Source organism: Macrotis lagotis, chromosome X (genome assembly GCF_037893015.1).
Source record: "Macrotis lagotis isolate mMagLag1 chromosome X, bilby.v1.9.chrom.fasta, whole genome shotgun sequence".
Classification (NCBI taxonomy): Eukaryota; Metazoa; Chordata; class Mammalia; order Peramelemorphia; family Peramelidae; genus Macrotis; species Macrotis lagotis.
Window position 1 is genome coordinate 81190756 of NC_133666.1, and position 71324 is coordinate 81262079.

The following is a 71324-nucleotide window of genomic DNA, read 5'->3' on the forward strand; positions in this document are numbered from 1 at the left end:
CAGGGGACCTCCGAGGCTCAATCCTGGCCCCTCTTCTCTTCTCTCTATCTTCTCCACTCCAATCCTTCTTCCATTCAGTCACCAAAGTTATTTTCTGAAGGCACAGGACTGCCCCTGTTACTCTCCTATTCAATAAATTCCAGTGGCTCCCTGTTGCCCCCAGGATTAAATACAAAATGCTCTGTTCAACAATTAAAGCCCTTCATTGCCTAGCTCCCTCCTACCTTTCTAGTCTTCTTACCCTTACTCTGCTATACAAACTCTTGGGTCCAGGGATTCTGACCTCCTAGCTATTACTTACACACACACACACACACACACACACACACACACACACACACCTCTCAGATCTGGTATTCTTTCTGACTATCCCAGGTCTGGAATGTTCTCCCTCCTGGGCCCTGACTCCTTATCTCCTTGACTTTCTCCCTTTTGTAGGAAGTTTTTCCCAATACTGTTTAATTTTAGTGCCTTCTCTATATTAATTATTTCCTATTTATCCCATATAGAAATAGTTTGTATATATTTGTTTGCGGGTGGCCTTTAGGGCTGCAAGTGAGGGCTCCCAAATCAATAGGTAGAGAACATGTAGTGGGTTTTATTTTGCTCATTTAGAATATACACAAGGGTATATCTAGATATGACTCACAGAGAAGTACGAATAAATATCTCTAGATTCTCCTCCACTCACTTTTCTCCAAGGGAGACTGTGATTACTACCAAAAAGGGAAGAGGTCGGGGCCAGAGGCTGATGATTTTTCTCTCCTTAGAGATCGTATATCAGAAAAGAATTAGATCTCTATGTCCACCTTAAATATTGTTAGTTTTGGAGAAATATTGTCTAAGTTTCAAACTGTAGAGGGTGAAAGATGAACTGACTGAGAAAATAAAGGTTCAAGCCTCCAAGTATACCAATTTATTAAACAATGCATGCCAATTGCTCAACAACTCAGGACCAGTTACCTTCCTCAATTTTTGCACTGAACCGCAAATACAGGGGACAGATTTTATACATTAAAAAATTAATCAAATAAGGCCAATTAATTGAAAGAAAACTATAGACCAGAATACAACATTAGGTAATCTGATTGCTAATTGAAGGAAAGATTAGGGACTTTCCAAGTTACAAAGGGTAGAGTGAACAGGTAGAATTTCCTGAATTCAGAAAAAAAGAGGTGCTCCTATCCCCTCAAGTGTCTACAAACAACCATAGGAACATGGAAAGAATAACTTATTGGCCCCAATATGGGGCCAGTTTTCACATAAGACAGATGGGTTGCTTGAGATGTACAATTGTAAAAAAACTGTTTTCTGGTTATCATAATCTTAGCTAAGGATTTCTAAGCAGCAGGTAGAGATAGCCCAGCTTCCCAGCCCCACAAGACTAGATTCAGACAATGAAAGGAGGTTTCCTCTGAAGCAGTTAGGTGGTGCAGTGGATAGAGCATGGATCCTAGAGTCAGAGGGACCTGAGTTCAAATCTGTCCTCAGACACTTAAACTTGCTTAGCTGTATGAATGTGGGCAAGTCATTTAACCCTATTGCTTTTCCAAAAAGAAGAGAGAGAAGGTTTTCTCCCAGTTGATTCCTACTTTATTCTCAATTGAATAAAGTTTTCTCACAGGACAGAAATTAGTTGAATAGAAAAAGAACTGAGCTAGCTCCAGAATTGAATCACAAGATAGAATCAGTATGATTCATTCAATTCTCCCTACCACTTGCTGCAGCTCCAATCCCCTCAATTCCCTTAAAGCTGAGCTCCTGATAGCCACCATTTAATGGAGCAAGATTGATTTAAGCCATATATCCAAGACTTGACTCCTCTCTTACTAAATGCCAGTTTCATAAAAAATGCATATAGCAAATAGCAAATAAACTCTCTTTTCCAAGTGGATAGAACAAGGAGAAAGACAGAGAGACAGACAGACAGACAGACAGAGCTAGAGAGACAGAGAGAGAGAACTCCAGACCTCACCCAAAGGGAAATTTCCTGATGTCTCTAGTATGGTTAAGCTGGGTGTAGTGGGGTAGAGGTTCTGGGTCCTTTATATGTTAGCTTCTCTCCTTTCAGAGACTTGAAGGCAGTCTGGAACCATGTATCTTCTTTCTCAAAGCTGGAAGTCTGAAGACCAGGATCTCTCTTCTCCCAAGCTCTCACTAATTCCAAACTTTAAACAGGTGAAAAACACTGAGTAATCAGTCTCCACCAATGGAGAGAGTCTTTTGCAAATGAGCTTTGAATGGAAGATTACATAAAACATCAATGCCTAATCTCTTAAATTCCAGTCCCACATCAATAACTGCCTGCTGAACCCAAGATCAAACTATCTTAGCTCTATCAATTGAGGTAAACCTGAAGCCATCCAGTTTGATTTCTTAGTATGATGGATAAGGAAATAGGCCTAAACAGCCAGCCCAAGATCACACAAGTCATGTACTCCAAAGTCCACCCTGCCTCCAGACTGTCCTGTTAGCTTTCTCCCATTTATCATGGTCTACAATCTCAGAGTCATCCTTGACTCTCCCCTCTCCTCTCTTCTTTCTCCACATTGGGTCAGTTGCCAAATCTTGTTTTTACCTTCAAAGAATCCCCTTCTCTCTACTCCTGTGGATACCAACCTAGGCTCTAATCACTCAGTCCTTGATCACTACGATACCTTCCTAATAGATCTCTTCACTTCCAGGCTCCCTCTTATCCAATCCATCCTCCACACAACTGTGAGATGAGCACTCCTAAGATAGCCATTGTACTCACTTGCTCATTCCAATCCAGTCCAGCTGCCATCCTTTGGTATAGAAGGGGATTCTGCCAACCAACCAAGTGATTGATGGTATGATTTGCACAATTATGTTTATGATAGTGAGGGATGTGTTGTGCAAGACATACTTATCACTTGCCTTTACCAAAATCATTCCACCCCTGACCTGATTGATAGTAAATAGGACTATTGTTCATAGTCTGCTACAAGTGTCTCTTGATCAAGGACAGCTAGATGGCACAGTGAATAGAGTACCAATTGTGAAATCAGAAAGACCTGAGTTCAAATTTGACCTTTGATACTTAATACTAACTTAGCTGTGTGACCTTGGGCAAGTCACTTAACCCCATTGCCTTAAATAAACAAAAATTTTAACAAAGAAAGAAGCAAGAGCTATTACAAGGTAGAGGTAAGTGTGGAGGTCATTCCAAGCATGAAATGCATCCTGGGCAAAGGCAATAAGGTAAGAAATGGAATGCAATGTACAGAGAAGAGCGAAAAAGCTGTTTTGTCATGTGGAATTTTGTACAAGGGAATGATGTACAACAGGACTGTCCAATCTTACTTTTTAAAGTTTTTATTGAAATAATAGACAATATATTTTGATTTGTCATTTTAGTGAGAGCTGTGTGGTAGCTCAGTTATATTTACTAAAGCATTTGGTAAACCCACAGGTGGGCTACATAAAATTGCCCTGGGGGTCACATGTGGGCTGCACTTTGGATAGCCCTGATGTACAATAACGCTGGAAATCAAAGTTAGAGTCAAGTTTATAGGTCTTTAAATGTCAGAGAATGTGTATTTAATCCTAAAAGTAATGGGTAGCCACTAGAATTTACTGGAAAAGAAAGTGACATTGTAAGAACTCTGATGAGGAGATACCATGTTGACAGTTGTATAGAGGCTAAACTGGAGAGGGACAAATTTGGAGACATGGAGAGCAATTAGGAAATTGGCACAGAAGTCAAGATGAACTAGGAATTAAATGAAGCATCAGCCCAGGGATGGGGTCAGGGACAAAGGATCAACCTGCCAATGGGATCAAGGGTAAAAGATCAACCTACTGATGGGATCAAAAGTCTCTGTTTGATCGAGAGACAGCCAAACTGACTGCCCCATTCCATAATGCCTAAATTTTCCTAATGTTAGAGAAGTAGAAGCAAGGAGTATGCAGCCTAGCATTCAGAATCTCTAAGTGGGGTTCATGTCTTCCAAGAGAATGTCACTTTGCAATGCATGGCATACTAGACAGTGTCAAAGTTCAAGAGAGCATGATCTGGGTTCAGATACCCCTTATGCCCATGGGCAAGGCACTGTACCTCTCCACAATTTATTTTCACAATCCATAAAATGTACTTAACACTCAATATTTAATGACTCGGGACTTTTGTGAGGTTCATATGAGATAATGTAGAGGAATTACCAGGAGGATGCAGCCTTTCATGACCAGGGACTGCAATGCTTCATGGAATTATAACTCCTCAGGACAGTATCCTCCCAAGCAAAGCATGTATCCTTCTGCTGCCATGCAGGGACCCAGCAAGGCCACACAGGAGCTGACTTGCTCTTCTGCATGTCATTTTAAAGTCATTTTTCCCATTAGAAATGGAGACCTTGTTATGCTGGGCAACCTTCAGAGCCTTCACCTTTGAATGTTGCCTGGGGGTCCTCATCATAAGCACCCAGTGAGGGCTAAGCAGGGAAGGTAAGCCTCATCAACTGTGGCAGGATGGTTGGATAGAAACAAGGCAGAACAATACAGTGGGAGGAGGCTTTGACGTCATACCCACCTTGGCTGCTGACTATTTGTACAACCTTCCTCTTTGGGTATAGGATATATGGGTATATTTGGAACTATGGTCCAATTCTTTGATCTCTATGAGTCACCATTTTCTCATCAGAGAAAGTCTTTTCTAGATCTAAATCTTGGATCTTAGGCAAATCACTTCACTTCCTGAGCCTCAGTTTCCTGTTCTGCTCCAAATATCTTCTCTAATAAGTTATAGAGTCCAATATAAGCTTAATATGAGGAAAATCTCCCTACTAGTTAGTGTTATCCAATTTCAAATGGGCAACCTCTGGATACAGGGGGCTCTCCTTCACTAGAGATCTCTAAGGTTGTATGTTCATCTTTCAGGTATGTTGTAAAGGGTATTCTTGCTCATGGCTGAACTGAATTAGATAGAGCTCCTCCACTTGTGACCTCCTATGATTCTAAAAGGCCTTTGTGAGTTTTCATCTTTTTCTTCTCCTCTCCTGGTTGGCCTCTTGAGGAGCCTACCTCTCTAGCAGCCCGTCTCTTTGCTTCTAATTTGTTGTTTCCAATCTGCGTCAAGCAGGAAACCAAAGATAGAATTGTGTCTGAAGTAAGAGTAAATAAGTGGGGGTGGCTAGGTTTCACAGTGGATAGAGCACCGGCCATGGAGTCAGGTGTACCTGAGTTCAAATCCAACCTCACATATTTAATAATTACTTAGCCGTGTGGCCTTGGGCAAGCCACTTAACCCCATTGCCTTGCAAAAAAAAAGAGTAAATAAGTGTCAAATAAGGACCTTTTATAAAATGAGATGATGAATCGTGTGTACTTTGCCCATCTTTAGCAGACTATAAAGTTTTTAGTTACATAGGGTTTGTGGAAGCTTATTCATTTGTTCAGAGACCTTTTAGATTCTTTTTTTGAGTTCTTGGGCATATCCTGGATAGTCAAGTTTATTGAAAAAGTGATCTCTGGGTAAATATGATGGTACCATGCTGTTCTCTATTGTGCTTTGTCTGTCAGGAGTTGGGAGATATTTTTGAAGGAAGCCCAGTGGGTGTGCTCCAGAGACCCCAGAAAATGTATTCTCCCTCAGAGAGACAGGGAATAATATGAGAACAAACTAAAAAAAAATGTCTAGCCCTTTGAGTCAGGCAGATGGAAGTTGTGGTGAGAGAAACAGTCAAAGAAAGAGTGAAGAATGATTTTTCCTAGTGAATAGGTGGCCATAGGAGCCAGTCCTGGAAAGAAAGGAGCCTAAAATCAATCTCTAAGTGTGCTTGATCAATGAGAGGAGGTCCAGGCCAGGCAAAATCAGTCAATCGGTCAATGAGCATTTATTATGCATCCTCCTTGTGCCAAGGAAGCAGTTAGATGACTCAGTGAATAGAGCCCTGGGCCTGGAATCAGGAAGGCCTGAATTCAAATCCAGACTTAGACATTCACTAACTGTGTGACCCTGGGCAAGTCACTTCACCTCTGTTTACCTTAATCTACTGAAGAAGGAAATGACAAAACGCTCCAGTATTTTTAATAAGAAAACACCAGAAACAAAAAACTGGATGACTGAACAAAGAGCTGGGACTAAGCACTCTTCTAAGTACTGAAAATAGAAAGAAAGGTAAAATGTAAGTCTTTGCCTTCAAGAAGTTTTCAGTCTGGGGCAGCTAGGTGGCATGGTGGCTAGAGCACCAGCCCTGGAGTCAGGAGTATCTGAGTTCAAATCCAGCCTCAGACACTTAATAATGACCTAACTGTGTGGCCTTGGACAAGCCACTTTAACCCCATTGCCTTGCAAAAACCTAAAAAAAAATTTTAAATGTTTACAATCTAATTGAGGGACACAATATGCAAACAACAAAATACAAACATGCTGTATACAGGATACATAGGAAATATTCAACAGAGAGAAGATGTTAGAATGAAGATGGATTGAGAAAGGCTTTTGTTTTTAACAACACTGTGCATTTTATTAACCATTCAAGCACAATAGTCTCTTTTAAGACTGCAACAAAGGTCAGGGTGCTAAAGTGAACAGACAGATGGCTATTCAGAATCTAACAGATGGAAAGAAGCATACTACAGATCTCTTTAACAAACATGTTTTTACAGAGCCAATTAACTAGCCATTAGCCCAGTACTGAGCATACTGGAATAGAAATGATGCAACAAGAAAAAGAGTTACATTAGAAAGATTTGAGCACTTTAGAAAAAGAGCAAAACACTTGCTGTAGAAGGTGGAACTAGAAGGAAGTCTAGAGGCCGAGAGAAGGAGAGGGAATGTTCCAGGCCTGGGGAACAGCCAGTGTAAATGGATCCAGAGATACAGTTTCATGCTTAGAGGAACATGGAGAAGACCAATGTCACTGAATCACAGAGTACATGAAGGGGAATATAAAACCAGATTATGAAGGGCTTTGAACACTAGAAGATTTTATAGTTGATCCTTGAGATGCTAGGGAGTCATAGAGTTTATTGAGTCTAGAAGTGGGTGACATGATCAGATCTGTGCTTTTAGAAAATCCTTTTGACAGTCAAGTGGTTTGGAGCTTGGAGACTTGAGGCAGACCCACCAACTAGAAAGCTATAGCAATAGTCCAGGCATGAGGTAGTGGCTATGTGAATAGAGAGCATTCAAGGTTCAGCTCAAGTGCCAATATTATTGTTAATTATTATTAACTAATGATTATTAAAAATAGTCAGAACTAGCATTTCTATAGGTCTCTAAGGTTTGCAAAGTGCTTGACAACCATGATCTCATTTGATCCTTCCATTTACCTTGGAGGCAAATGCTATTGTTTCTATCCATTTTACAGATGGGAAAACCAAGGCAGACAGAGATGAAGTGATTTAACCAAGAGCTAGTAAGTATCTGAGACCAGATTTGAACTCAAGTCTCCCTGACTCCAGTCCTAGCACTCCATCCACTGAGCCACTAGCTGCCTAAACCAGGTATTTCTTAATCCCCAAACGTTATTAGAGTTTCCCCACAAGTTATTTGGGATTTATTTGGTTATATCCTCATATTGTACCCCAAAAAGAATTGGAAGTTCCTTGAGGACAGGTAGTTTATTTCTGTCTTTGTATCTCCTGTGGCTAGTATAATCAATGCTGGTTGGGTAATCTGATTCAGAGATGTTGGCATAGGGGGTCTTGGTCCCAGGATTCTGAGCATATTCAGTGCCCTTGGTAGGGAGTGACATTCTTTGGTACTGGTGCTGGCAGGCTTGGGTCTTGTCAAACAATACTGTTGAGCCCATTCCTAAATTAAATACCACATATACAGATCAGCGGTTCATTGAAATAAGTCAACCAAATTTGCTACCACTTCTCATCTATAGAGAAAAGCATCTTTGCCCTGATGGCTTCACTGAGAGCCATCCTAGGGAACTGGGTGCAACTTGAGGAATTAGTGACCTGAACCTACTCTGGGTGTGTAGCCATTTATAGAGGCAGAGACAGAGTAGGAAAGGGTGACAAAGATTACCCTCCTTTCCTGTAAGGATGGCAACAGGGTCCTCTTTCCTACAGGCCCCTCAGCAGACTGGTCTTTTGAAAGCCTTTGCCAAAGACATCCCCCTCAGGATCTCATTTCCTCCAAATGGCCTAGATCTCCAGTCCTGGCCCTGTATACAGAAGGATTCATAAAAACAAAAGCTGTCGTTTTGGGCTCTTGTTTTTTCCTCTAGGAAAATGCCAGAGGAGATCAGAGTGTCCTAAACAGGGCAGCCTCAAGGCCTCCCTGCTCCATTTCTCAGCCTCATGTCCTCTGGTCTTGGAGATGGCAAACAGGACAGCTGTCAACCAGCTGTCAAGAAGTTAGGACTGGGGTTGCAGGTGAGGACTGCTATTTTTCCACAGTAGCCCCAAGGGAGGATATGCGTGTATTCCCCTGCCATTTCTGTGGACCAGCTTTCACCCAACTAGCTCACTCCAACCCCTTATTGTTTCTCTCTTTTCTTCTCCAGTTTCCTCTTTCTCTCTCCCCTGTCCTCTGGCTTTCTTACCCTTCCCTCTCATTTCTCCTTTCTCCCTCTTGGAATAGGAAGGGACATTTAGTAAATTCCATCTAACAAAGGAATCTGCATGAGAGCATCCCTAATAGATGGTTGATCACCCAGTGTCTACTAGAACACCTCTCCTGATGGAGAACTCACTACCTCCATCTTTGGAATACACTGAAGGCAAGTATTGAAGAGTCAGCATACCCCTTCCCCATTTTCTTCAGGAGGAGGAATGGGTACATCCTTCTGCCATTTTCCTCAAAAGGAAGAGTCACCATAACGCTCTGCCAGTTCCTATCTCAACAAACTCTCCCCCCAGGGTTCACTCTATCCAGATCTCTCATTCTGCTCAGGTCCTGACAGTCCCCAGGTCATTCTGTCTCCTGTCTCAAGTAGCTCAGTTCTTGACTCACAGTCTTCCTCTCTATCCCTATCCTTTCCCTTATCCTTGAGGACTTTAACTGTTAAATTGATGTTTCCTCAAATACTCGGCCTCCCTGCTCAGATTCCTCAGTTCCCATGATCCTCCACTCCATCACACAAACACACACACACACACACACACACACACACACACACACACACACACAAAATCACACCCTTGAGCCTATCGTTACCCACAAATGTCTCCCATTCTTCTATCACATCAGAACCTTAAAGCCCAGTTCTTAAGTTCACACATAAAGTCAGCCCAAAGCAGGAAAGACAACTTTGCACAGATCCTATTAAGATCCATATTACAACCAGATCAATGTTATACTATCTTCAAATCTCAAATCCTTTACTCCTTTATCTAGAGGTATGCTGATAAATGTTTAACAGCTGATTCTCTCAAGGAATGTTAAGTGTTTAACAACTGGCTTTCCAGAAATGTGCTGATAAATGTTTAACAACTGGCTCTCCAAAAAATTATACGCATGGACCACCCACCCTTTTAAGTTGAATCTGCATTAATAACACTTTCTCCATCACTATCCTAAGTCTAAATAATCAAAAAAACAATCAATCGAGCCCTGATTTGTAGCCCCTACCTCCGGAGTCATAGTCATTAGTGGGTTCAGTCCTAGGGGAGCCTGATCACTAAAGATAAAGGTCAAACTCTTCTAGAACTCACTGACTCCTGATACCCTCATCCCAGAACTCCAGGGAAAATAATAATAATAGCTAACATTTATTAAGTGCCTACTATATGCCAAACCCTATTAGTGCCTACTATGAGTCAGGCCCTATGCTAAGTCCTTTACATCTATTATCACCACTGCCCTGGGAGGTAGGTATTAGTACTATCCTTATTTTACATTGTATTAACTGAGACAAACAGAAGTTAAGTGACTTGCCCTGAGTCATACACACAGCATGTATCTGAGGCTGGTTTTGAACTCAGACCTTCCTGACTCTAGACCCAGCCCTCTATCTGATGTGTCACCTCCTAACAATGTTCTACCCTGGGCTCCTCAAAGTCTACATCTTCTAGCAAGCCAAGCCAGGGACTGTGTTTATCCTTCTGTCCTTGGTCATTTTCTCCTCCAAGAAATGCTCTTATAGCTGTAGATAACTTAGAAAGCCAGAAACTCCTCCATTCCCCCAAAGTCCATCTCTCTTGATGGCTTTTCAATGACCTATTCTCAGGAAAAGAAATGCAAAGCAGCCAAAGTATCCAGGTTCAGGATGTGGTTGATTATTGTCCTTTGGACCAAAATGACATCATTGTATTGGGGTCAAAGTACAGTGTGTCCAATTTTGGCTGCTCAGACCAATATAAACTCGGAATGCCCTATCACAGCCAATGGGCCATGTGAACATTTGAGGAGGATCCTCTAAATGTGCTTATCTCCCCTATCTTTTGAGTTATTTCAAGTCTGCTTTGCTCATAGAGCATATATTTGAGGAATTAGGGACCTGAACCTACTCTGGGAGGGTAGCCAGTTATAGAGGCAGAGACCAATATAAACTCAGAATGCCCTAAGTTCATGGAGACATTCAAGAGTCCTTGGATCCCTTCTTCTGACCTCCATGTGAATTCTTGCCCAACTTCTCTGCAAAATAATCTTTTAGGCAAATTTATGTTTGACGTTCAAACAACATGGCCAGCTCATCAGAGTTGTACTCTATGCAATAGAGTTGGAATGCTTGGCAATTCAGCTTGAGAAAAGACCTCAGTGTCTCATCATTATTTTTGCCAGGTATTTTTTTCATAATCTTCCTAAGGCAATGCAAATGGAAATGATTCAGTTTTCTGGCATAGTAGCCAGGTACATGAGGTAGTCAGGTGTACAAAGTGAACAAGTCTTAGGCACAGGCTCATCCAAGCAGAAACCCCTGCTCTAATACCCGTGTGCAAACAGTTATCATTTTTCAAGGGCAAAAGGAGTCCCAGACAGAGTTATAGGTCACATCTTTTTGACAAGGAAAGAAAAGAGAGAGCAGATGTTATCTTTTCTTTTAAACAAACATCCGTCATATCATTTAGCAGGGGTGGTGGGTAGGGACCAAGGGATCACCCAATTTTGACTATGTCAACCCAAAGTATGAAGACCTTCACAGCTGGCCCACCAGAAGTCATTCAGGTCAAGTGGTATTCAGCTTCTTGCCTTCATTACACTAGAATGAGGTCTCTGACAGAGGGACCCAAGTCTCTGGAGCAGGAACAGGACTTCCAAGCATAGATTAAACCTAATTGATATGAGTCTGTTCTTTGTTCAAGCCCAGTTTGGCACCTGGGGCTAAGAATCTCCTGCTGAAGATAGCAGAAGCTTCAGAGTCAAAACTGAAGGACCAAGACAAAAGAACCCCAAGGAAAGATGACTTTTTTTCTTATCTAATCCCAGATAAGGATTTATGCCTTTTCTAAAAAAATTGAGGAAGCCCAGGAGCTTTGATCTGGCAGAGAAAAGAAGCAGCAGTTGCTCTTTCCTTGAGGAAGAGATAGGCAAGAGACTAAAAGCTGAAGGCAATGGAAAATAGAAGCCAGAGAAGCCCAGTGATGACATTACTAGAAGATATCAGCATCTCTGAATCATTGAGCTTTGAGTTGCTGCTGTTTGCCCTCTAGCCAAAGATGTTCCCTGGCATACAGAGTGCTGGACTGATCATAGACTTATCTTCTCCAAGCTAAATATTCACATTCAACAAAAGCAGTGGCCTCAAGGAAAGATGACCACCAAAAGACTTAATGTCCACTGATTAGAGTGCTTCTCCAAGTGGAAACAGTTAATTACTCACTTGGAAGGAAAGGTGAACACATGGTTGGCAACAGAAGAGCAGAACAGGAGTGGACAGCTTTCAGAGATTTGGTACAAAATTGCATTTACTCATCTGGGTCAGAACACTCACAAACATCAAGAATGGTTTGACAAAAAAAAAAAAACTCTTACTCATTGCAGATGATATGATGATATACCTAAACCCTAAAAAAGTCATCTAAAAAACTACTGGAAACAATTAGCAACTTTAGTAAAGTCACATTATATAAAATAAACCCACATAAATCCTCATCATTTCTATATATTACTAACAAGATACAGCAGCAAGAGTCAGAAAGAAAAATCCCATTTAAAATAACTTCAGACAACATAAAATACTTGGGAGTCTACCTGCCGAGGCAAACTCGGAAACTATATGAAAACAATGATAAACTTTTCATACAAAAAACATCAGATCTAAATAACTAGGCAAATATCAACTACTCATTATTATACTAAAAATGACAATTCTACCTAAACTACTATTTAGTACCATACAAATAAAATGTCCAAAAAATTACTTTAGGGAGCTAGAAAAAAATTGTAAGTCAATTCATATGGAGAAACAAAAAGTCAAGAATATCAATGGATTTAATGAAAAAAAAAAACAAAATAAGGTGGCTTAGCCTTACCAGATCTAAAATTATATTATAAAGCACCAATCATCAAAACTGTCTGGTATTAGCTAAGAAACAATGGTAGATAGTAGAATAGATTAGGTACAAAAGAGACAGCAGGAAATGATTATTATAGTAATCTGTGTTTGATAAATCCAGAGTCCAGCTTCTGGGATAAGATCTCATTCTTCACTAAAAACTTCTGAGAAAACTAGAAGATAGTATGGTAGAAACTAGGATTAGATCAACATCTCACACCCTATACCAAGATAAGATCAAAATAAATGCAGGATTTAGACATAAAAGACAATATTGTAAACAAATTAGGACAACAAGAAATAGTTTACCTGTCAGATCTGTGCAAAGGGGAGCAGTTTATGACCAAAGAAGAGATAGAGAACATCACCAAAAACAAACTGGATAATTTTGATCACATTAAATTAAAAAGCTTTTGCATAAACAAAACTACTCTAACCAAGATCAAAAGAAATGTAAATTGGAAAGCAATTTTTATAACTAGTATTTCTGACAAAGGACTCATTTCTAAAATATATAGAGAACTGAATCAAATTTATAAAAAAACCAAGTTATTCCCTAATTGACAAATGGTCAAAAAATATATAAAGGCAATTTTCAGACAAGGAAATCAAAGCTATCTATAGTCATATGAAAAATTGCTCTAAATCATTACTGATTAGAGAAATGCAAATTAAAGCATCTCTGAAGTACCATCTCACACCTCTCAGATCAGCCAATATGACCAGAAAAGATAATGATCAATATTGGAGGGGATGTGGGAAATCTGGGGCACTAATGCATTGTTGGTGGAGTCGTGAACTCATCCAACCTTTCTGGAGAACAATTTGGAATTACACCCAAAGGGCAATAAAAATGTGCCTACCCTTTGACCCAGCAATACCACTACTGGGTGTATACCCCGAAGAAATCATGAAAAAGGGTAAAAATATCACTTTGTACAAAAATATTCATAGCAGCCCTGTTTGTGGTGGCAAAGAATTGGAAATCAAGTAAATGCCCTTCAATTGGGGAATGGCTTAGTAAACTGTGGTATATGTATGTCATGGAACACTATTGTTCTATTAGAAACCAGGAGGGATGAGAATTCAGGGAAACTTGGAGGGATTTGCATGAACTGATGCTGAGTGAGATGAGCAAAAGCAGAAAACCATTGTACACACTAACAGCAACATGGGGGCAATGATCAACCTTGATGGACTTGCTCGTTCCATCAGTGCAACAATCAGGGACAATTTAGGGCTATCTGCAATGGAGAATTACCTTCTGTATCCAGATAAAGAGCTGTGGAGTTTGAACAAAGACCAAGGACTATTCCCTTTAATTTAGAAAAAAACTGATATCTTATTGTCTGATCTTGCTATCTCTTATACTTTATGTTTCTTCCTTAAGGATATAATTTCTCTTTCATCACACTCAATTTGGATCAATGTACAACATGTAAACAATGTAAAGAGAACATTATACACCTTAACAACAACATGGGGTGATGATTAACCTTGATGGACTTGCTCACTCCATCAGTGCAATGATCAGGGACAATTTTAGGGGATCTGTAATAAAGTATACCATCTGTATCCAGCAAAGACCAAAGATTATTACTTTCAATTTTTAAAAAGTTGTCTTATGTATTATATAATTTTGCTACCTCTAATATTTTCTTTCTTACTTATGGATATGTTTTTTCTCTAAACACATTCAATTTTGATCTATGCATATCATGGAAACAATGTAAAGACCATATCAGATTATCTTCTATTGGGGGAAGGGAAAAGGGAACTGAAGGAAGGGGGGAATTGTAAAATTACAAAGCTTGCAAAAAAATTATTGGTAGAAACTACTATTGTATATAATTGGAAAACAAATAAAATATTTATACAATAAAAAAATAAATTTTACATCAAAATAAGAAAGAAACATGACCCCACTATTTCAGGGGCAATCACAAGGATTTCTTTTTGTACAATATTGGTATTTTAAGTCTCTGAGACTTCAACTCCATTATAAGGGAGACTTTTTAGTCAAAATTTCTTTTTTTTAATTTATTTTTTATTCTCATTTTGTACAAATGTTTTTCTTTACATTAATAAAATATACTTGTTTACAAGTAAACAAAATACCCCTCCTCCCATGAATGTAGATAGACTTGCTTGGGCAAAAAAGTAAAGGGGGGAGAAAAAAGTAAAATTAAAAAAATAATAGTAATAATTGTAGGTATGGCCAGGTGGTGCAATGGACAAAGCACCAGCCCTGGAGCCACGAGCACCCGAGTCCATATCCAGCCTCGTAAACCCAATAATCACCCAGCCATGTGACATGCAAGCCACCCGATACCCACTGCCCTGCAAAAACCAAAAAGAAGAAAAGAAAAAAAAAAGAAAGACCCAAAATAAAATAAAATAGTAATAATAGTAGCGGTGGCTGGGTGGCAGACAGAGCATTGGCCCTTGAGCCAGGAGCACCTGGGTCCGAATCCAGCCCCAGACACCCAATGATCACCCTGCTATGTGGCCCCAGGCAGGCCACCCAGCCCCACTTGCCCTGCACCCTCCCCCAAATAACAATAACAAAAAATGTGTTTCAGTCTTTGTTCCAACACCATCAACTCTGTCGTGAGAGGATCACATTCTTTATGATAAGTCCATCACAAAAGTTACTTCCATATTTTTCCAATGTTGCCATTGCTGCTCACAACTCCCTCCTTTCTTATTTCTCCACTACCATGTACTGTATTTTCTCTCTCCTTTCACTCTGACTGTGCTGTAGGGTCGCTGAGTGGCGCAGCAGACAGATCCCTGGTCCTGGGGCCAAGAAGCCCTGAGCCCCCATACCACCCCTTAGGCCCAGAATCCACCTGGCCCTATGGTCCTGGGCAGGCCATCCAATCCCAGCCCCTTGCAAGAAGTAAAAAAGAAAATGTGTTATATCTGACCACTCTCCCCCCATGGTCCATCCTCTCCTCCTTTATTTACATCCCCACCCCTTCCCCCTGCTCCCCCCTCCTTCTTACTCCAGTTGTCTATACCCCATTCAGTATATTTGCTGTTTCCTCTCCTAACCATCTCTGATGAGAGCAAAGGTTCCCTCATTCCCCCTTGCCTCCCCCCTTCCATATCATTGCAATAGCTCATTGTAACAAAAAAAAATCTTATTATGTGAAATAGCTTGAACTATTTCCCCTCTCCTTTTTTCTTTCTCCCATTCCATTTCCCTTTTTTTCTTATTGACTCCATTTTTACACCATATTTTATCTTCGAATTCAGCTTTCTCCTGTGCTTCAACTATAAAAGCTCCCTCTACCTGCTCTATTAACTGAGATGGTTCATATGAATATTATCAGTATCATTTTTCTATACATGCAGTTCATCCTCATTAAGTCCCTCATATTTCCCCCCTCTCCTCCAATCTCCATGCGTCACCTGAGTCCTGTATCTGAAGATCAAACCTTCTGTTCAGCTCTGGCCATTCCAAAAGGAAACTTTGAAATTCCCCTGGTTCATTGAAAGTCCATCTTTTTCCCTGGAAGAGGACATTCAGCCTTGCTGGGTTGTTCATTCTTGGCTGCATTCTAAGCTCTTTTGCCTTCTGGTATATTGTATTCCAAGCCCTACGAGCTTCCAATGTAGCTGCTGCTAAGTCCTGTGTGATCCTGACTGCAGCTCCACGATATTTGAACTGTGTCCTTCTGGCTGCTTGTAATATTTTCTCTTTGACTTGGGAGTTCTGGAACTTGGCTATAATATTCCTAGGGGCTGGTTTTTTGGGATCGCTCTCTCGGGGGGATCGGTGGATTCTCTCCATTTCTATTTTGCACTCTGCTTCTAGAATATCAGGGCAATTTTCCTGTAGTAATTCTTTGAAAATGATGTCAAGGCTCTTTTCCTGATCATGACTTTCAGGTATTCCAATAATTTTCAAATTATCTTTCCTAAGTCTGTTTTCCATATCAGTTGGTTTTTCAATGAGATATTTCACATTTTCTTCTAATTTTTCATTTTTTTGGTTTTGAAGTATTGATTCCTGATTTCTGGTAAATTCATCAATCTCCCTGAATTCTATTCTTTGTCTGAAGGATTTATTCTCCTCAGAGAGTTTTCTTATCTGTTTTTCCATCTGGCCAATTTTGCTTTTTAAAGCATTCTTCTCCTCAATAACTTTTTGAACTGTTTTATCCATTTGACCTAAGCTGGTTTTTAGCATGCTATTTTCTTCAGAATTTTTTTGGATTTCCTTGACTAAGCTGTTGACTTCATTTTCATGTTTTTCCTGCATCTCTCTCCTTTCTTTTCCCAGTTTTTCTTCCAACTCCCTCATTTGATTTTCAAAGTCTTTTTTGAGCCCTATCATAGCCTGAGCCCAATTTCTGTTTTTCTTGGAGTCTTTAGATGCAGGAGCTTGTGCTTCCTCATCTTCAGACTGAGTATTTTGATCCTTCTTGGGCTCATTTGCAAAATATTTTTCAATGGCCTTCCTCTTGTTTCTTTGTTTGTTCATTTTCCCAGCCTAAGCCTGTTTTTGGGGGGTGCTTCCTGAGCTTTTGGGACACTCCCACAAGGGTCTCAGTGTGTGAGGTTCTGTCCTCCCTCCTGGTCTGTGAATGACCATAAGCACCCCCCTCTGCCACGGGGCTGAGGTGGGGGGAGCCCTGCTGTTCTATGGGGGGGGCCTAGACTGTGATCAGGATCTGAATGTGGTTAGAGCTCCAGAGTCCTGTTCCAGGGGCAGAGAACAGAGCTCCGCAGTCTCTCTCTCTCTTCACTCCCTTCCCTCAGCTCAATGGGCTCATGCCCTGGGGGCTCCTGCTTACCCGCTCCACCTGCTTCTGTTTCCAGGTCCAGGCTGCTTGCTGTGTGCCCTGAGGGCTGGGCTCCACGTGCTCGCTCTGGCAGAGGTCCCCTGCTGTTCCCCCACTTTGTGTCGGTGCTCCCCGGGGTGCAGCTCAGGAGACTCCCCTGCTGCTGTGAACTGAGGCTCCCAAAGCCCTGGGGCTGCCTCCGGGAGGCTGAAGTTCTTTGGCTTTGGCCGGCCACCCCTCCAGCGGGCTGCCCCTCCGGCCCCGGGGAGCAGAGCCTTTCTGCTCTTTTCCAGATTACCTTGAGTAGGAGAACTGCCTCACTGGGTCCCTTTGTGGGTTCTGTCTCTCGAAAGTGTAGTTAGAGTCCTTAGTTTATGAGTTTTTATCAGAGAGCTCCTCAGACTCGATCCGTTCATGTCGCCATCTTGGCTCTGCCCCTTAGTCAAAATTTCTAATTTGAATCTTTTTCTGAATAAATAAGGCTTTCTATTGTTAAAAAAAAAAAAGATTGGTTCTACAAAAATGATGGAGAAATTGAGAAGCTGCTAAATGAAAAATGAAAACTTTACAGGGTTTACCTGGAAGATCATCTGTATCTGAGACAGCAGCATTTAACTCCATCAAAAGCAAAGTGCAAGAGGTAGTTAGGTGGTGCAGGGGATAGAACACTGGCCCTGGGGTCAGGTGTACGTTCAAATCCAACCTCACATACTTAATAATTACCTAGCTGTTTGGCCTTGGGCAAGCCATTTAACCCCATTGCCTTGCAAAAAAAAAAAAAAAAAAAAAAAGCAAAATGCAGGAAAAACTTAGAAAGATGCAGGACTCTTGGCTCAGTAGGAATGCAGATAGAATTCAGTTTTAGGCTAATAATAAAAATCCAAAGCACTTTTATGATGCCTGAAAGGCTACTTGTGAGCCAAAGACCTATGGTGCATTTCAACTACCGGGTGCTGATGAAACTGCATTGATTAGTGATGAGGACATGATATTGAAGAGATGGGCTGAACACATGTTCCCCACAGACAAATGGCTAAAGCCATTGATCACATACCTAAGGTAGAAGTCAACCCCTCTCTAGCCAAATTTCCAACTGAAGAGGTTTTGAATGCCATTAGGCTCTTCTCTGTGGCAAAGTACCTGGTGTGGAGATTTACAAGGTGAGGGGTCCACTGCTCAAACAATTTTCCAGGTTATATGGGAAGAGGAGGTTATCCCCTAGGAGTTAAAGGATGCTTCCATTGTCCATCTCTATAAAGGTAAAGGGAATAGATTATCCTATGATAATCACAAGGGGGTCTTAAGTCATAGCTGGAGAGATTTTTGGCAGCATCCTTCTTAATAAGCTGATTATTCATCTTGAAGATAGTCATCTACCTGTGAGCTAGTATGGCTTCAGAAAGGGCTGAGGAATGGTCAATATGGCATTTACTACCTGACAACTCCAGGAGAAATTCAAGGAGCAGAACAGAGGTCTGTACACAATGTTCATCAATCTGACCAAGACCTAAGATACTGTTAATCAGGAAGGGTTGTGGGAAATTATGTCAAAATTTGATTACTCAGAGAAGTTCATCAGTTATTGTACATCAATTGCATAATGGCGTGCTTACCTGGGTTCTGGATAATGGACGATGTTCTCATACTTTCCCAGTCACCAATGGAGTGAAATAAGGTTGTATTCTTGCTCCCATGCTTTTTAGCATGTTTTTTCAACAATGTTGTCAGATGCCTTCAAAGAGGACAAAAATGGCATCAAGATCAGCTACTGCACTGACAGTAAATTATTTAATTTTAAAAGGCTACAAGCCTAAACTAAAGTGGAGGAAAAGCTGATGCACAACTTTTTGTTTGGAGATAATTGTGCATTTAATGCAACCTCTGAAGTGGAGATGCAACAAAGTATGGATCAATTATGTGCTGCTTTGGCTAATTTGGGCCTAATAATTAATATCAAGAAAACACCAGCTCTCCACTAGCAAGCACCATCGGTTACAGTGTAACGATGTGCTTTTGATAAGTTCCCTTACCTTGGCAGTGTACTTTCCAAGAAGGTACACACAGATAATGAGGTCAACACACGCTTTGCCAGAGATAACTCAGTTTAGTAGGCTCCAAAGGAAAGTGTCGGAGAGAAGAGGTATGAGGCTGCCTAAGAACCTGAAGGTCTACAGAACTCTTGTGCTAATCTTATTGTTGAATGCCTGTGAAACTTGGACAGTCTACCAGCACCATGCCAGGAAATTGAATCGCTTCCATTGAAATTGTCTTAGGAAGATTTTGAAAATCACCTGACAAGATAAGGTACGGGACACCGAGTCCTTAGAGTTGAAGTGCCAAGCATTCAAACTCTATTGCAGAGAGCACAGCTTCCATGGGTTGGCCACATTGTTTGAATGCAAATGTATGTTTGTCAAAAAGATTATTTTATGGAGAATTCACACTAGGCAAATACTCACAGGAAGATCAGAAAAAGTGATACAGGAACACTTTGAAAGTCTCTCTCAAGAACTTTGGGAAAGGGGCGGCTAAGTGGTGTAGTGGATAAAGCACTGGCCTTGGAGTCAGGAGTACCTGCGTTCAAATCCAGTCTCAGACACTTAATAATTACCTAGCTGTGTGGCCCTGGGCAAGCCACTTAACCCCATTAGCCTTGAAAAAACCTAAAAAAAAGAACTTTGGAAAGAAAGTACCGTGCTTTATAAATGAAGCAGAATTACAGTAGCTCAAAAGAAACATGAGACATCCCCACTCCCAGTGTTCATACCTATGGTAGAACATTCTGACCTCATATTGGTCTGATCGGTTGGTCGGACACACTGTACTTTGACTCCAACATAGTGATGTCATTTTGGTCCACTTCAAAAACCAAGGACAACAACTAATCAAAACCTCTTCAAGTACCTATTCTTCCAACACATGCTATATGTATTTATTGGAGAATGGTCCTGGCTTCCCTGGGATTCAACTCAGTTCTCATTTTCTAGAAGAAATCTTTTTTTTAAATTTTCTTTGTCTCTCCAGAACACAGTAAACAGTTAATAAATGCTTGTGGACTGACCCCAGATTTATAGGAGGAAATATTTTGTTGATACTTTTCTTACTCTGCCAGTTCATTAAATGCCTTTACTTTGAACTAATTATATCTTTTGCGTGACCATTAAAGAATTCACATCAGTGGGGACTCATGAACTATGAATTTAAGGATATAACACCACAGAGCATTTTAAACCTGGAATAGTATTCACTGAAGGACCCACACTGAGAATTGGGGAGTGGCCCCAGACACAGTACTTTCATCTTGTTTTTTTGTTTGTTGAGGCAATGAGATTAAAGTGGTATACCCAGGGTCACACAGTTAGTAACTGAGGCCAAATTTGATCTCAGATCCTCCTTATACCAAATCTAGTACTCTATCCACTATGCCACCTAGCTGCCCAGATAGAATACTTTCTGATCATACCTTGTCCCTCACTCTCCCTAGAGGTTACTCTAAACCTCCTCTTCTCTCCTCAATCCTATTACACCACCCTTTCTCCTACCCTCACAGAAGAGAGCTTTGGCCCGTACTTTACCAAGAAAATGGAAGGCATTTTTCATGAGTTTCTTCTATTTTTTCTCACAACTCTTTCTCATCATTCCCCAATTATCCTTTTTTGTTCTAGTGGGTGATAAAAGAACGTTTCGGTGACCAATTGGATAGAGGAGACAGGAGAAGGTGGATTCAAGGATACAAATGAAAGGGTTATCCCTCCTTCTCTAATCTTAAATCCTTTCTAGCTGGTAAGCTTCTTCTCTGCCACCTAGAAACATTCTCATCTCTTCATTCTTAAAAAAAAAAATCCCCACTTCATTTTGCCATCCTGTCAAGCTAACAACTTTTATTTTTTCTCCATTTCACAAGCTTCTAGAGAAAGTTCTTTACCATTGCTCCTACTTCCTCTATTCTCATTCACTTCTCAAACTCCAGTTTACTTCCAGATCTATGGGGAAAAATCCAATATAAAAATTTAAGCTTAATCCATATTATTAAAATTTCCCTCTTTCTTGAGCCGAAATAATCAACAAAACAATAAAATCAAGCCCTGATTTGTAGCATTCACTGATTTCTGAGGCATTAAATGTTCTTGTTGAACATTTAACAATCGACTTATAAACCAGTTTATGCTGACACCAGCATTCTCCTGGGTGTACACCCTAAGACACTTTCTTACTTGGTGACATCATCAGCTCCTATAGCTTCAATAAGCAACTTTATAAAGATGACACCCAGATTTGTATATCCAACTTCAGTCTGTCTCCTGATTGCCTGTGCCTAAACCTTGTTCACCTTGGCTACCTTGTATACCCGACTGCCTCGTGAACCTGGCTGCTTCATGGACCTGGTTACCATGCCTGATCACACCCTGAAGAGACAACCTGAACCTAGAGAAGCAGCCCTTGTAGCAATGGAATCTGACAACTGCCTAGCCACTGCTTTTGAAGACCCACAAAGAAGGACATTATCACTACCAAAGTCCTTGACATTGTCAAATAGTTCAGTATCCAAAATGGATATTTCTATCAACAGAAATGCCAATCAAATGCTTTACCGTCGGCTATTTCTGCTGCACTCCAAGAACCACTGAACCTTTCCATCATCTCTGCCACTAGAATTTCCTTTTTGTGTTGTTCTCTTTGAGAACAGGAACTAAGGTTAGCACAATGTTTTTCATTTATTCATCCATTTGTTTCTACTTGGATGTCCCAAAGACATCTCCAACTCATCATATCCTCATCAAAACTCGTTATCTTGTCCCCAAACATTCTCTTCCAAACTTCCCTGTGCCTGTCAATGACAGCACCACTCTTCCAGTCTCCCAGGTTTACAAGGTCAGAGCCATTCTCAGGTTTTCACTCTCCCATTCCCCACATGACCCATTTGTTACCAAATCTCACGGCCCAACATCTACATCTCTCCCATCATTCTCTAGTTCCATCATGACTACTTCCGTTCAGGCTCTCACCCCTCCACCTCACTTTTATATACATTTATCCATGCACATGGTTCTGCTCCTGATAAAATGCAAGCTCTGGAAATTCAGGGATAGTTTCCTTTTCATCTCAGTATTACTAGCACCTAGTACCACACATTGGAGATATTTTCCTAAATGCTTGCCAACCAACTGAACTGAGAGACCTCTGTCTGTTCAGCTCCTTCAATCCCCATTTGACACCCAAGATAATAATCCCTCTTCCCTTCCCTCTTCCACCTCCTCCTCCCTCCTTCCTCCCACTGAAGGGTAAGGAGGATGGGAAGCTGATCCTGGGCTCCTGGATTCTACCACAGCATAGTTGGTTCAGCAGAGTAGAGAGCAGTGACCAAGACAGGTCCATTCTGAGGAGGGGGAGGGAATGAATGGTCCAGAGCCTGGGCGCTGCCCTGGTTGGGCTGGGAGCTGCCCCCAAATTAGAGGGCCCAACTGAATGACTCAGCAGCTCTCTGGGCTGGCCCTGCAGTTATGGGCTATTGCAGTCTGCAAATCACAGGCTTCCAACTTGAAGTACCATATTTACCCACGTATTCTCTCCCCACCCCATCCCCCATTGCCTACCCCTTCCCTCCCCCAAAAAGCAAAGAAGAAATCTAAGATGTGTCTTGTCCCTGCCTAACTCCCTCCACTTCTCTAATCCCTCATCCTGGGAACCCCCAGAGAGAGTCTAGGGATTCCATTTGTAGACTTGAGAAGAATCTGATGGTTGGTGTGAGCTGGGTTACTGATGAGAAAGCTGATCACAGACAAAAAGTTTTTCTACTGCTCTAGCCAGGCATCAACTATAGGTAAAGGAAGCCAGGATTGAATATCATCCCATATTCCTTTGACTTCCCCTCACCCAGGATGATAAGATTCTAACTAGGGAACTGGAAGGCACTTTAGAGGTCAACTGATCCATCCCCCTCACTTGACCACAAACTAAGGTTCACAGAGGTGACTCCTAGGCAGTGTCAGAGCTGGGATTGAACCTTGGTATTCCTGACTCCAAGTCCAATACTCCAGATACCCAGAAAGACAAAGGTAAAGGAATGTGCAAAATAATAATTCAACTCAATTCAACCCAAGCATCTAGTGATTGTCTCCTATTGGCAAGTCCATGGACTCCATGCTAGGGAAAAAGGGCTAGCCATGTCCCAGATTCAAGGTGCTTATGGTCTAATTCAGGAGGACAAGCAGATATGGTCAAAGGGGAGCTAAGTTGGGCATCTCCCTAGTTTCTGTCCTGGGGCCTCTTCTCTTATTGCATTCTCTTCCTCAGTGATCTCACCCTTGGCTTCACCCACCACTTCTAGGCTGATGACTTCCAGATCTGTGCCCTCAAGTCAAGCATCTCAAGTTCCACTCTCAAACCCCCAATTGCGTATTGATCATCTCTCTCTAGCCCATCACCCCACCGACATGCTGAATTCAAAGGGTGCTACATTGTCTTGATGGCAGCTACAGGAACCCAGATCTGAACCCTTGGCTTCATCTTTGACTCTTCCCTCTCCCTTCTTTGTCCAGGACCAACTTTTTTGACTAGCTATTTATTTGTTATTTAGTTTTTTTAGTTAGTTAATTGCTTAACGTTTATCAAGCACTTATTCTGTAACAGGTATAGCTGATTGATTACCAAGACTTCTTCATTCTGCCTGAGTATCTCTTACATCTGTTTTCTTCTATTCATTCACAAAACCCCAGCTCAAATTAGACTTTTCATCATTTCTCCCCTGGACTATTGTATTAACCTCCTAAACAAGTTTCTGTTTTCAGGGTTTTCCCTATAATCTTCCTAAGGCAAGAACCATGTCTTTTCCTTTCTCAACAAACTTTAGTGTCTCCCTATTGCCTCAAAAATAAAATGTGAACTCTTCAGCTTGGCATTTACCCTCCATACTCTGGTTCCAATGTGCCTCTCCAGGTAATTTTCTATTTTCCCTTTTCACAAACTCTAGTTTCATCCAGACTCCATCAAAGGCAACTGTCTGACATACCTGGATTGTCTCCTCATCTCATCTTCCATTAAGGTTCCTCCATGAAGCCTGCCCTGATTCCATCTCCAGGAAATATTCAATCTCTTATCCAATCAGCACTTCATTTGTACCTCCCTTTTGCCCCCTCGTGTCCTCCTTTGGCTTATACTTATCTGTGTTCATGGTATAGCACCCTAAGCAGAATGGAAGCAACTGGAAGGCAGGGACTATCTAGTTTTTAGCTTTATCTCCCTAGCTCTGAATACAGAACCTGACCTAATAGTAGACTCAATTTCTACTTCTATAGTGCTTTAAAGGTTTTTAAGTATTTGCTACCAAGATAGCCTATCTGTTGAACAGGGGTCCCCATTTACAGATGAGAATACTGAAACTCAGAAATTAATAAACATGCTTGAGGTCACATGGCTCGTAACTGAATGTGGTAGCCAAGATTTAAATTTGGGTAATTTAGACTGTAAGTCTAGTGATTTTCCCATCATACCATGTCATCTCTAACATTGTGTTTAATAAATGTATGTTGAGTTTCATTGAGTTGATGTGCAAAGAAGTATGAGGTAGTGAGGTCCTGTTCACTGGAAAACTCAGGAAAGATATTTTGGAAGAGGTGACTCACCCCTGAATTTGGCCTTAAAGAAATCACCAGTTCCATTTCTTGAGTGTTCACTTTGTTTCTTGTCTTTCTCTAAATTATTTGTTTCTTACCATCATTTTCTTTGTGTTTTTTCTCTTTCTGCTTTCTTCATAAAAAAAAATCTAGCAAGTCTGGTCAAAGTAATGGTTAGGGAACACCTTGAAATGAAGAGAACCTGGGTTCAAATCCTGTCCCAGATATTTTCTAAATTGTGTGACCCTAAGCAAGTCACAAGTTATGTGACTGTGTTTTTTCATGGGCAAAAAAAGGAAGCAGTGAGCCCAAAGATCAGTCTGGCTTCATCAGGAATGGATCATGCCAGGCTAACCTCATTTCCTCTTTTGACAGGATGAGTAGACTGATTAGTAGATCAAAGAAGTTTCATAAGCATAGTTTACTTAGATTGTAGCAAAGTATTTTCCCAAGTTTCTCAAGCTATTTTTGTAGATAGCACAGAGTAGCTGACAGGAAAGTTAGCTGAATTAGGAGCCGGGGGAATGGTGGAACCCAGAGCAATAATTAAAGGTTCTCAAAAGGGAGTTTCTAAAGGAGTGTCCCAGGCACATGTGCTATTTAAAATCAATGCCTTTATCCAAGTCCCTAATGGTGCACTTCTCAAACTTTCCGAGGACACAGAACTGGGCTACAGAGCCAACACACTAGACGGCAGAGTTTGTTCCAACAATATCTCATCAGGCAAGAATACATGGCCAAATGGAATAAGGTGAAATCTAAAAGGAAAAAATGCATCTGGGTTCAAAAAATCATTTTTATAAATACAAACTAGGGGAAGTATGACCAGGTATTGGGAAGTTTTAATGGGTGACAAGTTCAAGAGAAGCATGGTATCCAGAACTAACTAGGGAGGTGGCCAGGCCCTCTGTCCTCTGTCTTGGGCAGGCTATATTTGGGTTAGTGTGATCAATTTGGGCAGCTGATCTTTAGGAAGGACACGAATACTTACTTGCAAAAGAGTCTCATGGGGACATAAGAGCTGCTTTGCAGGGAGGGCTATCCTGGAAAAGAAGGGTTAGATATTTTCAGTTTGGGCCCACAGAGCCAGGACCAAGAGCAGTGAGAGAAAGTCACAGAGAGGTGGACTGAGCTTGGGTGGCAGGAGATATTGCCTAACAAGGAGGATTGTGCAAAAGAGTAATGGACTGCCTGTGGAGGAGGTGCATGCCACTATCTCACTGGAGGGATCCAGGCAAAGACTGGATTACCTCTTTGGGGCTATGTTGGGGAGTTGATACTTGTTTGGACTGGATAGTCCTCTTCCAGTTTTGAGATGTTTTCATTGGTGAGGCAGTCTCTACCTCTCTCTCTCTCTCTCTCTCTCTCTCTCTCTCTCTCTCTCTCTCTTTCATTCACTATCTCTCTATGGGTCTGTTTCTTTGTTCATCTGTATGGTCCTGTATGGCTCTCTCTGTGTCTCTACAACTCCATCTCTCTTGTCTATCTCTATTCTCTGTATCTTTCCATCTTTCTTGGTCCATTTGTCTGGCTCTGTAAGGTTTTCTCTGTGTTGTCTCTGTCTCACTTCTCTTATGTATCTCTGTCTGTCCCAGGCTCTGGCTCACTGTCTGGCTCTTTGTGTGCTTCTGTTTCTATTTCTCTTATTTCTGTCTATCTGTCTGTCTCTTTCAATTTTTCTTTGTGTTTCTGTTTGTCTGTCTTTTGGTGTCCACCTGTCTGTCTCTGTAAGGTTCTCTCTGTGTCTTTCTGCGTCTCACTTTCCCTGTATGTTTCTGTTTCATCTGTCTGGCTTTCTGTGTGCCTCTGTTTCCATCTCTCTTATCTATATCTCTCTGTCTCTGTCGCAATTTTTCTATGCCTCTTCTCAATCACTGTTTTTCCAAGAGTCTTCAGAGTCTATAGCTTCCTGACCACCATTTGGTGCAATAATCAAATCCTGGGCAAGTTCCTCTGGCCATATGCCAGCTGCGGCCTCTTGTGCAATAGGTAGTACGGTGACAATGGGACAATGCAATGAATTCTTCCCCTTTTTAGGGCAAGGACAGAGTCATTCTCATCCTACCAGTTGGGAGAAAAGGCAGAAATAAGAAAGACTGAGGAAAGAAGCAGGGAAAGGAACTCTGATCCTTTTAAGGAACGTTTCCTGTCTCATTCCTTGTCCACAGTGGAGTTTAACTTAGCTAAGTCTTCAGTCCAAGGAACTGGAGGCACATTGGAACAAGTGAAATGCCCAGGTGTTGGAGCTTTGACACTAACTTCCTGTGGGATTTTAGAATGGTTGTTTCTCCTCTCTGAGATCCAGCAAAATGGTAACAAAATAGATGGAAGCTACTGCCTGGTAGGGATGGAGTGAATCTATGATGAATTCACAAAAGGGAAAGGGCTTTGGGAGGGATTAAGTCCTGGGCTGAGAAAAGGTGCCTTTGTGGTAATGCTTTGATTTTGTCACCTACTGAGCTGCATGATAGACACTTTACGTCTCATAATAAGCCTCAGTTTACTCATTTGTAAAATGTGTAATTCTATCTCTCTGGTTGTTGGGGTGCTCCTCAGGAATGATGGGGAACTAGGGCCCTTCTGTCACCTTGAAATCTCTGTGTGCTTTTGTTTCTATGTCTCTTATCTCGGTCTATCTCTCTGTTTCTGTCTCTGTTGATGAGGCAGAGCAATCAGTGAGTATTTTGTCTGGACCAAGGAACAAGGAGGAGGCAACTGGAGAGTTATTGGGGGAGAAAGTGGTCTAGAGAGTCTACCTCGCTTGGGCCTCCTTGGATGGAGGAAGTAGGCCCATACACGCCTAGAATTTTGCACACTAAAAAAAGGACTGGTCACTTGGATGCAAATGGAAAATGTAGAGATCTGGGTCAAAGCCTGTGACCATTGGGGAAAGAAGCTATGATTGTGGTCTCTAGTGGAACCTGATGATGACATGGTTATGGGGTGGGGGAAGAACCAGATATGGAAGGGAAGGGGACTGGGACCACTCCTGAAATTGAGAGAGCCTGGAAGGAAAGCCTTCAATAAAGGGTCAAGGCTTCCACTCATGGACAGGAGTGGAGCTCTGAGCTCCCAGCAGCCCCTTTGCTTTCTGAAATGCTCAGATGGTAGAGGTCTTTAGGGTGAATGTGAGTTGGGGCTGGGGTAGGGGTGCAATGTGTGTAGGGGCATGGCAGTTTACTATTGTGTAACTGTGCACATTTATCCTGGGCAGTGGGGCTTGTAGGTTTGTGGGGGGTGGGGTGGGGGGAGGACAACTAGGACTGCTATCTTGAAAGGAAATTCTTCCTTTACTTGGAATCTTCCAGGATAACTAACTGGGCAGTCTTCCCTCCATCCCTTTTCTCCCCTCTCTTGCCTCTCTCCACTCCACCCCCCCCACTTCCCCCTCCCTCCTCCCCTCCCCTTTCTCTCCCCTCCTCTCCTCCTTCTTCCCTGCCTCCTCCTCCCCCCCCCCACAGCTTCTAGGGGTTTAGCCTTCGTCCTGCCGGCTCTGCCTCCCTCTCTCAGCGACCTGCCCAGGAGTCAGTAGCAGCCGCAGCCGCAGCCGCAGCAGCAGCAGCCCCCGCCCTCCTGAGCCCGGGCAGCAGAAGAGGGTGGGAGACAGGGGCCCCGAGCCATCGAGAGAGCGAACCGAGCAGAAGGAGTCGAACCGAGCAGAAGCTCCCCAGGTAGGGTGTCTGCATGTGGGAGCCCCGGGGACCGGGGGCTGGGCTGAGCACGGCGGTCCGGGGGAAACTGGGGATGCTGCCTGGGGGCAGGAGGGACCCCTGCCTGGGAAGTTCCCTGGCCCGCCCGTTCGCCCGCCCCGTCTAACCCGACCATCCAGGCTGGCTGGACTCCTCCCGCGCTCCGGAGGCCGAACAGCTCCTGGGCTAACCCCAGCCCAGCCGGCGGGCTCACTCCCCGCCCTTGAAACCTGGTGCGCTCTCGGAAATGTGCGGGGGTGGAGGGTGGGGGGGAATGGAATTGGCAGCACTTCGCAGGCCGCTCTGGGCGCGGAGAAGTGACTTTAGACGGGAGAACCCCATGGAGACAGCCCTCCGCTGCTCTCTCTCTCTCTCTCTCTCTCTCTCTCTCTCTCTCTCTCTCTCTCTCTGTCCCTTTTTGTCTCTCTTGTCTGTCTCCGGACTTTGTTTCTCTCTGTCTCTCTCTCTCTCTGTGCCTCTGTTTATCTCTCTGTCTCCCTACTCATCTTCCTCCTTCTGCTTGTCTTCTTTTCTTCCCATCTTCCTTTGGCTACTTCTTCTCCCTTCATTATCCCCTAACTCGTCTTCACTTTTTTTCCCATCTTTGTCACATCCTCTTTTCCCCCTTTCCCTTTTTCTTGCCTTTCTTCTTTTTGACTCTGAAGTTCAAATGCCTCCTTTAATTCTTACACCCATGTGATCTTGCGAGAGTCACTTAATCTCCCTGAGCCTCAGTTTCCTTATCTGTAAAATGAGAATGTTGGTCATCTAGTCCTAAGATCCTTCTTTCCCTATTCTCTCCTTTTTGTTACTATTTTCTGCTCCCCCTCTTCTCTCTCTCTCTCTCTCTCTCTCTCTCTCTCTCTCTCTCTCTCTCTCTCTCTCTCCCCCCCTTCCCTTTCTCTTTCTGTCTCCCTCCCTCTCCCTCTGTCCTTTTTGTCTCTCTGCTTATTCTTCCTTACTCTGTCTCTCTTTGTCTCTGTTTCTCTCTAACTCACTCTATCCCTCTCTTTCACTCTCTGTGTCTCTTTCCTCCCTCTGTCCCTTTCTATCTTGCTCTCCCTCACTCTCTTTCTCTGTCTCTCTTCCTCCCTTCCTTTCTGTCTCTCCCTCCCTCTTTTCCTTTGTCACTCCCTCCCTTTCTTCATCTGTCTCTCCCTCCCTTCTTTCCTTTCTCTCTGTCGCACCCTCCCTGTCTCTCTTTCTGTATCTCTTCCTCCCTTCCTTTCTATGTCCCTCCCTCCCTCACTCTTTGTCTCTGACTCTCTCTCTCTATGTCTCTGTGCTTCTCTCTCTCTCTCTCCCTTTTTCTTCTTCCTCCTTTCTTCTCTTTCTTTGTCTTCTTTGATCCCCCCTTTCCTCCCAGCCTCCAAAACCCTAACAGTGCATAGTTCCTCTGATGTGCAGTTCATCTTGCTTAATGACACCCAGCTTTTCCCCCAGGGAGCTTCTAGGGTTCCTCAGTTGGGTAGAGAGATGAACTTCCCTTCAAGAGCCTCCTGGAAGGATGTCATTATAAAAGTAAAGCAAGGGGCCACTTTTGAAGGATGAAACAATTATAGAACCCCTCTCTCACTGAAAGTATCACCCTACCTGACATCCACCATTAGAGAGTCATTCCTTTGCATGAATACTCTCCTGTGAAGAAGTACATCATCCTTCTTAATTCCCAGTCACCACTCCACACACCTTTAGTGGAAGTAAATCTACCAACTCTTTCCTAAGAGATTATAGTGAGAGTGCAGGAGTTCTACGACACAGAGGGTTGTGACTGCAAGGTCTGGGCCATTTTGCCAGCTCTGCTCTTGGCCTTAAGAGTCCTCCCAGGGGTTGGGTAGGACCCGCCTGTTTCTGGACCTGAATGTCTCCATCCCACTTCAGCCAGGGAAAGGGGAGGGGGAGGGGGGACTTGGAAGATTTCTTCCAAGAGGCTGCCAGTCCTCCTGGCTGCCTCATGGGTCAGTCTGGCTGGGGTTTTTCTACATGAGAGAAATGAGCCAAAATTGAGCTGCGTGCAGGCCTCCAAGGTTCTCTAGGATGAGAAGGGGGAGAAGCTGAAAGAGCTCTGTTTTGGGCTCCTCCTAGGACACCTGAGAGCTCAGGGTTCTGCCTCTCCACCAGTAATGCCATCCAGTCCCCCTCAAAGGCAATCCATCAATCTAATATGCCTGGAAATAAGAACCTAACCCTCTGCCTGAAGTCCCTAGAGAAAGAAACTTGGACCTCTGGGAGCTCCCAGATGCTCTGAGGACACAGGCCTTGCCCCACAAGCAGCAAACAGGTAAGCATTAAAGGTCCAAAGACTCCCAGTCCCTTGGTGAGCTGTGAGCAAGATGAGATGAAGCTACTTGAGGAAAATGATAGGTACCCAGGAAAGGAGAGCCTTTCCCCAAAGTCCATGAAGGCAGAGCTGGCTGGCTCAGTGGTCACTGAGATATTGGGAGATATGAATGAGCAGGGCAGTGGGATCCCCATATCCTGCTTCTGGATCCTTCTACCCCAGACAGGTAAGACCTAAGTTACTCTCAGTTCACTGAGGTCAGGAAAGTGGAAATTAAGGCCAAGTCAGCCTCAGTCAACCTCCAGATTCTTCCTGACTGATCTTCCTGGATGCCCCCACACTTTATTTGATGGTTTATTGACTCCCCCACCCCTAGGACCCGTATCCTCTGTTATTCTGGCCCTACGTTGAATCTTTCTGGAAAGGCAAGACTGGAATGTATTTGCCTTGTAAATGAGGATTCATGGTACGGCATCATCTTAGAGTATTGGATGGGAAGGGGGTACCTTAGTCCAAAAGGAGAGTGAGAAGAAAAAAAAAATGCGTGCATCTGTAGCTGAGTTAGGCTGGCACAGTTGTAAAGGGTATGTCCCACCAATCATTAGAGAGTACTAGAGTCCTTGGTCAAGTCAGTCCCCTTAGGTGGGCCAGTGGTCTGAGAAGTTAGGTTCCATGATGCCAAGTTCCCCAGCAAGGGGCTGCCTGCCAAGCCCTGGCTTGGACCCAAGCAGCCTGAGGCTGGGGGAACCTGGCGGAGGCTCTGCTGAGGTGGCAAGCAAGAGAAGCTCATGTTGCCAGCTCTCCACCACTACCACCCCCAAAGCTCAAAGAGAGCCCCAACTCCTTGAACCTATAGCTCCCAGTAGCCTTTGGGGCTCTCTTCATTTGGCTATAGAGGGTGGGCTCCTTTGGCTGGGCACATACTCCAGTAAGTATGTCCAGCAACAGGGGTGAGTGAGTCTCTACTGAGCCAGCCACACTCCCTCTGTCCAAGGGCTTGGATTGATAGGTAAGGGGTGGCCAGGGTAGGACCCTGCCCAAACCCAGCAGCTCCGTCTGGGGCCTTGGAACACATGGAGAAAGGAGTGCTCAGAAATGGTTTCCTGATGGAGACACAAGTCTGTGCCCTTCTTCAGCTCCTTATTCCCTACACAAGTTTTCTCTTCTGGTTCAGTACTGTCATCTGCTTTCATTTAAGCCAGTCCCTGGTCTGGGCGAGCAGCAATTCTCCCCCTCTCAAACTTGCTCATGCCATAAAACAAGCTTGCAAACAAGGTCGCCAAAGATAACCAGTCACTCTTTCCTTTCCCCTCTTCTTCTATCCTCTCCCTCCCCCTCTCATTCTCTTCCTCTTCCAGCCTTTCTTCTCTATTCTTGGACAAGTCTACATGGTAAAAACCTAAGGTTGAAGCTGGCAATGGTCCCTGAGGAACTTGGGAGCTATGGACCCTGGGTTATGGGCTAACTCATACAAGCTTTGTTTCCAAAGCTTCTTGAGGGTGTGAGGATTTTCTCTTCCAGACCCCAAAGGGATCTCCAATCCTGGCTATGGCTCTCCTACTATTGGTCAAGAAAAGAGTCAGGGAGAGGGACTCATTAAACATGAGAGAGGAGGAGGGGAAGAAATGGACACTATTTTTCAAAGCATGTTTCTTCCTGGAGAGTGGTTCCTAACACCTTCTTGTTCTAACTGGGAGGTCCTCTCTGGTTACCTGTAGTGAAGTCAGGGCCGGGTCAGAGTTGCCCATAAGTGATCTCGGGGTGAGGGGGTGGGGGGAGGAGGGAACTGCAGATCAGAGAGAGAACCAGCATTCAAATCCTGCTTTGAACTGAGTAGCTCCAGGCCAGCTAGTTCACTTCCCTGGGCCTTAGTTTCTTTCTTTTATACAACGAGGAAATTTGACCAAATGGTCTCTAAGGTCCATTACAAATCCTAGGGCCTCAGTTTCCTCATTTGTAAAATAAGTGGAGTGGGAGCAGATCAGGTGGCCTCTGATTCTGGCATCTAGGATCCTATGTGAGAACAATTGGGCCTCAGTTTTCCTCTCTAAAAGGAGGTTGAACTAGATGACTTCCATATGTCAATACAGGGAAGCACCCACTAACAAACAAGGGGAGGAGGAAAGTCTTCAATCTGAATCAGCACCCCAATTGATCCTTGAAGGAAACTAATATGGAAGGGGAACAAAAGAGAGTGAGGGGACAGGAAGCCAGCCCAGTGGTTGGAGCAGAGGTCATTAAGCGTGGAGGAAAACTCACAGAGGGAGGGGTCAGTGCCTCCCCCACTGTTTCCCTTTGGGGTTCCTCCCACACAGTGATCTGAGGCCTGCCCACCACTAGAAGCAATTCTGCAGATACTATCACTGCAAAAATCTTTTTCTTTCTCCAATTGACCCAGAGTTGGCATTTTCTTTCAAAATACCTAGAAAGGAACAAGTTTCCAAGGAACAGTTTTCTGATTCTAACTTTAGTGAACAGCTGCCTCTGTGATCAGCTCCAGTTCCCAGGGTACCTCATCACCAGAGCAATTTCCTTTTCTCAGGCCTTTCTGGTCTAAATCCATGTTATCTGAGTCAAACTCCCAGCTGAGGGAGGCTGCCAGCCTGGGGGGGGGGTAGAACCTGTGGGAGGATCTGGTCCTTTCCCAGAACCTCTAGGTGTGGCCTGCAGACCATTCCCCCTCTGGATTTGGCCATGCTGAAATCTGCAGAGATTTCTGTTACACTAGGATCAGCCTCATAAGGGAAAAGCCAGACATCTTAATAGGCCTGAGATCTGGTCCTGAGCTAAAAACAAGGCAAGTTTCCTCTAAAGGTGAGGAAAAGGTGGGGAATGGCCTCTAGGGCCAGACCCACCCAACCTCCACAGGCCCAGTCCTTCCTTTTCCCCTATCCACTCTTCCCCCATACACTCATCTCTTCACTATCCCAAACACTTCCCCACTAAGACAAGTGGGTGTGTACCCACTCTCTCCAGGCTTCTTCTTGCCTCCGTAGTCAACTCTAGCCCTCACATGGAGGATCATTTCAGTATCTTCAGGAGAATGGGTACCTAGAAGGAAAGCTGGAACGGAACTCAGCCCTACTGCTCCAACAGCTTCAGTGGATGGATGAGGATACTGAAGCCTATTAGGGGTAGAACAATGTTTCTCAGCATAGTTGAGGAAGCTTAGGCTAGGAGTGGAAAGGAAAAGAGAGAAGAAAGGAGAGGAAGAATGAAGGAGAAAAGAGAAAGAGGTAGGATTGGGAGAGAGATTTCCAAATTTAGCCTACGGTGGGAAGCAACAGATTTAGCTTTCTCATTCATGAAAGAGCCTGCAATCCAAGAGGCTGGGCAGCTTTTTCTAAGGCTATGACTCTTCTTGCTTCTTTCTGCTTACCAGTAATCCAGAATTACTCTCCCAGCAGAAAATCAAATGCCAGAAAGATGATGAGGGGTGGGGAGACAGAGGAGGGACCTTGCCCTTTTAGAACCACTAAATGGGACCTGGTTTGGGAGCCTGAGTCTTCCCCTACTTCCAAGCCTCTGTCAGGCTATGGAAGTTGGTCTGCTGCTTACCTTGGTCCAGAATTTCTCCCTGTCCCCCTACCCAAGCCAAGGGGCAGCCAGATGCTCACCCATCTATGTGGCCCAGGGTCTAGCCTTGAAGAGAGAGAGGAGAAGCCATCAAAGGGGACTGAAATGCAGTCTTAATCTGTGTTGTCTGCAGCAGGTCCCAGCCCTAGCCAAACCCGGCCCTGGCCAGCCCCAGCCCTGGGTCTCCTGATGGAAAAAAAAAAGTCACAGAAGGGAAAGTGTGACTTGTGTGCCCTCCCATTAGGGACCAAATTTGGTCTTCTCTTTCCACCTCCCTACCTTTAAAAACCCTGACAGCTGTGGAAAGGAGGCCAGCATGTTTGGAGGGCAGGGCCCGCCAAGGGGGGAAGAGTTAAACAACTCTCTTGGCCCACTCCCAGGCCCCCTCCCTGCCCCCTAGACAGCATTCCCAGACACACTAATGAGAGCTGAGTCTTAGCCCAGCCAAAACACCTGTGACTCTGTTCTTCCCTGAGATCCTGAAGAAGAGGGGGAGGGAGCAATACAAGAACCCAGAGAAGCCCCAAGTAGATCCCTTTCCCCTGTCTCCACTCAGGAGCAAGCCTGAGAGCTATAACTAGGGTGGTGAATGTGGAAGCTGTTCATGGGACCCTCCTGGCACCCCAGCATCTCCATGCCACTGATGGGTTCTGGACTGTGACAAGACTAGTTCAGCTACTAAATGGACCTGGCAAGTAATGGAAGTGTTTGCAGAGAGAAAAGAGAAGGGCCTTCAAAAGTTGATAGCTAGGCTGGGAGTCATCCTAGGGTCCCCATGGCCTGAAGGAAAACCAAAAAGTTCTCTCTGAAACAGGGTTTGGCCAACCTGATGAGATGGGAAGCTTTGAGCTAGATTTGGCCTCCTCTTGGCCATACAAGTCACCTGAGATGTTGCAGATGTTTTTGTAAGTGTGCGTGTGAGGGGGTGACCAGTAAGAATCAAAGTCAGGCCTAGGTTATGCTCTGGCAGGGCTAAGAGCAGTTTTAAAGGCACCCTTTAAAAAACTGAAGGATTTGGGATAGAAAGGAATTCTCTTTCCAAGTCCTGGGGGAGTGGACAGACCAACCTAAAGGCCCTAATTGACCAGCTGTTGATGGAGAGGAAAGGCTATGGCTTCTGGTCAGAAAGGAAAGCTTCCCTATCTTTCAGACTCAAGTTCCCTCCCTTTTGCCTTTCCCCAAGTTCATGCCTAAGCCTAAAGAGGGATTAATCTTAAGGTTTGGGGTTTAGAGCCTTTAGCTGCCATCTTAAAGAGCTGGGAAAGGTGTCAAGGGGTGGGAAGTCTTCAAAGTAACAAAAGAGCATAGATCAAAAAGTGGATGGGACCTCAGAGGCCATCATGCCCAACAGAGGAGAAAACAGAAGCCAGATGAAGCGATTTGTCCAAAGTCACACAGCCAGGAAATGAAGACAGAGTGTGAATCCAGAGCCTGTGCTTCCAGAGCAAGTGATCGCCCCACTAATTGCCTGGAACAAGGGATGTCTGGGCCTGCCACTCTGGGGAAGTAGAATGGTATTGGAATGTTGAGAGAGATGAGTACAGCCGCCATTTAGAATTCTCCTGGGGGTGGGGGGTGGGGGGCAACTGGATGGCTGGAATATAAAGAAAGGGCTAGGAAGTGGAAACTTCCAAGCCTGAAAGGATGCTGGGAGCAGGGACACCTCACCATCCCAGCCCTGACCGGGCCTTCCCGTGAGCACACAGCCCCCATGTGCAGTTAATTCTGAATAAGGGGAAGAACTAATTAGTGAGGCCTGGGCTAGGGCAAACTCTCCACCCCAGTCATGTCTACTCCAGTAAGACTTCCCTCACAGACTCCAGATCCCTCTCAAAGCAGCTAAGAAGCTTTTAATGTCTCCCAATGGATTATGGGAGAACATGCACATTCCTTACCTTGGCATTGCTTATCTTCCCTATCAGTTTTCCCCACACACCCGAGCTCCTACCTCTATCTATTGTCCCTGACACCTGGAATGCCCACTTCCCACCTCTCCTCCACTTTGACTCCCACCTCCTCCAGAATGTCTTCCTTAATCCAATCCTCTTTTTCCTTTTGACGTGTTGCTCCCCCCCCAACACCCAAATGAGACTTAAGTCTCTATATCCTGTAAATACTTGGACCCACTTTAGTCCTTTTCAGATAGAAGGGCACCTGAATTTAGATCTTGGGGGTCTATCCTCTTAGGACCCTAAATAATGATGTCCTGCTACAGGAAGAGCCAAGGGAAGGAAGGACAGAGTGGGCTGCTAAAGAATTATTTAGGGTTTGACTGGTTAATGTGAGTCTTTTCCCCCATAGACTGCAGTCTCCTTGAAGTCCAAAATCATGTCTCTTTTCCCTGGATCCTTCACCAAGCCTAGCACCCGACCCTATTTGTAATAATAGACATTCAATGAGAACTTATCATTGTTTAATTTAAAAACACCTGAGAAGTAGAGCTTTGTATTCAACAAATGGTGTGATGGTTGAATATATAAAGGAGTTAAGAACCTAGGAGTCAGGAGACATGAGGGATAGCCTGGGAATCAGAGAACCTGAGGGATAGCCTGAGAGTCAGGGCATCTGGATGGGGGAATAGCCTGGGAGTCAGGGGGCCTGAGGGAAAGTCTGGGAATCAGGAGACCTGAGGAACAACCTGGGAGTCAGGGGACCTGAAGTCTTATCCCGGTTCTGCTACAAACTAATTGTATGGCTATGGATAAGTCTTGGAATTAGAGGCTTTAAAATTGGAAGGGCCCATCTAATACAACCCCTTTATATTAAAGATGAAGAAACCAAGGCTTACACAAGTTAAATGATTAGTTAAAGGTTACATAAGTAAAATCAGAAATTTAATTAAGATTTAACCCTGGGGTGGCTAGGTGGCATAGTGGATAAAGCACCGGCCCTGGAGTCAGGAGTACCTGGGTTCAAATCCTGTCTCAGACATGTAATAATTACCTAGCTGTGTGGCCTTGGGCAAGCCACTTAACCCCATTTGCCTTGCAAAAAAAAAAAAAAAAAACCTAAAAAAAAAACCCAAAAGATTCAACCCTTCCAATCCAGAGTTCTTTTCACAATTCTCTGCTACTTTTCTCTTGGCTTCTTTTCCCCACCTGTCAAATAGGGGGTTAAATTTGATATTTTCTAAGGGCTCATTCTATAGTTCTATGTGTCTGTGTCACATTTTTGTCTAAGGAAAGACTTAACTGTTCTCTCTAGGATGACTCATACCAGTCTGAACCAGTCCCAAATGAGCTTCCCTTAATAACAAATAATTCTTTAGCAGCCTACCCTGTCCCTCCTTCCCTAGGTTCTTCCTGTAGCAGGACATCATTATTTAGAGCCCTAAGAGGATAGACCCCCCAAGATCTAAATTCCGGTATCCCTCCATCTCTGGTAAGAAAACTCAATTTAAGGGGCAGCTAGGTGGCGCAGTGGTTACAGCACTGGTCCTGGAGTCAAGAGTACCTGAGTTCAAATCCGGCCTCAGACATTTAATAATGACCTAGCTTTGTGGCCTTGGGCAAGCCACTCAACCCCATTGTCTTGGGGGGAAAAATTTAAAAAGAAAAAAAAAGAAAAGCCAACTTGAAGAAGACTGAACTTGGAAAAATCAATGTATTGAGTAGACTCCAAGGTGAGAAATTTTTAAGTCTTAGTAAACAATGGCGCCTTCTGGGAAAGAGGGAGTTTACAACAAGGCACCAGTCAGTCGACAAACATTTTTTAACCTTCTACTGTATGCTAGGCCCTAGGGATGCAAAGAGAGCAAAAAATAGTCCAGTCTAGCAAGGATCTCACAGTCTAATGGAGGCAATATGCAAACACCTCTGGACCAGCAAGCTATAGCCAGGGCAGATTGAAGATTGATAGACTGGTAGATTGATTAAGAGATATGAAGACAAAAAGATATGAAGAGAAGGTTCATGTAGAATAGGACTGGGGAACCATTTTTCTGCCAAGGGTCATTTGGAGATTTATAACATCATTCTCGGCCCATAAAAAATTATCAACTTAAAAATCCCAACCCTCAAAAGCTCCTCGAGTTGTTGAATTTTGAGTCCTGCCTAATAGTTGCCTTAGCAGTGCCAGACCAAGTGATTTCATGGGCCTTATACAGGCTGAGGATCACCCCTGCTATAGAAGGTGAGATTGCCACACCACTACCTAATGTCAATTTCCAGGTGAAAAGGTGGTGAGGACAATGAGCTAACTTCTGTGGAGTTAGGGAATTCCAGGCCAGGGGAGTCATTTTGAGTTGAGGGTCCATCCCCAAGTATGCATCAGAGCCAATCATCATCAGAGGATCTTCTGAGGGACCATGTATAGGAGGCACCGTTTGGATTTTCCTGACTCACCAACAAGACTTGCCAGAGCAACTCCCATGTTCCCCACCATTGATTCCAGAGAGATTAAAGGGGAGGAAGGAGCCCCATGCCCTGACTCTGGAGAGTTCCCAGTCTCCAGGGAAACCCACAAAGGCCTCACTCATACTTTAGAGAACAAGACAAGACATTAGATGTGATCAAATCCTGAGGCTGGAGACTTTACCTCCACTCCTCCCCATCTCATCCCCAGTCCTAGCACAAGGGCCCTGGACATCAAAGGCTTGGAGGAAATGTCTGTTAGTTCAATATGTGTTGATTAATCACGTGGCGCATGCTTGGTGTCTTGGTGCAAAGAAAGGTGAGCTGGGATGATCAGGGAAAGTCTAATGGCAGACAGACAGATGGACAGAGAAGAGGCAGGACATGATGTGAAAATGAGCCTGGCATGTGGGGAGAGGCTCAAAGGGGTGCATGTTTGTGGGGGGGTGTGGGTGTTGGGAACTTTGGGGTGGGGTGAGGAAGGAAAAAAGACTGGAGAAGTTGATTGGGGCCAAATACTCTTTCCTCCAAGGCAGACAAAACAAATAAGGGAAGTCAATGGAAAAATGGAATTTGCTTTACCAAGATTTGCCTTATAAGCTATATTGTTGGCTTAAAGGAGGAAGACTTCCCTCTGGGCATTGGCATAGCTCCTTTAAGTTACAGGAAGACAGATGAGAGGAAAAGAGCCCATCTTCACTGGTGAGGTCTTTCTTGGGGGGCCTGGAGTGTGTAAGCTGATACTCTCTCTTCCATCAGCTAGACTGTGAACACTCAGTACGGTGTATCATGTTAGATTTTTCCTGTGTGGGCTGCCAGGCTTACCACCTCCATCGTCTCTGGCCATGCAGGTGGAACAGGCGGGAGGGTGAGACAGACAGAGCTTCCGCCGAGGCCCCCAGAGACAAGAGCTGGCTCAGGGTACACAGGCTCTCAGTCAGCACAAGAAAAGGCAGTGCTTGCCTCCCGCTGGTGTTGAATCCCAGGTTTTTGGAATTCTAGAATCCTGGACCCTAGTCTCATTTCCCATTGAATTGGGAAATTTAGAGAATAATAAATCCTAAATTCAAAGAACAGAATCTTGAAATCCCAAAATAAGTGACTGACAAAATCCTAGAATGTTGAAATAAGGACTAATAGGCTGCTAGAATGATAAAATGAAAAACAACAGAATCATAGAATTCTAAAATCCTAGAATCAGAGAATGGAATCTCAAAATGAATCCAAGAATCCTAGCTCTAGGAGGGAGAGAACTAACTTGATGTTCCAAATGGCCTGGCCTCCCTTCCCATACTTCCAAGTCTGTGCCTGTAATTGTGCAAACCAGTATTACAGGAAGGTATAATTTCCCAGCTATTCTAACTTCCCATTCCAGAGAGTGGCATGGTGGTCATACCTTTGCCTTTGTCCATTTCAATCATTTCATGAAAGAGAGAGAAAGAAAGGGAGAGAGAGAGAGAGACAGAGAGAGACAAAGACAGAGACAGAGAGAGACAGAGAGACAGAGAGAGACGGAGACAGAGAAGGGGAGAAGAAAACAGAGGAACATAGACACAGAAACAGAGATAGGAAGAGAGAAATGATGTGAGAAATATGGGGAGAAAAAGACCAACAGAGAGAAGTAGAGACAAATGACAGGCTCTGTGGGAGGTTCCCAGAATCTCAAGGCTAGAGGGAACCTCAGAAGTTGTTCCTAATTTCCACAATTGTTATTTTCTTCCACTTCATCCATCACTTTCTACTTAACTCTGGACATATTTTATATTTACATGTCTATGTATTCATTGTTTTCCCCAGTAGAATATTAGATCCTTGAGGACAGGGACTATTTTTGGCTTTATATCCCTTTGGCACATGGTAGACATTCATTCAATAAATGCTTACTGAATTAAATTGAATTGAACTCAGATGGATAGTTACCTAACCACACAGCTCCCCCATCTTGCATGTGTGAGATTGGTTTTTTGAACCCCAGTGTACGATTTTACATTTATCCCAGTTGTCATCAGATTTGGCCCAGAATTCTAGCCTGTTCTGCTATAGTTCTACCATTCTCAATGCAATTTAACAACAAATATTCACCGAACACCTACTTTAGACACTTTAGAAAGAGGAAACAAGGATGATTAGGGTGCCACATTTGCAAATAACTGTGTTGCAAGGCAGAATGCAAAGAGTACAAAGGTGAAATGGGAAGAATGCTTCATGGAGGAGGTGGCACTTGATTGGACCTTGAAAGAAGAGAGGGATTACATTTAGAGATAGAGGATGATACAAAGGCACTGAGACAGAATGAGAATTGGTAGGAAGAGTCCCCCAGGTTGCCTGAAACACCGTACAAGAAAGAGAATAGTATAAGGTTAGAAAGGCAGTTTGGAGCCAGAATGGACAGGGCCTCAGTTGTTGGGATTAAAGGATCAACTTTATTTGATAAATAATAGTAATGGTGGCAGCTAGGTGTCGCTGTAGTGGATAGAGTCCTGGAGTCAGGAGGACCTGAGTTCAAATTCTATCTCAGATACTTAACATTTACTAACTTTGCGACCCTGGACAAGTCACTTAACTTCCAATTGCCTCCCCCCAAAAATAATAATAATAATAATAATAATAATAGAGAGTGATTGAAAACTTTTGGGCAGTGGGGGACATGATTATACTTGCATATTAGAAGAGAATTTTAGCAGCTGTGTGTTGGATGAATTGGAAAAGGGAGTTGCTGGAGGCAAATTGTTCCCATCTCTGGGCCTCAGTCTGGCCTTAGACAACCTCAAAGAGCTTTTCCAGTTCTGACATTCTTTGGTTCTATGGTTTTCCCATGGAATAGGCCAGCTCTGATTGTAGCCATCTGCCCTACCCCCTGGTCCTGGCAAGTCTGTCCCCAGCATGAAGAGGGATCCCCAAGGCAGTTGCCTAAGGCAGTTTCTCTACCCCCCCATACCCCACCCAAGCCAGCTGGCAGCTGGAGGCAGTTCAGTGCAATGGGTAGGACTGACTCTCAAGGAAAAGGCTACTTATTAGAGGGGCTGGGCAAGGCAGGGGATTAAAGGCTCCCATTCCACTCCAGGACTGGAGCCTATTAAGGAGGCCTTGTCATTAGCCCAGAGCTGTCTCCACTTACCAGGTTCCTGCCTGCAGGGCCCAGATGGCTTGGATGTTTGCTCTTCTCTTTCTCTCCATCTCTTACTGTTTTTCTCTGTTCCTTTCTTTCTACTCTTCTCTCTCAGACTTCTCTCCCTGTATTTACATCACTCTCTTCTCTATGACCTCGCTCTTTCTTCTCCTTCTTCCTCTTTTTCTTCCTCCATCTCTCTGTCTGTTTCTCCTCATATATCTCTCATCATCTCTCTCCCCTTTTCTGTCCAGAGTCTTTCTCCCTCTCCCCCTTTCTCTTCCTTCTTTATCTACCTCTTTCTACCTTTCTATCTCCCTTCTTCCTCCTCTTTCTGTCTCTCTCCCTCCTCTCTCCCCTTCTCCTTCTCTCTCTCTCCCTCCCTCTCCTCTTCCCCTCCTTTTCTCCCTCTCCCTCCCCATCCCTCCCTTTCCTCTTCTCCTCCTCCTTCTTTCTCTCTCCCTCCCTCTCCTCTTTCCCTCCTTTTCTCCCTCTTCCTCCCTCTCCTTCTCCCTCCCTCCCTTCCTCCTCCCTTCTTTCTGGATTTCTCCATCTGTATCTTCTCTCTGGGTAGCCCTTGGGCTCTGTCATTCTACAACACAGCAGGAACACAGATTTTGAGCTAGAAGTGCCTTCCCAAGTTGTCTAGGTCAAATTTTTTAAAATAAGGATAATAATATCACCTCCCTGCCAAGAATGTTGTGAGGATCAAAGAAGATAATCATTGTCAGTCATTTAACATAGCATAATATCACAGTTAGCCATTTATATGTATGTGCATATATGTGTGCATATGTCTGTGTATGTATGTATATATATGTATATATGAATACGTATATAATTGTTTCTTTTTTCTTATGAATGAAGAGACTGGTCTGAAGAGTGACTTGCCCAACATTGCAAGCTAAGAAGGGGTAGAGTTCAGATTTGAACCCAGGGTGCTGAACTTCAAATGCTGTGCTGCCCTACTGACATCAGGGCCCTTATTTAAGAGAGACCTACAATCTAGTCCTTATTCTGCCATCAACTCAATGTGTTCCCTTGACTAAGTCATTTGTCTTTACTGAACGTCAGTCTCCTCATCTGTAAAATGAAGGGCTTCAATTAGATGACCTCTCAATTCCCTTTCCAGTCTCTGTGACTACGTGGTACCCTGGGAGTCTGCCTGTGCTGATAACCTCCTACTTTGTAAGGTCCATGAGGGTAGGAGCCTTATGGAAACTTCATGCCTCCTCTTTCCTACTCATGTGCTTATGGCAGGTAATGGTGAATGACTATCTGACATTTCCTGACCAAGTCAGCACAGTAAAAGGCTCTTTTCTCCCTGCTGGGTTAGGTTCCTGGCTTCATCTTTGGTACAAGAATTTTCCATGTTCTCATCCCCTACTGGGCTGGTTTCTTCAACAGCTTACACATTAGGTGAACTCTTGCTTATAAGAGGTTCACATCACCCTGCTAGATCTTCCCATCTTTGGCCATTTGCCCTTCTCTGCTCATTCATCTCCCAAGTATCCAGCTTGGGAATTTTCCAATTGTGTGGTCCAGGGAGCCAGGTGGGCCAGGGTAATGACTAAAAAGAGGGTGTCCAACTCCCAGCCTTCTTTCAAACTGAGCCCTGAAGGGCATGGAGGATGACATGGGGATGGAAATGGGGACAGGGATGATGGGGATGCAGGAATGAGGATGCGGACAGACATAGGAAAATCTGGGTCTGAGTTGTGTTCATTGTCTTACCCTATCCTGATCTGGCCCCTAACCTGCCTAGAGGGCAGTCCTGGCAAGCCAGGCCCCTTATCCTCTAAAACCCAAAGGGCGCTTAGCTCATTGTGGACAATGAGGACTTTGATTTTGGACAAAAATAAAACTAAGAATGGAAATGTTTCTGCCTAAACTAGGTTCTCTGCTTTTCAAAGAGGTTTCACATAATCTCATTCGAAACTCTGTGAGGGTGAGGAAACTACTTTTATTCTTCCTATTTTATAAGTGATTAGAGGTAATTTGTCTAAGGTCACACAGCAAATCCTGAGAGTCATAGTCTGAAAAGGAACATAGCTAATCTGTGTGTCTTTGTTATTGCTTCAAACATAGAAAGTAGATACACCAGATGAATAGAGAAACTGCCTCAGTTTTCTTGAGAGAGCCTGGTCTGGCCCTCAGGTGTCAAGACCCTCAGTTCTTATGTATCACTTACATCGGAGTGTGGATTGTATGTGTTAACACATATACTTTAGAAAGCTTCCCCTTTCCATACATGTCTACCAGCTAATCTTAACCTAGGTGAGATCTAGCATTAACCCACCCAGTCACTGCTTCCTTCAAGCCTCTATCCAAACCATTCACCATGTTCCTGCCAGAAATATTTTCCCCCTGCTTTGCACTTATCTTCCTCATCTCCCCACCCTAAGAAAGGAAACCCTCCAGAAAGACTAAATGAATTGAGCAAATGCCACTGATCCCCTAAGTTGGGATGCTTGACTCTCATCTCTCCTGACTCTACCACTAACTTACTGTATGACCTTTGATTCAATGTCCAAGCATTTATTAAACACCTGCTGGGTACCAGAGACTTTGCTTGGATCTACAGATACAACGACAACAAGAGAGACAGACCTTGCCCTCAAGGAGCTCTACTGAGGGAATGTAACATAACCATAGATATGTCAAATAAAAATACAGAAAAAGTCATTTGAAGATGGAGCAAATACTAATCATGATGGAAAAGGGCAAGAAAGGCCTCCTGTAGGAGCTGAAGGCAGGGATTTTACAGGATGGAGGTAAGAGCTTTTCAAACGAAGGGAGCTCTGACACCACGTATGCAGTCACGGAGGTGAGAAATGGAATTTGTATAGGATAAAAACTAAGTAAGTCAGTTTGACTAGAACAGAGAGTGCTTGATCTTGAGCAAGTCACCTCTCCTTTCTGATGTTTCCTTTTCTGTTAATGAAGGGACTAGACCCAGTGGTCTCAGAGTTCCCTTTGTGTGCCTGCTGATGTCTGGTTCTGGGCTCCAAGTGGACTGGAGGGAATAGAAACAGCCCTGGGGGGACCTAGGATTGCAGCCCAGACAAGGCGTGGTTTCAAAGGAGAGAGCTGGGGAGCAATGCCCTGGCATGGGCAGACAGAGTACCACTACTCTTCAGCAAAAATCACCTCCGCCAGAGCTGCCAAGCTCGGCTGCTGGCCCACCAGCTGGAAATGTTTTTGCTACCCTGCAAGCCTGTCTGCAGCTGCAGCCTGGACCTCAGAACAAACCCTGCTCTGTCCAGCCGCCTGTTGGGAGAGAGGGAAGGAGGGAAGGAGGGAGGGAGGGAGGGAGGGGAGACCAGAAAGGGTTTGTTTGTCTCTCATCCTCATTTCACAGGAATCCAGGAGTGATTGGGTGATGGGTACCTCTGGCAGCCAAGGAGAGGAGGCTGGAGGAACCTGGGAGCTCAGAAAGTCACACAATGGGAGAATTCAGAGACCTTAGTGAGCCAACCCATTCATTTTACAGATGAAGAAACTGAGGCCAAGGGAGGGAAAGGGATGCATCCAAGGTAGCAAGTCAATGGCAGAGCTAAGACTGAACCCCAGACTTTCTGATCATCAATGAACTTAGGTCAGGGAACAGAGGGCAGTATTCTGGGGGGTCACTGGGGTTTCATGAGGGAAATACGCTGGAGGACCTGGAAGCAAAATGGGTCTCTGAAAGGGAGCTGTGTTGGGACATGAAGATGAATCTCATCTCCTTTTGGCTTCTCTGCCCATTGGGCTGCTGCCCCAGCTAGCTTGGGGTGAAACAGCCAGCTCTTTGGTGCATTGCCTAGCGCTGCTCTGGTAACCTACCCTGTTAGAGTGCAGTCCTGGCAAGTCAGGCCCCTTGACCTCTGAAGTCCAAGGGGAGCTTAGGAAGGTGCGGGGAAGTGGAAAGAACTAGAAGTCAGAAAATCATGGAAACTGAGTTATCTGGACTTATCAGAATCTTGTAGTGAAAGAGAGGCCAATCGGGAAAAGTCCTGAGTTTGAGTTTCACCTCCCCAATTTACAGAGAGGTAAACAGAGGTCCAGTGGGGAAATGATGCCAAAAATTGTAGTGAGTTGGTGGGAGAGCCAGAGTGAGCTCTTGCTACTCAACCTGGGGCTCTACCCAGGACCCCAGGTCAAAGACAAATAAGAATCAACATCTTCTTTAGCTTTTAGCAGAAGCATTGGTCCCTTAAGGGTCCCTTAAGTTTACTTAAGTAACCTTAACATATCATCTAGCTGTAAGTCCTTCATTATACTGATGGAGAAATTGAGAGCCAATGAGTAAAATGATTTGCCCAAAGTCACACAGGGAGTAAGTGAAAGAACTGGGATTGGAATCCAGCCCTTTGACTCCACCGCCCCGCATTCTGCCTTTATAGACCTTCTTCTGATATATAACTTAGGCAAGTTCTTGGTGCACATGCATATTCCTCAGTTTCCTACAGCCTCCCCAGCTCTGTCATCTTTATGATGATAAGATTCTAGAATTCCCCAGCACAGTCCCACTACTCCTGAAGTGATCCTGACAAGCGTCTGGGTCCTTTATTTTGATTCAGTTTCCCTGTGTCTCTGTTCGGTTTCACTAGTCCTTCAAAGGCTTGCCCATCCCCTCCCCCACACCTATTAGTGGGCTTCAAACCCTTGGCCCCATCGTTTCAGAAAAAGTTCCCTCCTCTCCCTTCACAAGTACCCTAGAGCTGGACCATCCCTAACCCACTCCACATGGGACTTTTCAAAGCTTGGGTGGGTAGAAGATGCCAACATCACCCCCAAACACGTCATAGCCTCCCACCCCTCAGTGGGATCAAAGCCAACTCTTCAGAGTGAGTCACCCCTTAACTACTGTGTGTTTCAAGCATGTGGATTAGGTCCAGGGAGGCCCTCCTCCTGTCTCCCCAGGCCTGACCCGGGGATGAGTAGCTAATTAGGAAAACATTTCAATTGCCTAATTAAGTTGTGTCCTGCTTTTGGAAGGGAGCTGGAGGGGTGTATCTAAGAGGGCTGGCTGCTTCCTGCCTCCAAGGTCTGCTCCCAAGGTCTGGCTTGTTTGTTTTTTACCCTCTCTGGATTCTGTTTCCATCAGTCCAGTCTCCATTTGGAGGACAGAGTCAAACCCCAGAACAGAGATAGCAAAGTATAATGGAACAAAGCTGGATTGGAACTTGGAGGCTGAGGCCCCAGGTTTGAATTCTAGCTCTACTACTTACCAATGTCTAACCTCAGGCAAGTCCCTTCCCTTCTCTAGGCTTTAGGTTCCCCCTTTATAAAATAAGGGGACTGGTCTCTAAGGCCCCCTTCTGCTCTAGAGTTAAAATTCTATGTGTGACCTTGGCCAAGTCACTTCCCTTCTCTAGCCCTCTCTCCCCCTACCTCTCTATAAACACCTCCTTAACATGGACACCTCTCTCTCTCTCTCTCTCTCTCTCTCTCTCTCAGGAAGACCCTCAGCTATGATGTATCTCTGGCTTCTCAGCTCACTGCTGGCTCTGAGCCAGGCTCTGCCCTTTGAGCAAAGGGGCTTCTGGGATTTCACCTTGGATGATGGACTGGCCATGCTCAATGATGAAGAGGCATCTGGAGCTGACCCCACCTCAGGCCTGCCTGACCTGGATGCCCTCACACCCACCTACAGTGCCATATGCCCCTTCGGTTGCCACTGCCACCTACGGGTGGTTCAATGCTCAGATCTGGGTAAGAAGCTGCTCTGAGAGGGAGCCCATGGCGAAGGGGAACAGGATTCACTCCTGGAAACAATAAGCCCACACATTTCTAGGCTTTCAAAGAAATTAATTCGCTGCTGCTTCTTAAAGCAAGTCTTGTCAAATTCTAATCTGTTGCCACCATCTCCCCCCTACCTCACCTTTCCCCCCAACTCATTCTCTCCTTAATACCTCCTGCTCAGGTTGCCAGACTCATCCTCCTAAAGTTCAGCTCTGCCCTTGGCCTTCCTCTACTCTAGAGCCTTCCATACTTCATCATTGCCTATCTTCCTCTACCTGGTATTCAAGACCCTCCACATTATGACCCCAACATATCTCTTCATCCTTATTTCCCCCAGTTCCCCCATAGGAAACTCATTCTAGCCAGATCAGCTCCTTTGCATGTTCTAGACTCATTCTTACCTTTTCCCATATGACAACCCCCATTATACCTCTGGATCCCCCAAAACTAGTTTTGCCTATAAGTGAGACCCTTCTTGCTAACAAGCCTAAGAGGTTCTCAGGGTCAAAGTTCTGGTCTTCCTCCCCTCCCCTTTCAGTGTAGATGAATGAGCCCAGGGCTGGACAGACATATGAGAGAGAAGAGCAGTGATCTCTCTGGGGCAGAGACAGGGAGGGGGACAGGAAGGGGAGAGGAGGGGAGAAGGAGATACAGATCAGTGTATTTTTATATACAACTAACCTGAGGACCAGAGGCTAGAAAGGAGAAGAGACTTCCCCAGGGTCACAGGACTCCTCCAAAGTAGACCTGAGAATAAGATCAGGTCTCCTAATTCCCACTCCCAGATTACTTCCCCTGCCCCAGCTCTGGCTTCCATGGCCTGTACCTCCCATATTAGGTGTTTCTGGGCCTTGAATCAGTGACGGAAGGGAGGCCCTGCATGTGATGGACTGTGATGGTGGCTCTTATCACAGGTTTGAAGACAGTCCCCAAGGAGATTTCCCCAGATACCACCCTCCTGGACCTGCAAAACAATGGCATCACTGAGCTCAAGAAGGATGACTTCAAAGGACTCCAGCATCTTTATGTAAGGTTGCTTCTCCTTTCCCCTCCAAGACTGGGGACCCTGTTGGAGCAGGCCTGGCTGGGCCATTCAGGCTATCCAGGTCTGGAGGAGGAGGAAAGGGAGGGTTCACCCCCACAGCTGGGTTCTAAGTACCTCTGGGTGGTTTTGTGTACTTGGTTCTGGAGTTAGAGGTATCTCTGATGCCTCAGTGTGACCTTGGTCAAGTCTCTGCTCTTCCCTGAACCTCCAGTTTCCTGAGGCTGTTGGACTAGATGGTGTCCAAGGTCCCTTACAGCTCCAGCCCTCCTCTGACCTTAGGAATATATATGTAGAGAGAGAGAGAGAGAGAGAGAGAGAGAGAGAGAGAGAGAGAGAGAGCATCATGTCTGTTTGTGTGTCCCCTGCCTCTTCTGAGTCACTTCATCTTGATACCAGGGTTGAAATGTGGAACTAAGGGTAGAGCTACTTATCAAAGCCCCTTGAAACAGGTCTTTTCTCCAAGCTAGTCTCCCTGCTGGTTCATGGCTGAAGGAGAGTCAAAGAGAGACTCCTTCCAGGTAGCCCCCACCTATCCACGGGGAGCCAGAGAAGTATAGCTTATTCAGTTGTGATCAGGTTCAAATCTCTGCTGTCCATCACTTCAAACCCTTTTCACTTTGTCACATGACACAATCTACTTTATCACTTGTAGGCCCTTTCAACCCTGGGAAGTAGAGAGGGTGGTCACTGCTGGGACCAGGGGACATCTGAGGCCTGGAGAGGGGCAGCGAATTGCCCGAGCTCATGTAGTGTGATGTTGGCACTCTGACTTAGATTGAAGGTCTTCTAGATCTTAGAGAGATTTAGACTGTTTTCACCAAAGCAGGTAGGAAGGAAATGAAGAGGATAGAAAGAAGGAAAAGGGGGGAGGGGGCTTCCCCCTCCTTGACAGACTTCCAGCTTCCACCCAGTTGACCAACCATAGTCAACCATGTTGGAGGAGCAATTTTTGTCCTTGGCGGGCTAGCCGCCTTGGAAGGGCCTATCCAGCCCCAAAAGTCTGTGACCTAGTGGATCTCATCCTTCTTCCTTGTTTCAGGCTCTAGTGCTGGTGAATAACAAGATCTCCAAAATCCACCCAAAGGCCTTTAGCCCACTTCGAAAGTTACAGAAGCTCTACATCTCCAAGAATCACCTGGTAGAGATCCCACCAAATCTGCCCAGCTCCCTGGTGGAACTGAGGATTCATGACAACAAGATTAGGAAGGTGTCCAAGGCTGTGTTCAGTGGACTCAAGAACATGAACTGCATTGGTAAGTGTACTGCATTGGCAAGTGAACCTTGACCTCTCCTCACAATCCTCTACACACACATGAACATGTTTACATCTGCTGTGGACATATCATCTTGGGTTCATCTGATAGGGAAAGAGACTCCCAGCAGCTAGAGTGTATTAGTCCAAGTCATTCAAGACTGGGGAATATCATGGGGAGGCTGATCAACATGACAGACAAGAATACAAAAGTATGTATATTTCTGTGTGACTCTGTGTGTGTGTGTGTGCGTGTGTGTGCATACACTCATAAGGACTCTGAGTGACCAATGAAGTCTTTATAAAGCCCATACACTGAAGCTTAATCACTTTACTCAAAATAGAAGCTCTCAATCAATACCTATTGACTCTTAATTTGCATATGCTTCTAATGAGCTTATCGATCTAGTTTCCCAGCCTACTGAAAATTAGAAACAGTAAATTATGTTGGAGAGGAATGGGTAGAGAAACTGGGAGAATGTACTAAATAAAGGCAGGCAGGTTAACTACAGTTAGAAGCTATCATTGATGGCATGTCAGTGAGGAAGGAAAAAGGAAGTTTATAAGGGCCTTGGGTTCTACATACAACCCTAAATACTTTGGTAGCCTAGAAGGAGACATTATATTTAAGCTTGAAACAGCAGCTTATTTTGTTATGATGGCTTCAAGTCATGAAAGAAATGTTAGATTGGGGTCAGTGCTATCTGTTGAAGAAGGCAGGGATCCAGAACATTTTAGAGACATTTATGCCCCCCAACGATTGGTCTGATCCTTAGCCTCTGGCCTTGGCGTCATTCTTGTCCTCTCTTCTGGGTCAGAAAGACCTGAGGAGAAGTGGCCAGTTGGAGGGAGGTGGGGACTGGGACAGAAAAGCCATGCAAGGGGGTCCAGATCTCTGGAGGGGGGTGCTTGAAGGCAGAGGGGAGCTTGCTCTGTCCTGGGATGAGCCCCACTGGCATTCCCTTTCCTCTATCCCTCTCTCTCTCTCCCCTCATCTCTTCTCTTAAATTTCACCTTTACTCCTCTTCTCCTTCACTCCTTGACTGTCCCTCCCTTTCTCTGTCTTTATGTCTCAGCCACTTCAAATGGTCACATATTCATGAAATATCTACCTTGTATCAAATATGCTGAACGACAGCCGCGCTACCTGGCAAGGAGTTTACGACCCGAAGGACAAAGATAGAACTGAGCACAAATAATGATGAAGTGGAATAGATGGGGTTAATTGCAGAAGAGAGACAGCAGGAGATACTGTAGATCTGAGGTATAGGAGAGACCAGGAGAGACTTTTGACCAGAAGGATCAGTGAAAGCATTAAAGGTCAACATTCCAGACTTGCTGGCATAGAGAAAGAGTGGGAGAGAAAGTTGAGGATGTGGAGGCAGGGAAGGTTCAGGTTTATGGGAGATCCTTGGATTTGCCTTTTGTCTCCCTGTGGACTCTCCTGCTTTTCTCCCTTGCTTCCCCTGTCAATCCCTTGTATGTTGGTCCCTCAGCCAGGGTCTGACCTTTACGGACATAATCAGTTCTACTAATCCTTTGTCCTACCACTCTTTTGGCTACCCCTTCATGGAATATGGGTTTCAATTCTTTCAGAAATGGGAGGGAACCCCTTGGAGAATAGCGGTTTTGAACCTGGAGCCTTTGATGGTCTGAAACTGAATTACCTTCGCATCTCAGAGGCCAAACTCACAGGCATCCCTAAAGGTAACTAACTCTTTCCCACTCTTTGGACACCTTGCCAAGGTCAACGAGGATCTTCTGACCCCGAGACCAGGACTCTGACCACTATGTTCTACTGAAGGGTCCCAGAGTCATATTAAAGATGTAACTCCACATGGTGCCTTGCTCTCTGGGGTGGGAGGAGTGGCAAATGGTTACATGGCAGCAGGGTTCCTTCCATACACTTGCCCTTCCCAGTGAGGGATTGGCATGAGCCTATATGGTTTAGGTATGTGTTTATGGGAGGGGAACAATTCTCCCCTCATCCCAAACTATTTCTATCAACTTGCCTCTTTTCAAGTCACAGATGGATCAAATCACCATTAAAATGAATCCAGGAGTCCTGGAAGAATAATCAAGGGTTCTTATGCTGCCCCCTACTGGCATTCTCCTTGCAATCCTGCTCTTCTTGAAGAATGCCCATTAAGCTTCTCTTCCTCTATTCCCCCTTGTCATTTTCTCCCTTCCTTCCCATTTTGAGTTGCATGGGACAAAATTGAACCTGATTCCCAGTAACATCAATCATTCCATCCCTCCCCCCCCTTTCCCAATTCCTCTTTTGCCTCCAGATCTCCCTGAAACTCTGAACGAACTCCATCTGGACCACAACAAGATCCAGGCCATTGAATTAGAGGACCTTCTCCGGTACTCCAAGCTGTACAGGTCAGGCCCAAGGGATGCTAAAATGGTTATAGGTAGTATTGCCTCAAGCCTTTCCCTTCCCATAATTCTTTATTATATTGTCCAATTCACTCTGGACAAGACACAACAGTAGGAGATAAGGAACCAGCCTGCCAGCTACAGAGTGGGATTCCCCGCCTTCCCACCCTTTTAATTCAGTCTTTACTCCCCCTCTTATTCCAGGTTGGGCTTGGGACACAATCACATCCGAATGATTGAGAATGGGAGTCTGACTTTCATGCCTACCCTAAGGGAACTACACTTGGACAATAACAAGCTGGCCAAAGTACCCCCAGGTCTCCCTGACCTCAAATTTCTCCAGGTGAGAGTAAACCAGAGTCAGTATCAACTCCAAATGACCTTCTGGGCATTCTCTGTAAGCATCAGGTCTGATTTATTTACATTTTGAATCTCTACATTTACTTTGGTCACTACATGAAAGGAAGTCCCTTCCTATCTCCAAGCTGAAAGCCTGACAAGGTAAATCTTGCAAGGACTCAAGTTGTTATGGTTGCTCCTTTATGTCCAACCCTCCATGACCCATTTGGGTTTTCTTGGAAGAATTACTGGAGTGATTTACCATTTCCTTCTCTAGCTCATTTTACAGATACGAAAACTAAGGCACACAGGGTTAGGTGCTTATCCAGGGTCACATAGTTAGGAAGTATCTGAGACCAAATTTGAATACAGACAATGAGTTTTCTTGACTCCAGGCTCAGTGGTTTATCCATTGGAGCGCCACCTAGCTGTCCAAAGGGACTGAGAGGTAATGCTAGCTATCTAGTCCAAGCAAGGAGGAGAGAGGAAGATCGGGAAAGAACTTAGTTGAGGCCAAGATGGAGAGACCAAATGGTCTCTCCACTCCAGTAAGGTCTTCACAGGGTACTTGATTCATTGAATTGGAAATTAATCTCCCAAGCACTATCACACATCACTATTTCTATAGAAAAATAAAAGCAAACTTGATTCCAAGGTCAGACTGGGATGTAGGGAGGGCAATCATATTCTCTACTCATTTGCCATTATCCACTGCTCCACCTTTTTTCATTAGTTTAGATTCATATCTAACAAGGACAGCAAATATTTATATAATGCTGGAAGCTTTGCCAAGTACCCACTTGTGTCACTTGACCCTCACAACCACCATGTGAAATGGGTGCTATCTTACTGAGGAGGAAACTGAGTTCAAAGCAGTAACACAGCTTGCCCAGGTTCACACAGCTAATAAGCATGGGGGCAGTATTCTGGCCCCAGTCTTCCAGACTCCAGGTCCAGTGCTCCATCCACAAAATTATGCATCAGTGTAAGCTCAGCCATAGTGAAGAAAGCCTCTGCCTGGCCTCACTCCTCCTTCCCCTTCATGCCAGTGAGAGGTTGGAGTGGGAGCAGGGATGTTAACTATACGTGGGATAAACTGACTCGGTAAAGCCTCTTCTGACTGTGCTGAGAAAGTCTGGGGTGGGGGAAGAGCCCCAAAGAACCATGGGAGAAGTAACCTTCAAACATGAGCCTTCAAGCTCCCTTGGGACTCTGATGAGAGCCTTAGGTTCACCAAATGAGCATAGGACTCATCCCCAACTTGGTGAAAAGGGAAACCCAAATTTAGGAGGGTGCAGGAGACAGCATAGCTGGTAGTGCACAGAACTCTGTACATGGAGTCAGGAGGACTTGAGTTCAAATCCATCCTCAGACACTTACTTGTGGTGTCACTCTAGGCAAGTCACTTCACTGCTGTCTGCCTCAGTTTCCTTACCTGTAAAATGGGGAAAGAAGTCATCTAAACTTCTGAGACCCCTTCCAGGTCTAGATTTAGGATCTTATGATTCCCTCCTGGAACTCTGAAGGGAGTTGGGCAGAGGAGGGGCTCATGCTACCCTTCCCCTCCCCTGAAAGGGTATCTCAGACTCTTCCAAGCATATACTCTGGGATCTAGTTTATTAGGAGATGCTTGACAGCAGCAGTGGGAAACACTGGTCCCTTGGGATTAAGTCCTTTTCTTCCTCTCCCTCCCCCACAAGAACCCTGACCTGGGCAACAAGAGCCCAGGGTTCTAGTATTGGGTGTTCAAACTGCCACAGGACTCTCTTTGGGTAAATGGAATGAGCTGCCCTAGGGAAGTCAGTTCCTGAATTTCAACTCTGTGAAAGAAGACCCTAGCCCCCTCACTGTGCCTTTGAAAGGGGAATGGAGACACCTCCAGCTGTGGCCATCTGGCGTAGGGGGGAGGTGCCGAGAAAGACCAGAGACCTGAGCCTGGCTCTGCCAGAGTTCCATATTTACCATCCACTGGGCAAGGGTGCCCCCTGGTGGTCAGGGAAGATACTTCCTTTTTCCTCTTCTGAGATGCTCACTCTTAAATGAGAGGTAGAGATGGAGAAAGAGATTTTCTTTTTCCAAAGATTCCTCTCCTTTTCCTGTACCAGTAATCCCATGTAGCAAAGGAATGTTCCAGATTTCTACTTTCGAATTGTCCAGCCTGTGCCCTCTCAATTTTGGGCCACCCATTGGCAGTCTGGGATTTTTCAAGACCTTTTGGCTTAGGGGAGAAATATTTCAAGAGACCCAAACTCTCTGGGACCTCAGTGACCAACTAGTCCTTCTTTCTAGTTCTCCTTCACCATCAGAGGATCTCCTGAACTGTTCAGGTGCCCCCCCCCCCCCAGTGGCTTCTGACTCCGAGCTTTCTGAGTGTGACAGGAAGACCCAGGTGATCCTGGATGGCAAACAAGAACCTCCCCCCATCACAAGTGTCTTAGTTTGAATCCCCTTTGCAGAGACAGTGAAAGGGCACTTTCTATCCACTTTGGAGCAGCTTTCATTATGAGCAAATTCTTGCTGTTGTTGGTCAGTTGTGTTTTTTTAATTTATTTAAGGCAATGGGGTTAAGTGACTTGCCCAAGGTCACACAGCTAGGTAATAAGTAATAAACCACATTTGCACTCAGGTCCTCCTGACTCCAGGGCCGGTGCTCTATTCACTGTGCCACCTATAGTCATTTGGGATATTCTTGGGGAAAAATACTGGGGTGATTTGCCATTTCCTTCTCCAGCTCATTTTACAGATGAGGAAAGTGAGGCAAACAGGATGAAGTGACTTGCCCAGGGTCACATAGCTAGGAAGTGTATGAGACTAGATTTGAACTCAGGAAGATGAGTCCTCCTGACTTCAGACCTGGTGCTATATATCCACTGCAGCATCACCTAGCTGACCTATAGCTTTCAGTTTCTCCTTAAGTCATCACTCCTCCAAGTTAAACATCCTCAGATCACCAAAAGATTTGTGAGTTTAGAACTGGAAGGGTCCCTAGAAAAATAGAGCAGGCCTCTCATTTGTTAGAGGAGGGAACTGAGAAGAGGACAAGAACAACGACTTTCTATTAATCTTGAGCACTATGGAACATTTGTTGCTTTCCTAGCTCACTTAGACAGTAAATGGCCAAGTTAGGATTTGGTCCCAAATCCACCAACACTAAATTTAGGACTGAATACCACAAGCCCCCGAGCAAACATAGGAACTGTGGCATCTGAAACACTGAAGTAGGGTTAGTTTCTGTGTGTAGTTGAGGCAAATTGGAGACAGAGGGCATGGAAGCATGGGAATTAAGAAACCCAGAAATCTGGGGTATTCAAAGGGGGCAACTTGGGGGAAGGGCAACAAGGTAGTCGGCAAAGCATTGAACTTTGGGGGAGAATGAATGACCTAGGCGGTTTCTAGCAATCACCAAGGATCTGAAGAGGAAGAAGAGGGACCTGAAATCCAACTCTCCTTCCTGGGCCTGGGAGTAAGGAAAGAAGGAACAGCCTTGGACTGCAGAACCAATAGATGTGGTGTCTTTGGGGAGAAAGTTAAGCTTCAATGAACACTAAATGAAAGGAAACTGAGAGGAAGGGGAGGAGTTTGTTAACAAAAAAAGGAAGGTTCCAGAGGACATAGTGGAGAAAGCAGGCAGAGGGGAGAGGAATCAGGAGAATGGAGGATGGGGAAGGGAGACAGAGTCCATCATTGCCACTGATTTCCCACTCTCACTTTGCATGCATCTCAGGTTAGGCAGGACAATAGAGACAAGTCTATGTCATAGGAAAGCAGGCCCAGGGAGAAGGGCATGAGAGCCAGAGGGTCCCTAGGAAGAGAAGGAAAGAAGCAGGCCCACCATGTTGGCTTCTGGGGGCTTATCAACATACATATTAACCAGGCTTCTCCTCCCTCCTACACTCCTGACAGGTGGTCTATCTTCACTCCAACAACATCACCAAGGTGGGCGTTAATGACTTCTGCCCTGTTGGCTTTGGCGTGAAACGGGCCTACTACAATGGCATCAGCCTCTTCAACAACCCTGTGCCCTACTGGGAGGTGCAGCCAGCGACTTTCCGATGTGTCACTGACCGCCTGGCTATCCAATTTGGCAACTACAAGAAGTAGTGAGGAAGGGGAGGAGGCAGCAGGACCCCCTTGGGAGAGAAGACCGGCTGAGAAGGGAGAGAACAGGAGAGAGACAAGAAGAGGGTATAGGAGGAGGCAATCACATGTAAACCCAAAGCCCAATGGCCTCACCCTCAGCCCAGTGTGAACCCTGCCCAGGCCCTCATCATCACACTTTAACCCCAAACTCCAATTTTACACAAAATTGAATTTCCAATTTCCCCACACACCTGCCCCAGCCCCTAGCCCTGGGCCTGAGTGAGAGTCATCCCTTTCTCATGCTCTGTGGCCTCCCTGGCCTGCCACATTCAAGGCTAGAGTTGAGTATTAGATAAGTGTGAGGGAGGTAGAGAGAGCAAGCAGGCCATGTGGGAGAGCCATAAGCCCTGGTTTCTAACTTTCCAGAAGAATCCTCCCAAGAGATCTGGAGAGATGGCCAATCTGATTAGGGTTTCCCTCACCTGCCTTCCACCCACCATACTCTTCCCACCCCAGTCTGACTCAATCTCCAAAACAGATTTACAAAAGCTCCATTTCTGGGCATTTCTCTATGTTGGGTGGAGTTTAGTCCCCATGTGTCTACCCCAGCAGGGATGTCTCTCTCTCTCTTCGACTTTCTCCCTTCTTTGGCTCTTTCCTCTGCTCTTTCTCTACTCCTCCATTGTCCTTTTCCCTTTCAGCGACTCCTCTCCATCTTTTCTTTCCCTTCTAAATTTCTCTTCTTTTTCCTAGTCTCTGTCTCCCTTCCTCCCCCATTCCCTTCTTTCCTTTGTCTTTTCCCCTTTCTCTTGATTCTCCTCTCTGTCTTCCATTTTCCTCTTTGTTTCTCCTCTCATCCCTTTTTCTAACTTCTCCTTTCTGCCTCCTTTGTCAGGTTCTGCTGCCTTTCTTCTCCTTTCCCCCTTCCTTTTTTTACTTTCTCTATATTTCTTTTCTGCTCCCCTTGTCTTTCACTTTCTCCTCTTCACTCTATTTTCTCTATCTAGTTTCTTTTCCCCTTTCCCTTTCTCCTTCCACCCCAGTCAAAATAACTCTCTTCCTCTTCCCCATCCCTGTCTTTCCCCTTCCTGTTTTTCCTTTGTTCTCTCTCTCTCTCTCTCTCTCTCTCTCTCTCTCTCTCTCTCTCTCTCTCTCTGTGTGTGTGTGTGTGTGTGTGTGTCTGTCTGTCTGTCTGTCTCTCTCCGCGTGTCTCTCTCTGTCTGTCTGTCTTTCTCTGTTTCTCTCTCCATCTCTTTCATTTCTTTCTTCCTTCTCTATCTCTCCCTGACTTTTCTCTCATCCTATCTCTCACCTCTCCACTCCTCCTGTCTTTCTCACTTCCCTCTCCCTTCACTTCTTCAATTCTCTCTCCTCTCCCTTTTCACTTCTCTTTCTCTCATTTTTCTCCCTCCTCCCATCTCCCTCACTTCTTCCTCTTCCCATCTCTATCCCTCATTTCCCTCTCCCCTTCCGTCTGTCTTTCACTTCTCTCTCCTTCCTTCTCTATCCCTCATTTCCCTCTCTCCTTCCTTCTCTCTCTTTCACTTCTCTCTCCTTTGCTCTCTATTCCTCATTTCTCTCTCTTACATCTGTCTCCTTCCCATCTCTATCCCTTATTTCTCTCTCTCTTTTCCTCTTTAACCCTCACCTCTCTCTTCCCTTCTTTCTCTTTCCCTGACTCCTTTCTTTTCCTCTTTTCTTCCCTCCCTTTTCTCTACTGCCTGTACCTCAGATACTACCACCGTCTACTCTTTATCAGTCAGTGCCCAGGGAAAGTGGAAGCCTGTCTTAACTCATTAGCCTTAATCCCATATGCTAAGGGGATCACAGCCCTAAGTGAATGGGAAAAGGCTGGTGGAAGAAGACTTGTTTCTGAATCCCAGGAGAAGAGATGAACTCTGGAATGGGAGAGACAGTGAAAGGAAGATGATTGAGAACTCAAGGAGGGGATATGACTTTCCTAGAAGCTGAGAAGGGAGATGGTAGGATCAGACTGAGCCTCAAGCAGCAGCTTCCCCTATTCCTGACTCTGGTGTCCTACCTTGGCTTTGACATCCTGACTGGAGGAGCCTTCTACCCTGGAGTCTGTCAAGTGGAGGTGTCTCACCTTCTCTGAGTTAATTCCACAGGCTGCAGGCCAACTGCCCACCCCTGGACTGGGGGGAGGGGGAAGGGGGAAGGAGGAGGTACAGCTTAATCTTAGGACCCTGAGCTGGGAGGATGAAGACACCAAAAAAACCGATTCTCCTGTCACCCTTAACCTATACCCAAGAAGCTGAGCTTCCTTTGAGAGGCAAGGGTAGTGATGGGCCCTTGGCCCAGGAGCAAGTAGTGAAGGGTTGAGTTGCCTGCTCCTCCCCACCTCCCCTTGGACCCCTCCCCTCAGCAGCCTTCGGGGCCCCTCCCTGCACTGTATGGGGCACCCGGGGCACCATCCCTCTGGTGTGACAGCTGTTGTTGGAATGATTAAAGAGCCAATGTGCAATAGGAAGTCCTGTGTGGCCCTTCAATGCGGGCTGGAGGGGGCGGGGCAGGGAGGAGCCTGTTGGGGAGACGGGGGGGGGGGGGGCAGGGCTGGAGGCCCTCTCAGACCTGGCCTCTGCTGCCGCTGCCACCGCAGCTGCTGATGCCGCTGCCTCCTCCAGCTCCATCACTGGGCAATGTTCTGCTGGGGGCAGGGTGGGGAGAGTGGAGAAATCACCGGTTCTGGAGTCGAGGAACCTCAGTTCAAATCAGGGCTTTGCTATTGACTAGCAGGTCCCTTCCCCTATGGGGGCCTCAGTTTCTTTCTCTGTAAAATGAGATTGGGAAAAATGACCTCTGAGTTACCTGCCAACTCTAGAATAATGTTCTAGGAGGAGATAGACAGGAAGAGACTTGGACCCTTCCAGTTCTAGAACCCTCCCCTGCAAGTTATCAATTTGAGTGATATCTGCACCCAGAAATTCTCCCACCCCTTTTCTCAGGGAGCTTCCAGTGTGGTTTAGGAGCCAGGCCTCATCCACAAGCAGCCACTGAACAGTGCAACCAGTGAGGGGGCACAGAAAGCCAGGAGGGGGAGACATAAACTGGGCCTTGAAGGAGAGGGAGGATTTTCCAGGAAGGGGGTCAAAGTGTAACAAAAGACCAGAGTGAGCCTGGTATACTGAGGGTGGGGGGGGGGAGGCTTGGACAGTAAGGCTAACGTGGCACAAAAGGGGCATGTTGATAGGTAATACCCACAAAGTGGTGGAAATAAATTTGTGGAAGGCTTCTAATGCCAAAGGGAGGATTTGGGACTTTGTCTCAGAGACAAAGGGGAGCCACTGAAGAGATCTGAGCCAGGAGCTGGCTACGTGATTAGAAAGATTACTTAGGCAAAATGTGAAAGGTAGGGCATTGGAAGAGGAGAACCTGGGGGCAGGGTGGCCATTTCTGTAGTACAGCCAGAGGGAATGAGAGCCTAGCTCTGGGCAGTAGTTGTAAGAAGGCAAAAAGGAGGCAGTGAGAGTGAGAGGGAATAGAAGGTGTGAAAAGCAGGAGCTGAGTAATTGGATAGGACCTTCCAGAAAGAAAAAGAAGTGAGAGACCACAGCAGAGCCTCGGGCTAAAGAGAATGGCTATTTCAATAATAGATGTCTGGGTTTCCTTTGGAGGGTTCCCACATTTGAGAAGTAGCTCCTTTTTTCACATCACTTCTAACCCTGCCCTCCCACCCTCACACCCTCACACCCTCACACACACACACACACACACACACACACACACACACACACGTCCTCTGAATGCTCATGATAGAAGAGCATGAAAAATCCTTCACCAACTAAAGAAGTGCTGCAAGAATTCTGAAGACCAATCCTAGGGCGTGAGAAGAGGTACATCATGGTTAAGTGACTTAGCCAAAACCATGTAGCTTCTAGGGATCAGATGAAATTGAACCCAGATCATCCTGACTCTATAACTCACCAATAAAGTCAGACACGGACGAACAAACCATAGCCCCAAGATCGTGGGACATATTTGATCTCCCTCGTTGCTTCCTACAATATTCATTGAGAAGTCCTCCTGTCCTGTCCCTCGATGGATTGTTGATTCTTCGGTGCAGGAGGAAGCCAAATCCAGTGATTTACTCAAGACCACCTTGTCCAAACTGAAAGGTTTCTTGGGGGGAGAGGGGGGCTGGGAAAGGAGGGGGACCAATATTGTGGAGATTTTATATTTTAAAATCAGGAGAGAATTAGTGTGCAAACCACTCACCTTGGAAACCAAAGAGAAACAATATCCCAAGGAATGCAGCTGCTGGCTTTGACACCCCCTTGTTTGGCTATGCTAACTAGCCCTACAATGGACAGCAACCACCAGTTAAACAAGCCAGCCAGCAGGCAGCAATGGGCAGCCAGCTTGCACACAGGTGGACTCTTCTTGTCCACTGGTCCCTGGTGGCTTTTCTTTCCAACACAGTTGGAGGGAGCCTATTGCCCGGGCCCACATCCCAGTTAGGGGCTTTACAATGAAGATTACATGGCAAATCAGGGGTCGCTATGGAGACATGAGAAGGGGAAGAATAAGAATATTGCTTCGCCTTTCAATAATGCTTTCTGCTCTTACAAAGAAAGCTTCTTGGCCTCTGCAGGGTAAGTGGCCGCTTTCCTGGGGTGTTTTCAATGAGGCACCAGGCAGGGCCCCAGGTCCAAATGCCAGCACACGATCTCTCCTGCCACCATGAGAGCAATACCCCATTAAAACAAATGTTCTTTTCTGCGTTCAGGATGACTCCTTAAATAACCAAAGAAGAAAATGGTCTCAAGTCACACATATGAAAAGTACTGGGCAGGAAGGGGGTTGACAGAGGGTTGACAGGTTAACACCTTAGCTAAGTATCATGCCTCCACTTAGGATATCACATTAGCTGACAGCCAGCTGGGACCATGAATAGGATCTAGGGTGGAAAAGTGGGTGGTAGAAAGGAAGGAAGGGACTGATAAAGGAGAGAGAAACGTGCTACAGAATCACCATCCATTTCACTGTCAGGGATGAGGGGAAGACAGGAGTGTATTGAGTAAAGGACAAGAAACCCCCCAGGTTAGAGACAGGAAGAGAATGTTTAGGGTATGCACCAGAAAGAGGATAGGCCAAAACTGGGACAATTTTTCCACAGCTCTTGGTGGGATTGGGGTTTATTCTGGGGAAGAAACCCTAAGTGGTCAACTCTGTCACACCCCGTGTGCCAAGGACTGGGTAAGGGAGGCTCACGGGTCAAACCCCAAGCTTCCTGTGTCTCTGACCTACTCGAAAAGCTTCAATGGCTCCACAATGCCTACAGGGACGTGTCACAAAATCCTGGCTCACAGAAGCACATTCTACAGAGGAGGAAATTGAGACTCGAGGAAGGAAAGGGACTTGATCAAGGTCACACATAAGATCCCGTATTGGGAGCTGGAAGGGACTCAAAGACCAGTTGTCCCGATTCTTTCATTTTACAGAAACTGAGACCCAGCAGGAAAAGTGACTTGCCCTTGATCGTACATAAGATCCTAGATGCAGAGCTGGAAGGGACCTCAGAAGCTATCTAGAACAATCCCTGCCTGAATACCAATCCTTGCCTGAATCTCTCTACAACTTACTTTGACAAATAGCGGGGTGATGATGATAAGGAGGAGAAGGAGAGGAGTAACGAGAACGAGGCCAAGTTTATCATTTGAAAATGCTTAGACATCATTTCATTTGAGCCTTACGATGCCACTGGGAGGCATGTGCTATTATGAGCCTCATGGAGATGGAAACTGAGGCTGAGATGGAGTGATTTGTCACACATCTAAGTAAATGTTCGAGGCAGAAGTCCAACTCAGGGTTCCCTGACACCAAGTTCAGAGTTCTAGCTGCTTCCCAGTCAGTCATCCAACCCCTGCCTTCCGCCAGTCCGCTTCACTTCTGGCCAATAAATGGGGAAGAAGTATTGCCAAGTAGAGAAAATCGAATCCTTTTCATGTAACAGTCCTTCAAGTACTTGTGGATGGCTCTTGTGTTGTCCCTGTCCCTTCAACTCATGCTCATGTTGAATGGACCCAAAGCCCTTCTTCCCCAACCCTACTGGTCTCCTCTGGACACCTTCTAGCTTTTTTCCGTTCTTTCTAAAAGGTGGTGCTCAGGACTAGTCTCCTGGTGAGCTCCAGTGAAGCTCCAGGCTCATACCTTTCACTTTCCCCCAGCCTCTACACTCAGCTTCTCTTACTATAGTCTGCTTGGTTCGAGGGGCTACCTATTTCATACTGTCAATATCTGAGATCCATGGTTCAAATGAAAAGGAGGATGGATGTGCGTTGGTGAAAATCACAAGGACCTATGTCCTTTCCTTCATACAAATCCTGAACTCTCGGCAATTACCATTCTGCGTCTTTTCTTTCAAAAGAGCTCTTCGATACAACAGATATCTATTGAGGAGTCACCATGCTCCAAGTGGCTCTGGGCTTGTAAAGACATAACCACACTCCTGCCTTCTGAGGGGCTTACATTCTGCTGAGGAGGGGGGAAAGCTAGTGAGTGTGTGTGTGTGTGTGTGTGTGTGTGTGTGTGTATGCATACACACACACACATGCAGAATGCAATACTCCAATGTCAAGTTATTTGGGAAGGTGGGCATAATAACTTCGGGGGGGGGGCGTCAAGGAAGGCCTTATGTAGAAGGGGGTCCCTGGGATGGGTTCTGGAGAGGGAATCTAACAGAGGGGAAGAGAGGGAGTGCCTGCCAGGCACCAGGACAAAGACCTGGAATCAGGAAATGGGAGAAGGGAAGAGGCAGATTTTCATGGATATGTTGAACTCAAGAAGTTAAGTAATCAGCTCTCTGAACTGCACCTAGCTCTCAAAGCTGTCAGTGGTGTAGTATCCAGCTTCCTCGCCTCCCCTTCTCATGTCTTCTTTCTTCTCCACCAGGTGTTAAAGGGGATCTCCTTGGTCTCGATTCTTAAATCAGTCCCTCATCCTCTCCCAGTCAGGGATCAGTAGGTAAGGCACTGACACAAAGCAATTGTTTATACCCTGCTTCCTGGGCAGAAGCCCTCCCCAGTGCCTTACTTCCCTACCTCTTCATCTTATCTTATCTCCATGTTCAAGTGCCTTTCTAGTAGAAATAGCAACAATACGAAAAACGAGGTGTCTCTCGGGTGTGTAAGGAACCCGGACACCACTTCTCACCGCTCTCCCCCCAACTTCTAGCCTCTTGTGGGAAAGAAAAAGGATTTTGCACCCTATCGTTCAGGCAATGGAGAGCTGATGAAAGTTCACGTTCCGCCCATTTCTTCTCCCACCTCCCCAAACCACTCTTTTCCTCCTCTCTCTTTCTCTACCTCCTTTCATGGCCCACCCCTTGCCCTTTGCCATATTCCCCTCTTTTCTGAGACCCCCTGTCTTCTCTTCCGACTCTGTGTTCTTCCCTCGACCCCTTTGTCCTCTCCTCCCCCCCCCCCCGCACTTCTTTGAGAAACTACCGTCCTTTCTGTCTTTCTCCCTGAGTCCTGCAGACACAACTCTCTTCTCACTGAATTCCATATAAGCATTTATTAGGCGCCTACCAAGTGTTAGACATATTGGGCTGTAGTGCTATAGAAGCAATATGTGTGTGTGTAACACTTGTCTCTCAAATTACTTTATTTCTCAGGGGGAAGATCAACATGTCCATGGATAAAGCAAAATCGAAATACGTGCAGATGAAACACGGAGTCATTTGGGGAGGGGGCCAACCATTCATCCTTACATTCCTCCACATATATCCCTCTCTGGTTCCTTTGGGGGACCTGGCCATCAATCCCCAAGCGTTTTAGAGCTTTGGATGAAAGGAGGGGTAGCTCATCCTGTCTCCTTTATGTCCCTTCAGGCTCTCCCCTTCTCTCTCCTTTTAAGGACGTCCTTCTCTTTTCTCCCTGTGTCCAAGGACCACCAGCTCTCTTTTCCGTGTGTCTGTTAAGCCCACCTTCTTTTCCTGCATGGATCACCCTCCCTCTCGGAACCAATCTCTCCTCCCCTTTTCTCCAGGGAGCACCTTCTCTCCAGTGCCCTCCCTTTGCAGGGACCACCCAGTCACCCTCCCTCTCGGAACAGCCCACCCTCCCTCTCTTCTGGGACCACCCTTTTTTTCCCCTCCCTCTACCATCCTCTCCCTCCTTCCAGGGACCACCCTCTCCCTTCCCCTCCCCTTCCCCCACGCTCCGCTACCCCCTCTCCAGTCTTCCACAGACCACCCCATCCCTCCCCTCCCCTCCGGCTGGCCGTGTCCTCCCTCCCTGAGATCTCAGAGCTGCGGCTGGAGACCTGCGGCTGGAGACCTGCGTGGCGTGGCGCGTCTCCGCCCGTCCGGTACTGGTGCCGTATGTATGTAGTGGAAGGACGCTGGCGGCAGCCACCCCCACCCCCGCCCTCTGTCTCTGTCTCTCTTCCCCATCTCTCTCTCTTGTCCTCTGTCTGTCTGTCTGTCTGCCCGCCCGTCTGTCTGTCTCTTTCTCGCTGTCTCTGTCTCTGTCTCTGTGTCTCTGTCTCTCTCTCTCTCCTCCCCTTTCTCTCTCTTCCTTCATCCTTCTCCTCCTGTTCCCCCACCCCCACCTCCTTCCCCCCTTCTCTTTTCCCCAACCCCATTGGCCGAGACCTGGCCTTTCTCCGGGGATTTATCTTATTTTATTTATCACTGTATTTTATTTTAGCCTCCCCCAAAGCCTCACAACCCCGCCCCGCCCGCAAGATCCCGTTGCCGCCTGGGCCGGTGACCATGGCCGGGTAAGTCCCTCTCAGCCTGAGCCCCGAAACGGCCCGAGGCCCCCCGCACTCCAAGCACCCCAGCTCTTGAAATCGACACCCAGGTGTCGGAGCTGGAGAAACAGCGGCTGCGTGTACGCTTGGAGATCGGGCCGCGGGATGGAGCTGGGCTCCAGGAATGGGGGGGGGGGGGGGGAAGGGTATCACAGATGCACGGATATCGACTTGGGGGGCCAGTCAACGAACAGTATGTGGTGGGGGGCACAGCGCTGGGGGCCGAGGAACTGTGCCAGAAGCCATACTGCGTTGGGGGGCCTGGGTGTAGTGTGGGGACGTCATGCAGGGCTGCAAGTCGGGGTGCAGTGTGGGAGTCCGCGGTGCGGTTCGGGACCAGAAGCTGCACGGACTGGGGGTGCAGTACCCGCGAGGTCCAGTCCAAGGCAGGGACCGGGAGGGGGGTACGTGGCGGCCAGGTGGGGGGGGGGGCTGGTGCCAGGATGGCATCGGGGCGGGGGCCGGGATGCCGGCGGGAGGACAGCCGGCCTGGAGCCGACGGGTCAAGGCCGGGGGGGGGGGGGTCGAGAGGGGGGCGCCATAGCTCCGGATTGCCCGCCCCGCTCGCCTGGAGGGCGCGTGGCCCGCGCCGCCCCCGCGCCCGGGGGGCCTGGCGGGATGCCCGAGGTACCTGCCGCGGCGGCAGCGCACCTGCCTGGCCTACGCGAGGGTGCGGGGCCCCGGCCGCGGGCGGGCGTAAGAGTCGGAGGGGGAGCGCGCCGCGGGCTTGCGCGCCGCCGGCTTGCGGGTCGGGCCGGGCCGGGCGGGGGCGGCTGGAGGCGGCCCGGCCCGAGGAGCGCGCTGTGCGCGCGCGCTCCGCCCCGCTCCACCTGCCCGGGGGATGCGGTCACGCACGCCCACGCACGTCCCCGACTCGGCAGGGGAAACGGCGGGCGCGTGCGGGGCGTCGCGCGTGTGCGCGTGTGCGCACGGACCCCGGCGCCCTCCGCGCGGACGCGCAGAGGACGCTTCACAATGCCTGCTTGCCCACACCACACCCCCCTACCCCCAAATGCTTCGAGAGCCCGACCCGGGACCCACAGCCGACCGTGCCCCAGGGGTCTCGTAGACGGCCCCCACCAGTGGGAGGAGAGCAGAGATCCTGAGGAAGCACAGTCTCCCTTTAGGTAAATGACCCCCCCCAACATCTTGAATTCAAAGTAGTCTTTTAGATCCAGCTTCTGGTACTTTCACAGCATCCTAAATAGAGAGCTGAAAGGGTCCTCGGTGGTCATGCAGGTTAATCCCCTTATTTGACAGAGGAGGAAACTGAGGCTGGGGAAGGGTCCCAATCATGTGCAAATTGACCGAGCTGAGATTTGAACCAGAAACTCAAAGACCATCTGGTTCCTTCTCATTTCATAGAGAAGGAAAACAGACGTGGAGAGGGTAACTCATCCAAGGTCACACACTAAAAGCCAAGATTTGAATCTGACCCTGTAACTTGAAATCCTTCACCTCTCTAGACCTCTATTTCCTCAATTGTGGAATGCTTTCCCCCAGGAAATTCTCTCCTGAAAAGGGTCTCAACACATAATTCAGGGAGGTTAGGGGGCCTCCCTGCACTGAATCCAATCTAGTTACCCTTGCCTAGGGATGATGATGATGAAACACTTGTCCTTCATTCTCAAAAAAGACCTTGACATCAGCAGAGGTGATGCCCTGACAAACATGGAAATTGCATTAGGGGGAGGGGGCTGTACTGACTCACCAGCCTCACTTTCTCCTCCAGAACCATCTGGGTCCAGGGGCCAGATATGAATCTGGATGACCAGAGATGGCCCTGGATGTGAGGCACATGACTTGCCCAAGGTCACATATCTAGCAAACGTCAAATGTCTGAGGCTGGAGTCGAACTCCTGTCCTCCTGACTTCAAGGCCGGTGCTTTATCCACTGTGCCACCTAGCTGCCCTCTCCTAAGGAAAATAGTAACAGGATCACCTTCTTTGCTGAGGATATTCATCTCCCCCAAAATACTTTCATTCAAATAACCCACCATATTCCATGCACTGGAAATCAAACTAAGATTCAGACTTGCTCTCTATTCTCAAAAAACTCTTAGAATACATAAGACATACAGAAGTTATTACAACCAAAGGGCAAATATAGTGGAGGAGGCCCCAGAGAATACTGGGGTTGGATTTTGTGACCCTGAGCAAGTCACTTCCTTTTCCTTGGTCTCAGTTTCTTCTTCTGTAAAATTAAGGAGCTGAAACATATGAGCATTTTCAGTTCTGGGTCTGTGGTGCTATGTGAGACTTTGGATAAATCCCTCCCTCTCTCTGACTCTGATTCCTCCTTTGTGAAAGGAGCATGGACAGACTCCATGGCCTCTGAGGGTCCTGCCAGTCACAAATCTAGGAACCTGAGCACTAGGTCATTTCACAGAAGGCAGGGCTCATTTCTGCATTAACACATTCTCAGAATTACGAATGTTAGAACAGAAGTCTAAGATATGGCCACATCACCAGGGCACTGAGCCTTTTTTCTCACTTAACTCTACTCATACTACATTGGTCTGAATGTAAACTACACCTTTCCCCAAGTCTGGTATGCACAAAAACTGACCAGAGTCTAGAACAGATAGCAGTGATCTCTTGAACCTGCTGGTCAATAGGAGGTTCTTCTCTGCTCTGCATAGCAACCCCCAAAGACTGGGAAATTGAAGGCCAGAGGAGGTGAAATCACTTGCCCAAGGTCACACACCCAGTTAATGGCAGAGCTAAGGCTAGAATCTAAGTCTTTTTTCCCCTAGTTCCCCAAATGCAATGGGTTAATGATAAACTCAACCCTCTACCACTCTTGGGCCCTGTGTCCACTTTACATGTTTTGCTAACCCTCTTGGGAAGAGTTGAGTCTTGCCCAAATGGCTTCCCTCAGCCACCTCACCTAGGTGGGATAGCTCTACACCTACGATAAAGAGCTAACACTTTTCAATCAAATGGAACCTCCACATACCAACCAGATCTCCTGGCACCCCTTACCTGGGAACCATCACGCTGATACAGAAAGAGCCCTATAGACTGAAAAGGGCTTAGAGCACCTTGCGTTGCTTTAGGAGCCAGGTGACCTCCCCATGTCCTTACCCTTCTCTGGGCCTTATTCTCTCCAGCTAGAAAACAAAGGGATGAACTGGGCCTTCCATCAATCTCTGATGATTGGCTCAGCTCCTGAGGAGCTTCTGAGGTGGGAGGAGAGTTAGGAGCACTGTGTGAGGGACTCTGTGGTTCTAGGAGAACCATTTGACATGTAAACAACTCATGTGTTGATTCCAAATGATTTTCATCTCTTCATTAAAGCTGATCCCCTAAGGTCTAAGGAACAGTTTGGATATTTATAATTACATCAACATTCTTTTCAAATACTGTTAAAGATTTTTTTTTCCCTAGTAGACTGACCTTTTCCAATTAGTCCTAACTGGAGCAGTTTGGTTATAATTTTTAAATTAGTATGCATTTAAATGAATTTTGTTTTGAGAATGGAAATGAGCAGACTACTTCTTGATAGAATTCCAAAGACCTCATTCTGTGCCTCTCATTTCTAGGGGCTTAGATTCAGAGGGAAGTCTATCCTCAGGCCAGGAGAAGAGAGGTGACTTGTCCAGAGTCTAATAAGCATTTGAGGCAAGATTTGAATCCAAATTTTCCTGACTCTAGGTACAATGAGGGTCCACTATGATTTTAGTGCTTAGTTGGGTGGCAGGAGCAAGAGCATGAAAGTGTTGGTTATGCTTATCCTGGGACCACAGGAGCTGATCTGGTGGCCCATGGAAGGGCAGGACCCAGGTCAAGGAAGACTCCTCTCTGGCTTTGAAAGTTGTCTGATCACCGAGAACTTCAAAAATTGGTTGACGTCTTTGATGTCTCTGAAGTAGGGTCTTGGTGCTTGGAGAGGAAAATCTTGATGTTTGGAGAGGAACATCTTGACTTAGAGGAAAAGGTCTTGGTTTGGAGAGAAAGGTGTTGGCTTGGAGAGAAGGGTCTTGACCTTGGAGAGGAGGGTCTTGGTTTGGAGTAGAAGGTGATGATTCGGAGAGGAGGGTCTTGACCTTGGAGAGGAGGGTCTTGGTGCTTGAATATAATCTGATTCTTTGCCACCCCAAAGACAATGGAAAAATAACTGCCACTTTGCAATTCTCTCAGCACCTGCTATGTTGGGGATGATGAGCCCCCTTTTGCTTATCAACCTGACAGCTTGAGCATGTGTGACTCCCCAAAAGGTGGCCCAAAAAAGTCCTCAGGGGTTCAGCAGCACTAGGGACTCAGGGCCTTCAACTCAAAATCCAACTTTCTTCTCATTGTGCCACACTGCCTTTCTTGTCCAAAAGGTGGTCAGGACTGCTGAAGTGGGGCGGGGATCGAGGGGGAAAGTGGGGAGATCTCACTAGACCTAAATTTAAAAGCAGTAGTCATCTGGTTCATCCCCCACTTTTTACAGATAAGAAAACTGAGGCCCAGGGAAACTATGAGTAGTCCAAAAGCAGAGCACCAGGTCTCCCAACTTCTTTTGTTGTTGCTCAGTTTTTTTTTAGTCATATTAGATCATTCATGACCCCATCTGGAATTTTCTTGGTAAAGATACTGAAGTAGCTTGCCATTTCCTTCTCCAACTCATTTTACAGATGGGGAAACAGAGGAAAGCAGAGTAAAGTGACTTGGCCAGGGTCCCTCAGCTGTTAAGTGTCTGAGGCCTGATTCTAAGCCCAGGGCTTTATCCACTGCACCACCTAGCTGCCCACTTCGGACTCCTAATTAAATTTATTTCATATTAAGCACTTCCCTGTTTGAAACACGGCAGTTGGTTACGAGGCAGAGTTTATAGTATAGTAGGAAGATACAAAGTTGAGTTTAAGAGAGATGTCATCAGGGGCTCTGGGGGCTATGGGTAAAAAAGGGGGTGTTACTTCCAGTCTGAGAGAGAAGGGGTATTCCGAGAATAAGCCAAGTCCAGGTTGTCTGGAGCCTAGAATGTATGAAGGGGAATATTATGAGATAAGGCTAGAAAGGTAGGGTAAGATAGGACCAAATTGTGAAAGGCCTTGAATGCCAGGCAAAGGAGCTTGACTTTCATTCACTGGGCAATATGGGCCAACCCAGGACTGGGAAAACAAGGGCACTGAGTCCTTGAAGCTCAGAGAGGACTGGTTGGGCGGTGGCTTGATTAAGCTTTCTGTCCATAGATGAAGTTTTAAGAAGTCATGATTGGGGTGGGGGTGGGGGGTTCAAGGGCTCGCCTGGTGGGCTTGGTGCCTACCATTCAAGAGGTGTGCTCCTGCTGGGCTGGAGGCCTGCCAGCTTAAGCCAGTCCCTTCCAGCCTGAGCCAGTAGGAGAGCTGCCCAACGCTGCTGGAAGCCCCTCTCCTGCCTGCAGACCTTCTGCTGGGTAGGTGGGGTTGGAGGTTGGCCTGGGAATGCCGCCTGGAGGGAATGATTTTCCTGCCCACGCATCAGCAGGGAAAGGAATGGGAAGGGGAGGGAGGGAGAGATATTGGGGATGGGGGGAAAGGCTCTCAGCTGCGGAAAATCTCTTTTCTCAGTCAAGAGAGGTGTGCAGTCTGCTAATCTTGAAACCTTTCTGATGGCAGAGCTAAAAGGGACTCTGAGGCCATCATTTGACCTAGAAGGAAACCAAGGCACAGGCACCAGAAGGGACTAGACCTAGCACTGGAAGGGACCTCAGGGTCACTCAGCCCAATTCCCCTTGTAGAGAGGAAGACTGAGGTTCAAAGATGGGAAGGGACATACAAATAGGAAGGGACAGGAGGGTACAGGAGTAGGGCCAGAAGCCCCCAGGCTTCAACTCTTGAGCTTTTTTGTATTATGCAGTGCTTTTACACACACACACACACACACACACACACACACACACACAAAACACAATCCACATATACT

The 71324-nt window shown here is 45.9% G+C and overlaps 1 protein-coding gene across 2 annotated transcripts; it reads left to right on the plus strand.

The window, feature by feature from the left end:
* The first annotated feature begins 28302 nt into the window (after positions 1 to 28302).
* On the plus strand, positions 28303 to 59139 carry BGN (biglycan). 2 transcript variants are annotated; one of them, XM_074201246.1, is made up of 8 exons: positions 28303 to 28493; positions 47276 to 47526; positions 48471 to 48583; positions 49641 to 49854; positions 51450 to 51560; positions 52145 to 52238; positions 52440 to 52578; positions 56478 to 59139. In XM_074201246.1, the coding sequence occupies exons 2-8, from the start codon at positions 47286 to 47288 to the stop codon at positions 56673 to 56675; spliced, it is 1110 nt and encodes a 369-aa protein (XP_074057347.1). In that variant the 5' UTR covers positions 28303 to 28493; positions 47276 to 47285; the 3' UTR covers positions 56676 to 59139. The 2 variants fall into 2 exon arrangements, with proteins under 2 accessions (XP_074057347.1, XP_074057346.1); XM_074201245.1 differs by having other exon boundaries at positions 28304 to 28493; positions 47272 to 47526.
* Positions 59140 to 71324: the final 12185 nt, after the last annotated feature.

Excerpts from the sequence above, each read along its gene's own strand:
- BGN (XM_074201246.1), top strand. The coding sequence starts at position 47,286 with ATGATGTATCTCTGGCTTCTCAGCTCACTGCTGGCTCTGAGCCAGGCT. Across the intron at positions 47,527-48,470 it reads GGTTCAATGCTCAGATCTGG|GTTTGAAGACAGTCCCCAAG; the intron begins GTAAGAAGCTGC and ends CTCTTATCACAG. Across the intron at positions 49,855-51,449 it reads CAAGAACATGAACTGCATTG|AAATGGGAGGGAACCCCTTG; the intron begins GTAAGTGTACTG and ends CAATTCTTTCAG.